The sequence below is a fragment of the Panthera uncia genome, chromosome E1, assembly GCF_023721935.1.
Source record: "Panthera uncia isolate 11264 chromosome E1, Puncia_PCG_1.0, whole genome shotgun sequence".
Classification (NCBI taxonomy): Eukaryota; Metazoa; Chordata; class Mammalia; order Carnivora; family Felidae; genus Panthera; species Panthera uncia.
The window spans coordinates 58055862-58109256 of NC_064814.1; the positions used below are offsets into that span (position 1 = coordinate 58055862).

Genomic DNA, 53395 nt, shown 5'->3' on the forward strand with positions numbered 1-53395 from the left:
GCTATTCGTACAGTGTGGGTTTTTCTGGGATGTTAACTCAAAGCCACTCTCTAGAGCAAGTCTCTGGGTAGCTATGGGGCACCGAGTGCAGGGCGACAGGAAGGACTATAGCGCTTTCTGGCTGTGTAGCCCTGGCAAGTCACAGTGGTGCCGAGAGCCTCTGGCAGGACCACGAGACCGTCGGCCACAAGACTCACAGGGCCCTTATCTCCATCTTGCCAATGAAGAAACCGAGGCTCAGGGAAGAGAAGTAATGTGCTCAAGGTCGCACACCTGGTGGACACTGGGCCTTGCACTGAAGCCAGGTGCACCTGCCTCTGACGCAGCGTGCCCGCTGCTGCCCCACAGTGCTGCTCTTGGTTCCTCCAGGACTCGGTTCCTCGGCAGCACGTGGTGCCAGGCCGAACTCCTCCGTTCCTTTGTGAGGCCTAGACCACAAAACAGTGGGCAGCAACCCAAAGGCAAGTGTATTTGGTTTCCTGACTGAGGGACTGGACTTTTCAGAGCCTTTAACCTCAGAGTGTACGCTGTGGGGCTCCCAGGCAGAAGTAGAGGCTGCGGCGTCCCCGTGTGTACTTGTCAGGTGTCCAGAGCTTTGCAGAGCTCAGTCAGACACAGCGGCTTCCCCAAGGCTGATACCCGGGAGCTCAGCCCCTCTGCCCATCCCCCAGGACTCGGGCCTCAGTTTCTTCCCTTCTCACTGGGCGTACTCGCCCTTAGCAGGCTCTCGGCCACCATCCACACGCCCTTGGCACCCCAATCTCCATCTGTAGACGCGGCCTCATCTGCAAGCTCAAGGTCCGTATGCACACCCACCCGCCCCATATATCCTGCAGCTCCTTAAACCCAGCACAGTCAAAACTGAACTCATCGTTCCCTTAAGCCTGCTGCATTCTGATGTCATTTCTCTCTTGGCAAATAGCACCATCGTCCTCACTGTCACTGAGCAGGACAGCGGGGGCCATCTGGGACTCCTTCTTCTCCCTCAACTCCTACATCTAGGGCCTGTCCACTTTCTTTTCTTTAAAACCCACAGACTCAGCTCGAACCTCTCCTGCCTCACCTTTTTAAAACTCGCCACACCTGCTCCAACATCCCCCTCCAGGCTTTTCTCCGTATTTCTTGCCAATGACTTTCTAAATCACCCATATGACCCCATCCGTACCTTGCACACAACCTTTCCATGGCTCCCCACTGCCCACAGGATAAAAATATCCAGGTTCCAAGACCCATCATGACCCTTCATGACCCATGCCAATCTCCAGCCTCAGATCCTACTGCCCGGCTCTCAAAATCGGAGTCCACCACACGGAAAACAGAGCTCCCTGAACTCATTCAGGGCTGTTGCACTTCCTGGAGCCCGGAGGGGTGACGGGGATGGGGGGAGCCTATCTATAGTCCCTGCTGTCCCCTCAACGCAATGCTGTTCAGGACCACGGAGAGCGTCACGTGGGAACCCCCCCCCCCCCCCCCCCTAGTCCGGCTCTGCCTCGGGTCTACCCAGCTCACCCTTTCGACTCGCCCTCAGAACCTCGGCACAGACCATGACTTCCTCCAGAAAGCCCTCCTCGACCCACCTGAAAACTGTCGTCTCCTCTGGGCTACCTGAGTAGCCTGTGTGTGCCTCCCTCTCACCAAAGCCGTTGTGCTCACTGTGTTTGTCCATGAGTCCACCCCCCACCCTGCCCCACAACCAACTGTGAGCCTCGGGGGCCCATACCCTGATTCATCTCCACAGCCCAGTGCAGAGGCGCTCAGAGAATGTTTGTTGATTGAATGAGTAAATGACATTTAGCAGGTGCTCAGGAAGTGTGTGTTGATTTGCATCATGTATCTGTTGCTCTGAGTGACTCAGAAACCAGCCGCGTTCCTCTCCTGGCTCCTCTGGAAAAGGCATTTTTCTCCCTGACCGACTCCACCCTCCCTTAGTTTCCATGTCCCATTTGCCTCCACCCTTTGATTACCTTTCCCACAAGTCGGCACCCACCGTGGGGGAGACGGTGCCCCCTCTCTGCTCCTGCCATTGCCAACAGCGGACTTGTCAGAGCCCCTCCACCCCCCAGCCTGGGCTTGCCTTGCCAGTTTTGCTCAGAATGCTCTGTCCCTGCCTCTCTCTCCTGCTCAGAACAGATGGCTCTGAGTCCCCACTAACACAGAAGTTCCTGTTCTGTCATTTGAACATTTTTAACGCTTTCTAAATTATAGAAGATTCAGTCTCCTTTGATCATGGACTCAGACTATCAGAAACAAAGAATCCCTTGAAGGATACGGCGCCCAGCTTCTTCCCGGTCCTGCCAAGACGCTGATCTGAGAGAGCGCCAGTGGCCCGCCCAAGGGCGTCAGGATGGACGCCATCGTTGTTTGGTTTTCCTTCCATTGCTGTTCAGAGCCCATCCCCCTTCCCAGCAACACCTGGTTTCCTGCTCTTAATGGAGCTAAAAAGCAAGGAATGACCGTGGGGTCCAACTGGACTCTCTCCCCCGGGGCTTTAAATCTCGAGTAGGGTGGCGAGAAAATAGGGAAAATTGTTTGGCGCTTTGGTGAAGGTCCCCAGTAAGACGGCCCAGGAGCCCTGGCTTCGGAATCTGCAACGTGCTCATCAATTCTGTGAGCCCCTGACGTGCTTCCAACAAATCCCTTTCTTGCCTAAGCCACTCAGTTTCTTCTGCACATCACCAGACAACCCTAACCGATATAGTCACACAGCTTCCTGTGTGCGGTAAAACTGGCACCAGTGGCCTCCTCCCGCCTGTCTCTAGAGGCCGCATTAAGCCAAAACCCTCACAGTCCGACTCAGACATGGCGGAAAGACAGACACTTTAGGGCATGAAACGGACAGAACGATGTCTGGCGATGCAGGGAGCAAGCCAGCGTCGGGGTGATCATCCCAAAGCCCGTGCCCGACCTTCTGAGCCTGAGGTCAGGGTGGAAGAAGAAGCTCACCCCCGCCCACGCTCTCGAGTGCCCCACGCGGACCAGCGCACCTGTGTGCCAGGATCACACCGGGAGCTGGAAGGCAGCGGCTTGCTCGGGGGAGCGGTCGGCGGGCTGAGTGGGCGGCTCGGGCTTGAGGGCCTCGTCCTGCTGACCAGAAGCACATCCTCACCCGCATTCCCAACACCAAGACTCTCGGGAGTATCAGGGCCTGGGATTGCTCAGAAGTGACCTTTAGGCCAGACAGGTGTGATGGATTGACGTCTCCGGCCCCAGCGGCTGGGCTCTCGAGGACCCACACCTGTGACCCCGGGGCAGCGAGGCCTGAGCAGACGCCCGGGCGGGCTCTCACTCCTGGCTCCCGCCAGCCCAGGCCCCGCCCCGCCCACCCCACCCCCCCACCCTTCGGATGATAACACCCTGCAAACTCCGGGCTGGGCATTCTGTCCTGAGTCCTAGTGAGCACCACCCTGCCCAGCCCAGCAACCCAAACACCAGAATGCACTGAGTCAGAAGGAACTACTCTGGATTCAGGGTTCGAGCCCCAGCGCCTCCTGGTCCCCCCAGTTTCTCCGGCCTCCCCCGTTCCCCCAAAGCACACACACACACACACACACGCGCGCGCGCGCGCCTCCAAGACGTATCAGATACATTTATCCCGCTCTCTCCAGGGGAATTCTCCTGCTTTGCTCCTCCGGCCCCTCCCCGCACCTCCGCAGGGTCTCCTGGGGGACTTAACGCTTCCTCTGCCCACAGGTGGCCTCACTCGGCCTGGTGCTTCTCTGTCATGGGCTGTGAGGTCCAAGGGTGGGTTTGGAGTCAGAGTTACTGCCCACAATCAAGATGGGCACCAATGATACCAACACCTGTTTCTGGAACTTGCAGGGACGAGGTCTCTGACCTCTGACCTTTCCCCCCAGCCGCTGGACTCTGGGCTGGTGGCTGTTCTGACTCATAGGAAGCCCTTGTCCGTGTTATGGGAATGGAGCCTCACAGGGGGCCTTCTCAGGGCTGCAGGGAGGAAGGTTCAGACCCGAGAGCAGGGCATCTGTGGGCCCAGACCCAGCCAGTGAGAATCATACAAGTGTGGGCTGGAGAAGCCACATTCGACGCCCCTCTTAAACACAGCAGGGCCCCAAGCGGGGCCATGGCATCCTGGCTCCCACACAGACCAGGAGCCTCCTTCTCAGGAGAAAACAAGGGGATCCTGTGACCTACAACAGGAAATACATGTTTGGTCTTCATCCTGTTTCCCGCTCAGAGCTCCTAAAACCTCTGGAATTTCCTAAATGCCAGAGAGCCCTCAAGATGCCTTTTGTTTGTTAATGAGGTGGCATCTGGACCCCACCCAAGGGGGGGCCGTGGTCAGGAGCAGGCCGCACGTGACCAGAGGCTGGCACCTCAAGTCCCACCCCCTGACCTCTGGGGACCCACGAGGGGCGGGAGGTCCGGTCGGTCGCCGGTGGCCAATGACTCGATGAGCCGTGCGGTTCGGCGAAGCCTCCGGGAAAACCCCAGAGGACGGGGCTCAGAGAACTTTTACAAGAAGCTGGTGAGGCAGGGAGTGCGGCGTTTCCCCGGGTTCTGGAGGCCGCCCCAGCGGACGGCAGGACCCGAGGAGGGGGCCGAGGGGACCTCTGACCCATAGCCGGTCAGTCAGAAGTACAGCCGACAGCCCGGCCTTGCACTTGGCCCCTCCGGTGGGGCGGGGTGGGGGGGTGGGCAGTCTTGTAGGACCGAACCCTTAGCCCGTGGACTCTGACACTCTTTCCGGGTACATGGGGTCAGAAAGGAGTGGAGGGGCAGGAGAACGGCTGGTGTCTGGAATGGCTCGGGGTGTGGGAAGCCCGGCATTTGCTGTGATGGGGTACAGGTCCCTTGCCAAGTAGGCTTTTTAAAAATAATTTCAGGGACAGCCTGTTTTATGAGCTTCAGGTGTCAGATGGTGGGTGGAGGGGCTGGCCAGCTTGGTGGTGGGCACTCCTGACGAAGGGCTGAAGAGGGGGACAGGTGTGGCTAAGCTGGAGAGCCCAGCTCCTGGGGCTTGTCCATCCAACAGGAGGACAGGGAGGACAGCACAGGAACGCAGGGAGGGAGGGAGGTGAGTGTGAGTCTGATGGGAGGCGGGCCCGGCAGGACCAGGGGAGGGGGAGAGGAGCTCGTGCTGGTGGGGCAGAGAGAACATGTCCCCCCCACTGCTGCCCACCTGGAAGCTGGCGGCCTCCCGCAGGGCCCCCCGCGCCCAGCTGCTCTGAACCCAGGGTGAGTGCAAGTCCTACAGAGCCAGCCTTCCCTGCGGGCTGTGCTGGGGTCAGAGCATGAGCCGTGGGGGTGGGGGGCCAGGGTGCAGACACCCCCACTGTGGCTGCAGGGCAGCGGAGTCTGTGAGCGACCCCAGCCCTCCTCCTCGGGGAGGCTTGAAGCCACATCGGCACCAGAGTGCAAAGCCCGGCCTTTTGTTCAGAGGGTGACTCAGGCCAAGGGGGTCTTGTGCCCTCCTGACCTGCAGAGTGGGGGGGCCTGGGTCAGAGTGAGACGTCCCGGGTGGGGATGCCTAGGGACCCTTGCCCTGCAGCCCTGCACCCCCGGCCAGGGCTTCCTCTCCACCCCCTCCCAGCAGAGACACCTTGAGGCTGTAAAAAACACGCTCGTAAAAGGCCTGAAATCCACTTTTACTCGGGGCCCACAGGCAGCCAACCGGGCTGAGGACCCGGGGCTGGGCGGGCGCAGGCCCAGGCCTCCCGCCGAAGGCGCTGACAGCTCAATTCCCGCCACAGGCCCTGCCAGCTCTCTGGCTGGGAGGGAAGAAATGACAGGTGCAGCTCGGCTGGGGGCCCTGAGCCACAGCCAGAGGGGGACAGGGCCCTGATGCTGCGGCGGCCAGCGGGAGGGGTGCAGGGAGGCGGGCAGGAGGGCGGGGGCCTCAGGGGTCCTCTGTGGCAGCGCCCGCGCCAGAAAGCAGGGCTCGCCTCTCCGTGTCCTCGCCGTCCAGGGTCCCTGCGGGAGGAAGGACGCTCAGCCAGCCCTCACGGAGGCCCAGGCCCAGCTTCCGCTGGCAAAATGAACTCCAGATGCAACCCTTCCCCCAAACTTCAGTGCCACCACCAGGGTCCTGGCCCCACTGCTTCCCCCGGTGATGGCAGGGCCTCCCGTGACCTCTCTGCCGACCCTCCAGTCTGTTCTCTTCTGCACGGTAAGTAAGACACCTCGGGGTCCATCTGTGGCAACCACACAGTGGCTCTGTCTCAGAGCTAAGGCCACGGGCCCTACAAGGCCCTCAATTGCCGGCTCTGGCCTCCTTTCTGCCACCTTTGTCCCCACCCCTGTCCCCTGCGTTCCTGCCCCAGCCACACTGGCCTCCTTGCCAGGCCTCAAGCACATCAGCTACATTCCCACCTCGGGACCTTTGCACTGGCCGATCCATCCTCCAGATAGCTGCAGGGCTCGCTGCCCCACCCCCAACCCTTTGCTTCAGTGTCAGTGTCACCTGTGCAGTGGGGACCCCGACGACAAGTTTCAACTTGCCCCCACGTGTCTCTCTCTCTCCCCCACTCGCCTACTTGGAGCTTCCCTGTGGCACTGGCCACCCCGAACAGTCTCTCTCTTGCGCTTCCTGTCTGGCTGCACCTTCTAGAGCCTCAGCTGCACGAGGGCTTGGACTCCGTGTTTCCCCCCTACGTCTGGCACATAGCAGGGGCGTAATGAATGAATGAGCAAATTAAAAAACAAACAAATCAGCCGGCTCAGGGGGCGGCCAGTGCGGCTTGCCCCCGGGAGCCCAGCCCCGCTCCTGGCGTAGGTGATAGGTGTGCAGGACAGGGTACCTGTGCCAGGCGCCCGGGCCCGGGCCTGGTCCCACTCCAGGCGCAGCGCCGTCAGCAGGAAGCAGCCCCCGCCCAGGGCAATGACAAATGCACAGCACAGGAAACTCTGCTGGAGGCTGAGGAAGGCCTGCAGGTAGGAGTCTGGGCGCCCGGCCCTCAGGGTGCTGGACACCTGCAGAGAGAGGCTGGCCTGCAGGTAGGAGTCTGGGCGCCCGGCCCTCGGGGTGCTGGACACCCGCAGAGAGACGCCGGCCTGCCGGCCTTGGTGGTCCCCCCCCCCACGCCCACCGAGGAGCCACCCCTCCCCTCCACCACACCCACCGAGAAGCCACTCCTCACCAGTCCAGTAAGGTAAGGGCTGCTGGCGTCCCCCAGGATGTGGCCCACTGTGATCTGCAAAGCCTCTGCTGTCCCCCGGCACCTGGGCACCACCACGGACTGCAAAACACAGGACACCGGGGCAGCCCCCAAGCAAGGGCAGAGTGTGGGTGCCTCTGGTCCCCACCTGCCAAGGACCTGCCTGGAGGGCAGCTGGGCTGGCCGAGCGAGTGGGAAGGAAGGGGGTGAGCAAAGCCCCAGCACTAGGACGTCAGGCCCCTCCGAGGGATGGGGGCGCCGAAGCCCCTGATGAGGCCTGCTCTCGAGGGTTTGCTCTTGGACGGGGCAGGGACCAGGCCTGGCTCTGACTCGTGGTGACGGGGCCGGGGCGTCCCAGCTCAGGGCCCAGGAGGCGGGCCGGCCTGGCCGGGAGAGGACGCACGGCCGGGTGTCTGTGTGTGTGGGTGCTGGGCTCAGTGGCACCGAGGGCTCAGCCCCTCTCTTGGGAAGTTCGAGCCCCACTGGGTGGACACACAGTGGCAGACAGCGTGGCTGGAGAGACCCCCGCGACCCCATGGAGGGAGGTGGGGGATTAAGAGCATGAATTCCGAAGTCAGGAATGTCTGGGTTCCAATCCCACTCGCTGGCTGTGTGCCTTCAGGCAAGTCACTGTGCCTTTCTGTGCCTCAGTCTCCCCATCGCCACACGGGGATGATAACTAGCTGCTGGAGGGATGTGCTCGTGGCCATTCTTCCTCTGGTACCTGGAGGCTTCGTGGGGACGTCAGACCGAAATAGTGCCCTTTGGCCCCAGGAGGCAGAGGGTTTCCAGACACTTGAAGGTGGTGTGGCCTCTGCCTGCCAGGCCCTCCCCGCTCAGGTCCAGCTGGAGCATCTCCACCGGTCCCTCGGGACTGAGCTCCCAGAGGTCAGAGGCCTGCCCTGAGCTCCCACAGCCCCCGAGCGCGCCCCTAACTGAACACACAGCCCCCACGCTGGAAGGTTCCCCCTTCATCCCCCCCAACACACACCCCTCCGTCGTCTGGACGGCAAAGCCCCTGTCGGAGTTCTCTGGAGGTTCCTGGATTACAGCAGGATGCCAGGCCCAGAGCAGACTACGAAAGTCTGCCAAGCAAACGAGTCCAGTAGAACCATCTGGAAGACCAGTCCCAGGACAAACCCAGCCAGAAGCCAGGGTTGCAGCAGGGGAGGGGAGGGGAGGAGCAGGAGGAGGGGTCTAAGCAGAGGCCAGGCGGTCACACAGTCCTAAAGGGGAGCTCCCCACCCCAGAGCCCCATCCCCAGCACCTAGCGGAGGATAACAATTAGCATTTATTGAGTGCCTCGTGCATGCATTTTATGCACCTCATGTATACATTTTACAGATCCACTCAACCACCCCACGAGCGAGGTATGATCGTCATCCACGGGTCCCAGATGAGGAAATTCTCCGCAGGAAGGGAAGTAACCTGTCCGCGGTCACCCAGCCAGGAAACAGCAGGACAGGCATTTGAGCCTCCGGAATCTGACCTTTGACCACTTGGCTGTTAGGAGCAGGGAGGAGCCTGTCCAGCAGTGTCTGCTATGAGACACTTGGAAACGCGGAAGGACGAGGAGGGCAAGCTCACGCAGCCCCGCACGTGGGCAACTGGCAGAGAGAGCAGGGAAGGGCGTCCCAGGCAGGGAACAGAGTGAGCAGAGGTGTGAGGCAGGGGCCCAGCGCCTGGAGCCCCAGGACGGGCAGGCAGGGCCAGGCAGCAGGAGTGGGTGACAACTGGCTGCCCCCGGTCACTGACAGACACTCTGTCCAGGTGGCGAGAGAGGCTGAACCTCTAACCCTGACTGGGACCTGCCGACGGGACAGAGCAGGAGCTGACCATGGCTTTGCACCTTCAGGGAGTGCTTCCCCCTTGCCTGTAATTATGGGATTACCCACGGGTGGTCTGGGGGGACAAGCAGGTGACTCCTAGAGGGTGGGCCCCGCATGTCTGGAAAAGTCCTTGCCGGCTGCTTGGACCCTCAGAGTAAGGTCCAGACAGCTGGTCCTTCCCACACCCCCCAGGAGCTGCTGGGCCCAGACCAAGACAGGTCGGTCCCCTGCCCGTTCTGGGTCCTGCTGCCTCCAAGGGGGGTGGGGGGCAAAGCTGGCCCTGCCCACAGCGGGAGAGCCCAGCAGGTAATTTTAGACGTTACAGGCTTTGGCTTCCTAAAACAGCTCCCTCTATTCTGAGACAAAGCGCCTCTGTTTCTGGCTTTCCCTTCTCAGAAGAGCTGTTCCCTTTCCAGCCTGGGACATAACCAGCATCGGCCGAGGGCCCACAGAAAGTCCGAGCGGCAACCATCAGGTGCAAACTCCCTGGCAGCCTGCCTCCTGCATCCCCCCTCAGCCCTCACCCCAGACTCGCTGGGGAGGGTGAGACAGACGGGTGGGCAGAGCAGGGAAGCATTGAGACAAGGGCCCAGAAGAACAGGAGGGAGATAACCCTCGAGGGGGTGGGAGAAATCTGCTGAGGAGGTGGGGGGTGCGCCTGGCGGCTGGATTCCAGGACCGCGGAGGAAGAGGCAGTGAGTTCCACTTCTGCTCAACTCCCTGCTGCCAGGGGCAGGTACCCCTGTGGGGCCCACACGGACAGGAGGCTGGGGAGGGAGCCGGAGGTGCCATCAGCAGGGGGAGCTCAGCCTGGGGACGGGGGCGGACACAGGCTGGGCAGACCAGATCCAGGGGAGCAGGACCCTCCGGGCAGGGCGGGGGTGCTGGAGGCGTGCCTGGGGCCAGGGGGTGAGCTTCTTGTCCAGGGGCTTGGGGTCAAGGGACCGACTGTGCCAGTCAGAGTCCCGCAGGGGTTCACAGCCTGGGGAGCCGGGCGCGTTAGACCAGTGTTCTCCCAGGGCGCTCTGAGGAGCCTATGGGCACCACGGGGGACGTCCGTTAGAAAGGCACAGCCTGGACCCCAGCATGGACCCACTGAACCAGACTCTGAGGACAAAATGTCCCCCACACCTGGTTCTCACGCTCACTGAGGTCTGAGAGCCCCTGGACCACACAGCTGCTGAGGTGTCTTCCCTGGCCTCTGGGTTGTCATGTAGGTAAGAGGGTCAGAGAGAGCACCGTCCCTCAGCGGGACTGACGTGGGGCCGGGGAGCCCACACTGACCCCCAGGAACAGGCAGGTGCGGGATGCCAGCAGGGATACGGGCCTCCTCGGTCCCGGTCTCTCCTTGGGCCTCAGGAGCCAGCACCTGCCAGCAGATGGGACCTCCGTGCTCTCCCTGCCCAGAGCTCACCCCGCTGGGCCTGGACCCGTCTCCACCACCCTGCCCTGCCTGCCCCTGGGGGTGCTCCTGTCTCACCTCTGGAAAAGCATCACCAGCTTCCAGCTACCTTCCAGCTCCCTCCCTCCCTCCCTTCCTTCCTGCCTCCCTCCCTGCCTTCTCCCCTGCCGTTCCCCCTGCCTCCATCCCTCCCTCCCCTCCTCCCTGCCCTCCAGCCCCTGTCACCACCCATGCTCACGCCTTACAACACGCACCTTGTCACTCACAGCCTGCTCCCCACCTGCATGTGGCCCAAGACCACTCCCTCCCGGAGCCCCTACTTTCCCTGTCGGGGACTGAGCTCCAAAGTCTGCAAAGTTGGCCCAGCTTTGGCCACTGACTGTCTGACGTCAATCCTTCACTAAGGGTTTCAGGAAGGTGGGAAGCAGGGAAGGGGACCAGGAAAGTCTCCTGGGGTGCAGAGACTTGCTACGCTTTGGGGCCTTGGGGCCGGAGGTCTCCAAGCCAGGGGAGGAACAGAGGGAGCCCCAGGTCACACCTAGCACAGCCCCCAGGGCAGCCCCAGCCTGCTCCCAGCAGAGCCCCAGCTGGGTCAAACCACGGCTGGCTGGCCCTGTCGCCCCTCCCCTGCCCCCAACACACACACACACACACACACACACACACACACACAGTGCCACAAAGAGCCTGGCTCGGCCAGGTTAATCATTCCTGCAAACACAGACACTGGGGTGCCCCGGGCACGGCCCTCACACATCTGCGGCTGCCATGTGGAAAGGGACAGTGCCCTGGGGGGCGGGTTTCAGCTCCACCTGAATGCCCAGATGTCAGGGTGGGGGTAGTCAGGCTCCCGGTGCCTGAAAGTGGGCCACCCCCCGAAGAAGACATTTACGAAGGCTTGGCTGCCGCTGCCCCGCTCTGCCTGCCAGGCCGGACAAGGAGACTGAGGCCCAGGGCCGTTCATCCTCTCTGTGGCCGAGTCTGGGCTGGAGAGAAGGGCAGAAACGACCACCAGCCCTGCAGCTGATCCGCCCCGGGAGTCAAAGGGCAGCGTGGGCTACACCTGCCGAGCCTGGGCCATGGTGGGGGTGCAGACCATCTAGGCCGTGTGTGAGCAGGCCTCGTGGGCTCGTTAAATGATCGTGCCTCCCCACAGCCCCCTCGAAGTCGCATGGAGGGCACAGGACTCGAGAAGGTGGAGAGGGCTCTGTGGAGCCCCGGCCAGCATCCTGCCAGAGCTTCCCTCGGTCGCCTCGTTCGCCCTCACAGTAACCACGAGTATTTCAGAGTTTTTCACCCCACTGTGCACACGGGGAAACTGAGGCTCGGAGACACGGAATGACTTGCCCATGACACACACAGCTAGTAAGCGGCAGGAGTGGGGCTGAAAGCTAGGCGTCTCCTCCGTCCAGGACCAGGCCCGGCAGCTGGTCACCACAGGACAGCTGTCAGCCTGTCGCCAGGCTCCTGGGCTCCCCTGTGCACGGTGTTGGACTATGCCAGGACTTCAGGGGGCAGGAGGGCTCGTAGGGGTCCCCAGGTCTGGGTCCCACAAGGGCACAGCTCACCAGTGTTCCAAGTGCTCTCCTGATGGCTCCCGGAGGGAGGCAGGGAGGCTGGGCAGAGAGCGTGAGGCTCAGGGACGGCCACGCTGGACTCTGGACATAGTGGAGTCACGTGGTCGGGCCTCACTTTAGCCTGAGCCGGCCCCTGGCCTCGCAGACCGTGACATGGGAGCCGAGGCAGCCTGGACCCACCTGGCTTGTGGCTGTAACCCTGAAGTCCCACATCCCCGTCCACACACCCAGAGCTTGTGGACAAGTACAGTCAAGAAAGAGGGAGGGGAGGCATCAAAAAAGCCTAGGCCCCTGTCCTGGCTCGGTGCCTCTGCATGCTGGGCGACTTTGGCCCGGGTACCTGCCTTCTCTGAGCCTCCGTTGGCTCATCTGCAAAATGCAGCCAATGGTCAAAGGATATGTTTGAGAGTGTCAGGAAGGCCCCGTCCAAGGAAACTGTCCAATGACTTCAGTCCCCCGCCCCATGGTCTCTGAAGCCCCTCCCAGCTTCCAGGCCAGCGGACAGCAGAGACCCAGCCCCACACCTACCAGCAGGATGTCGGCAACCACCGCCCAGTTGCAGGACAGAAGCAGCTCCCCGAGGGCCAGGAGCACCTGTGGACAAGGGCCCTGGTCACCGACCCTCCCTGCCGGGTCTCTTCCCACCTGCAGAGAGAGACCGAGGCCGCACAGAGAAGGGCGCCATCAGATCTGCTGGGGGAGGCGAGGCCTGAGCTGCGTCTTTGGTTCCAGCAGCCTCCAGGGTGGGCAGACATTCCCGTCTGGGCGGGCTGGCGGCCATGACCCAGAGGAGAGCGCCAGGCCCCGGGCCTGGGAACAGCCTGCTCCCTGATGGACGGCCCCCAGGCCCAGCTGCTGAGGTCCCCCGCGGGGCCCCAGGAAGAGGCAGCCAGGACTTCTGGGCCACTTGAAAGCTGGGAAAACAGACTGGAGAGGAGAGAGGCCCAGGGACTGAATAGTTTGCTCACCCCTCCTGTGTTCCCCTAAGGCCTGCATACGCTGAAAAGGTACACACAGTGGGCCAGCCCACCTGCCTGGCCCGGGCACTCCATCTACAGTCCCTCCCAGGCTACCTCCTTCCCAGGCCCCTTGAGCAGCACAGGGGAGGCCAGCAAGGCCGAGCCAGGGGCAGGGCCAAGGTTTCCCAGGGGTCACCGGCTGGCCCAGGGCAAAGCCGGCCTGGAGCGTGACTCCTGGGCCCTGGCCAGCGGCCCACCCCCTTCCCCGATACCTGTGGGGCTGGTTTAACTCTGTGTGCCCCCCTCCCTGCCCCACTGTCTGCCGGGGACCAGGGGCCACTGTGGGCCTGCCCCACCCAGCAACCTGAGTCCCTGCCTCTGCAGAGGATTGGGACAATCCTCATACCCCTCGCTCAGGAAGAGTTTAATGAAGCGGCAAGAAGGGGAAAAAAGGCATTTCTCAGCGCTTCCAGGAGCTTATGCTGGAGTGGAATTAGTCATTCCTGGAGTCACGGGGCTGTGCTGGGGCGGCCCAGGCTCTGGTCCCCAAAGGCCCGTGACACTCAGGGCAGAGGAAGTGAAGGAGCCCGGTCACCTGCCACGTACCGGGCGCGTCCGCTCTCGCGACATCCACCCACGCCCTCAGCCATTTCGTGTGGCCCGTCCCCAGGCCCGCCTCACACATCAAGCTCAGGTGAACCCCTCACCCCTGCGCTGGCCCTTTGCAGGTCGAGGCTGGAAGAGGAAGTCGGAGGAAAGGCCAGGATGGGGAGGGCCTGGGGGGAGGTGGCGCTGAGAGCAGGGGGGAGGCAGGATCTGCGGAGGAGCCCCCCAGGGAGGCAAGAAGCTGGGCTGCACCCACCGCCTGGCCTGGCCTCCACCCCGGCCTGGGGAGCTGTGCCAGCAGATCAACCCCCCCTCCCCCCCCCACCCCCCGGCCTGGGGCTGGGCCTGGTGGGAATCAGGAAGTCCCCGGGGGCAGGTCCGGGCTGCAGACCCACATTCCAGCCTGACAGTCTTGCCAACCCAGGCCTGTGAGGCCACATGAAAGCCCAGGGCGCTCTCACGCCCTCCCCTCTGCTTCTCGGTCTGGGCCTCCACCTGGGCGGCGGCGGTGCCCTCCTCACATCCTGCACCACAGCCGGCCGTGTCTCTCCCCCGCTCCCCCACAGCCACATGACACACGGAAATACATTCTCCTTCCTCCGGCTGCGGCAGGGTGGATCCCGACCCCAAAATAGAGCCCGCAGAGGGAGGCTGCAGCCACAGGCCGCCCGGGGATGCCAGGTTTCCTGAAACACACCTGGAAATCCTCGAGGGGCGAAGGCCGGGCCGGGAGAGGCTGGCTTCTTCCTCACCCTGTAATTACCGGCCTCCCCACGCTCCAGGAGGGCCGGCCCGCCCTGCCCCGCCCTGTCCTGCCCGGCCACCCCGGAGGTCACCGCCCTCTGGGCCTGGGTCTCCCCGGTACCGCGTGGTGAGGACCCAGGTGCCTCCGGCACCCCCGGCCTGTGCTTCTGTGTCCCCAGCAGGCTGAGTGCAAACTCAGAGCTCAGAGGCTCCCGTGACTACATCAGACCCCGGCTCCACAGGTCAACAACCAGCCCGAAAGGGCCCCGGTTTGAGGCCAAGCCAGCAGGAGGAGGCGCCGGCCATTCAGAGCCCTGCTCCGTGGGCGCCCCAGCCCTGAAGCCCCAGGCACCACCCAGACACCCTCCTGTGCCTCTCAGCGGGTCGAGTCCCCCAGCTCGAGCTGGTTCTCTCCTCCGGCCCCTGTCACCCAGCGTGGCCGAGCCGGCAGGACAGGCCCCAGCACAGACCGGCCGCCAGCAGCTCCCTCTCCTCTGGGAAAGCCTGCTGTACCCTGTCACTCGAGCAGGACACGGGGCCGTGGGGCTCCTGCATCCTCGACGCCCCTCAGCCCTGCTCAGTCCTCCCGTCCTCTCCTCCTCAGCAGTTTCCCAGGCCCCACCATCCCTCCCAACGCCAGCCCTGGAGGGGACTTCCAAAAGGGAAATCGGACCCTGCCCTCGTCCCCTTTGCGCCTGTGCTGGCTTCCCTGCACGCTGACTTAGTTCCCCGGGCGAGAGGGCCTGGGAACGCTGCCCGGAGCCTGAGAAACCAGGAGCCCCTCGGCCTCTGGCCGCTTCCATTTCAGACTCAGGAGGATTTCCCCCTCGAGCTGGGGCAGCGGTGGTGAATATCCCCAGCCTTAGTCACCCCCGGTCAGAGATGCAAGGCGCACGCTGTGACACGTGCACACGCACTCACATACACAGACCCACACACGTGCACGCTTACATAGACGTTCGTAACCTGGGACGCACACACACTCACCACAAGTACACGCATGTGCGGCGAGCAGGGATGACTCTGGAGGCGACACCACGTGCGGTAAAAGCACCCGCCAAACAGTGGCAAACGCGCTGGGACAGGTGTGCCGGGGTGAACGAGCACGCACACCTGTGTCCTTGCGGCCTCCCAACACGGACAGCAAGTTGTGCACACACACGTGCACGTGCACACACAGGTGGGCTTGGGGAAGGAGACGGTGAGCAGCCCCGTGGCAGTGCCCGTGGCAGGGAGGGCCGGTTACTGGGCTCTGACACGCAAAGACTGGATTCTGGGCCTCGCCAGAAAGGGAAGGGAGGAACCCCCGCGGGCTCAGAGGACCGGGGCAGGGCCCAGACGCCATGCTGCCCTTTCTCGGATCAACTCCGTCCGTGCCCAGTGAGCCTGAGCCAGTCGGGACGGGCCCCGGGCACAGACGGGCCTCCAGCAAGCTGCCACGCCGCTGGCACACGTCGGCCCTGGGCCTGCCAACCGGTAATTGCAGGGACTGGCTTCGGGCACGAGGGCACCACTCAGCTCCCCAGGGCTCGCGGCAGCCCAGCGGGCAGGCGAGGCCTCGGAGCTCCGACATCCTCCGGGACGATTCGGCAGACTGTGGCCTCCCCGGGTGGGTGCTGCTTCCCACCCAGCAGGGGACGCCTGCTGGGTCCAGGGACGCGTGGCCCTAAGGGGAAGGGCAGGTGGGCCTCCCCCGGCGGCGCTGGTTACTCCAGCAAAAGGTGCGGGGGGAAAAGGGGAGAGCCCCCAGAACCGGGGTGTCTGCCCAGCACATCTGGCCCCCGCAGGGGCCCGAGAGCAGGTGGCATGGCCACCCCAGAATCCTTAGCTGCCCCTGACCACAGCTATGGTGGGCACACGTCCTTGTGGGCCCCCGCCATGGGCGGTGGTGGGGCAGACACGTCTAACCCTGGTCCTTGCTCAGGAATCTTCAAGGCTGAGGAGGGTGGCGTCCACTCCCGGATGTGAAGGCCTTGGTGACAGGAAAGCTGGCTCTCATGGGGCCAGATGATCTAGTTTGGGCTGCAAGGGGCCTTAAACATCATCTGGGGCAACTTCTGTGTAAAGACAGAGAGGGTCAGACTGTGTCACAGACTTTCCTTCCTCCCAAAAGTAAAAAGTAATAATTCAGAAAAAAGTTGTTCTTCCTCAAAGAAAAGAACAAAACCTAAGGAGATCGATGTTCCATACCAACAGCCAAGGGAAGATACACTCTGGAGTAGAGTATAGAACTTCTCACCTCACCCCCCCCCCACAAGCCCCCGTAGCTAGAGGGAAGTCAGCTGAGTAGGGGTCCCTTGTTCCCGCTCCTGAGAACCGAGGGGAAGATGCTGGGAGAATCGGGGGAAAGTGGAGAAAAGCAAACAATGACCCAGTTCTGATTCCGCTCGAGGCCAATAAGTAGAAGGAGGGCCACGCACATGAGGGAGACTTTCCGCACGCCCAGAGGACAGCCAGCCCAGGGGGGCTCACAAAGTCTCCTCGCCGCCTGACAGAGCCCTGCAAGCCTCTCAGGTGACAGAACACCCAAAGCACAGACTTCAGACTGTAGCCCCTTTGAGGGGAGAATGTCCCCAGGGAAGGCTGGAGAGAGAGGGCAGAGCCACCACGCGGGGTCAGGGCAAGTTCAGCATCGGCGCAGAGCCGCCCAGGCCCGGCACAGAAGGAACGAGAGGGAACGAGACGGATCATCGACAGACCGGCTAGCGCCTTCCCAGCCCACACGCTTGAAGGCATGAGCTGCTGGATGAAAGGGGCCCACGCAGCAAGCAACAGCGGCGAAGGGCTGAGGTCCTCAGCCCGCGATGCCCCCGCGTCCGAGTGCAGCCAACAAGCACTCGGTGAGCTGGGGGTGGCTCCCTGCCCAGTCGGGCCTTCAGATGAAACCACAGACCCGGCCAACACCCTCCGCGGCCTGTGGAGGACCCAGCTGGGCCAGACCGGACACGTGCGTTGTCTTGAACTGCTACGTTTGGGGATGATTTGCTTCACGACACAGGATGACTAATACGCTGGTTGGGCCGTGAATTTCAAGAATAAATAATGAAATCTCCAGGCATCCAGGTGGAAACAGTGAGTCGGCATTCAGGGCTTTTTTGAACGTGAGGCAAACTTTATTCTCCACGGCAATACTTGTGGCCAAAAGACAACAGAGCAAACGCCAAGCTACAGGGAAGTAACACGTGACCCGAGAGTCTTAGACCCAGTTAGATGATGTTCAGGTGAACAATCAAAGGGAAGATGGCCCCACAGATGGGTGGACGGAAGACACACAGTCTCTCTAGGCACAAATTACTTGACCCCAGAAACCACCCAGGTAGGGGCTGAACCCGAACAAAGACTGGGAACGGAGGGTCCCCGTGAACAGACGGTTGGTGGGTGCTGAGCCCATCCCATCTGGGACCCCTCCCAGATGACAGTGAGGGGCACGCTTGGACAGCAGGCTGTGGGGGGTGTAACTCCAGCAAAAGTGAAAAGTCACACACGCCAGGAGCCTGGGGAGAGAAGAAGGGGGCGTACGAGAAGGTAGGGGCTCCCTTCCACGGTCGGATTCACCAGTAAGTCCAAAATCTTAAAATCGATGTGAACTTAAAAATCACTTCAAGTTGTTCAGGTAAATTCATATAAACATATTAGACATATTGTAGGATTCCATTTATAGGAACTACCCAGAATGAACAAATCTATAAAGACAGGAAGTGGATTAGTGGTTATCCACGGCTGGCCTGGGGGCAGGTTGGGGGCAAATGGGAGAGACTGATGAACAGATATAAAAATTCTTTTTGGGGTGATGAAAATGTTCCAAAGTTGATAGCGATGATTGTGCAGTTCTGAATATACAAAAGGCCAATGAAGTGTACATTTTGAAGGGGCGACTGGCACATCTCAATCCACCTGGTTTTAAAATTATATGACTATGGGGCACCTGGGTGGTCAGTAGGTTAAGCGTCCAACTTCGACTCAGGTCATGATCTCGCGGGTTCGTGAGTTCCGGCCCCGCGTCGGGCTCCGTGCTGACAGCTCAGAGCCCGGAACAAGCTTCGGATTCTGGGTCTCCCTCTCTCTCTCTGCCCCTCCCCCACTCATGCTCTGTCTCTCCCTCAAAAATAAATAAACATTAAAAAAATTTTTTTAAATAAATAAATAAAAGTAAAACAAAATAAAATTACATAACTATATGGCCTCAGTTTAATAAGAATATTTCTAGAAACATAAATGGGTGTACATATATAGAGAGATACACATGGAATGATCGTCACCTGATTAGATAACAAAAGCAGCAGGAAGTACTTAGAGTCCAGCCGTGGTCCCCCCCACCTCCGTCCACGCGCACCCCTGGCCCACCCCTCTCTGCCTCACGGCTCTGCCCGACCGCCAACACTTCTCTCCTGAGCTTCAGACTCAAATCGCAACATCTCCAGCTGATGTCCTAGGAGGCATCTTGAGTTTAACATGTCTAAAATCAAATTCCTAACCCACCCGTCCGAAACAAGGCCGCACCTCCCTCAGTCTCCCGGGTCAGTGAATGGCAGCTCGGCCTCTGGTGGCAGGCAGAAACCCCGGGTCGTTCCGGCTCCTCCCGCCCCTGCCCTGATACCGACCCACCAGGAAATCCTGTTGGTTCCACTTCCAAAACATACCAAGAATCTGACCACTTCTCCACTCGCCCCGCCCCACCCTGGTCCCAGCCAAACCAGCCCGTGCCCTTCTTAGGAAGCCTCCTAACCGGTTTCCCTGTTTCTGTGTCCTTTCTTATCCTTTCACAACACGACAACCAGAGAGACCCCGTTCAACCACGAGGAAGATGGTGGCAAAGTGGCCCCCGCATCCTCATGCATCTTGGAACCCACACCCCGCACGGCCACGGCGAACCCGGTTGGCCCGTACCTCGCTCTGGCGGGCAAGATAGGGCAGCGGGGCCTCTCCTGACCTGGGCCTCGGGACACTTGGCCGCCTCCCCCTTGTGCCTTCCTGGAGGCTGCCGTGAGGGAAGGCAGTCTACTTGGAGGAGGACCCAGCAATAGACGTATGTGAGGAGGTCAGTGTGGACACCCCGTCTGCCGGGTGCAGGCTGCCACGTGAGTGGGCACAGGCAGGACCCGCCAACCCGCTGAATCGTAAGAAACAATAAATCATCGTTATTTGGGATGATTTGTTACACAGCAGCAGGTAACTGATACAAAGCCACAAGTCGGATCATTTCACACCTGGCCAGAGGGCCTGAGGGATTTCCCACTTGGCTCAGGCTGGAAGCCAAGGTCTCACGCGGATAGGGCTCTACGCAGCCTGTACCCACGGGGGTCGCCTCTGATCTCGCGTCCCGTGCTCCTCCCCGGCTGGCCTGGCTCCACCACGTTTGCCCAAACACACCAGCCATGCCTCCCGCTGGGCGTTTGCACTGGCTGCTCCCCCTGCATCAGGCTTCCCCTCACTGCACCTCATGTCCACCCGGCTCCTTCCCTCACCACATCTCAGCAAGGCCTCGCTGACCACCTGGCCCTGCCCCGGCCCCTCCTCATGTCGCTTTCCCTGCTCTGTTATTCTCCCCACCTAACGTATCATTTATTTTGCAGGGTTCATATATCACACACATATCCTGCCTGATCTGTTCAACGGTGGATCCTCAGAGTCTGAAACGGTGCCGGCACACAGGAGGAGCTCGGGTGACAGGAGGAGTCACCGTGAGGTGACTGAAGGTCTCTGCCCGTTCTGGCTGGGACCCGCTTCCCAGCAGCCTTGCCCCTCGGAGCCCAGCAGGGCTTTAACGGTGAAACCCCCACCCCAGGGTTTCTCGCCTGAGCGGCCAGAAGAACAGGGCAGACCAGGGGATCCCGGGTGGCCCACACCTGCGGGGCTTCGTGGCTGCGTGCCCGGACCCCTCCCCCATGGCTGGTGGTCAACGGGACCCAGAGCACAGTGGGGGAGGAGCCCAAAACAGCCGCTGTGGTATCCCCACATGCTTTCTCAAAAGCCCCATAAAGGACCGAATCCCCACTCAATTCTGAGCAAGCAGTTGTGACTGGAGCAAAGAACCCAAAGCAGGAAAGATGATGCTGTGTAACTTTCGAGGGTAAGTCACACACAGCAATACGGCGTCACCTGGCTCTCTCTGGACGCTAGTCCTCGGGGGCCGGCCACCACGTTGCGAGGAAGCCCCGGCCACGTGGAGAGGTCACGGGCAGCCGGTCCAGCCACCAGCTCCAGCCGAGGCCCGGCCAATGGCTGGCATCCACCACCCCATCCTGACCAATTACCCTCAAGCAGAAGAGACAAGTTATCCCCAGTCCCAACCTGCCCAAACTGCAAATTCATGAGCAAAATGAGTATTTTTGTTGCTCGAAACCGCTGAGTGTCATCACATTCCCATAGTAACTAGAACAGGCACAGAAGAAGGCTCCTCGGTGAAACCAAGAGGCCAGCACTAGGCCCCCGCGTTACAGAGAATCGGGGCTCGGCCAGGCCAGGGTCTCACCCCGGCTCACACAGCAAGCAAGTGCAGAAGCAGAAACAACACGAGATCTCCCTGATGCCTCGAGGCTCGATGCCTGCCCACTCCCCTCCCCTGACCCAGCCCCTCCATCGGGACCACAAAGCCCCCCGCCCCCTCCCCCCGGGGATGTCCTCCGGCCACGGGGGCCGGCAGTGCTGGAGCCCCCGCCTTGGGCTCGGTCCGGTCCTTCGGCCGGGTACCAGACCTTCTCCTCTGAAGGGCAGTGACTCTGGGAAGGAGGCCAAGGAAGGGGGTGTGTGCCAAGCCCTGCTGTGCGTGTCTGGATCCTAATTAACAGCTGAGAAGCCCACTTCCCCTGCCAAGGACCCGGAAGGAGGGAGGGATGGAACCCTCGGTGCCTGCAGGTGGGTGTCCAGCGCAGGGCTCCCCAGGGAAGGCCCCGGACCAGACGCCATAAGGTCAGGAAACCTCACCGCCATGAAACACACGGCACAGGCTGGTCCCAGCCTCAGGCGATGCGGGGTGGCACAAAGTGCCGCCCAGATCCCTCTTCGCTGAGCTACCCTCAGCGCGTGTGCAGACACGCGTGTGCACACACGTGCGCCCGGTCATCCGCTGCCCTGAGACACGTGGATGTGCACACTCACGCACAGACCCGTACGCGAAACGGCACACGCAGACACGTCCCCACACATCGTGCGCGTCCAGGGCAGACACACATCCGGGCTCGTACAGAATGAACACGCGTCCGTGCACGTCCAGGCCGAACACACGTACGCGCAAACAATGCACAGACCGATCGTGAAGGTGCCCGGAGATGCACACGCGGAAGCACGTGTGTCCACACCCGTATTCACAGACCCGCATACATCCACCCTGAAAAGCACACTCACATGGGCACACACGCCCGCATTTCCACGTGCCCTTCCCAGGAAGTCGGATCGGTCTCCCGGGATGGCAGAGGTGGTGCGGGAAGAACCAATGTGGTTTCTGGGATCTGAGAAAGTGAAGGGACACACGGCCAGTTGGACAGAGCAGACACAGGGACTCCGGATTTTGAACAGAAGTCAATTCCTCAGTCGCCTTTGGACATCGTTTCATTGCTGTTGTTTTAATGTTTACTCATTTTTGAGAGAGAGAGAGAGAGAGAGAGAGAGAGCACAAGCAGGGGGAGCAGAGACAGAAGGAGACACAGAACCCAAGCAGGCTCCAGGCTCCGAGCTGTCGGCACAGAGCCCGACGCGGGGCTCAAACTCACAGACCATGAGATCGTGACCTGAGCCGAAGTCGGATGCTTAAACCACTGAGCCCCCAGGCGTCCCTTGGACATCGTTTCAGACGCTGACCCTGTAATGTCCCCCAAACCTGATGACGCTCCTGCATGGTGAGCCGCAGCCATTTCCCACCCATTAAGGTTTTAGGGGTGACGTCGTGTCCCGCGGCCCCAGACTCCACGTCTAACTCCCCACAGCCCCCTCCCCCAGGATGCCGGCCTGCCGTCACTGCACCCTCCCCAAATCCACAGCTCCTGGCCAGGGTCCTCTCCCTGGTGGTGGCCACACAGGCTAGTGTCTCAGAGGCCTCCGCACCCCCTCCTTCTCTCACACCCCGCGTGGACTCATCGGGAAATTCCTCCGAGATGTATCTGGGATCCACCCGCTTCTTCCGCCTCCACGGCAGCGGCTCGAGCCCACACCCCGCGTCACCTGGATGGGGGCAGGGGTCTAGCCCCACCCACGCCTATGACCACAGAAGCTGGACTGATTCCACTGAACATGGGCCGATAACAGAAGAACAATAGAGAAAATCAATACAACAAAGCTGGCAGCAAAATGGATGAGGCTTTCGCGACACCGACCAGGAGGAAAGCACGGAACACTCGGGTCCCCAAAACCAGCAACGGAAAAGGCACGTCCCGCCAACCTCAGGGAGCCGAGAGGGGAAAAGGGAATATACCAGGCACAACTATACCCCAACAAACCAGACACCTAGACAAAGGCACAGATTCTCGGAAAGCCGCCAACTATCAAAAATGACATAAAAGGAAATCAAAAGCCTTAACTGATCTATAACAAGTAAATATTGAGTCAGTGATCAGAAAACTTCCCACAACAAAAAGCCCAGAACCATATGGCTTCACTGGTGAATTCTAAAAATGTCTAAAGATGAACGAACGCAAGTCCTTCCCAAACTCTTCCAGAAAATCAAAGAGGAAGAAGCATGTGTCAACACGTTCCTCGGGGCCGTTATCCTGATGCCAAAACCGCAAAGACCACATTCCTCGTGAACACGCGGCAGTCGGTACGCTGAAGCAGATTTGATGAAGGACAAACCACACGGTCGTCTCCACAGACGCAGAAAACAGGAGCCAGATGCCCCCTCCTCAGTGCAAACCCCCCCACCCTCCGCAAAAGCTGGACCCGCTCTCTGCCCCTCCCCCACTCGTTCTCACTCTCTCAGGAATAAATAAACATTTGGGGCGCCCGGGGGGCTCAGTCGGTTGAGCGTCCGACTTCGGCTCAGGTCACGATCTCACGGTTCGTGGGTTCGAGCCCCGCATCGGGCTCCGTGCTGACAGCTCAGAGCCTGGAGCCTGTTTCAGATTCTGTGTCTCCCTCTCTCTCTGCCCCTCCCCTGCTTGCACTCTGTCTCTCTCTTTCTGTCAAAATAATAAATAAACATTAAAAAAAATTTAATAGAAAAACAAATGAATGTTTCGGGTGGCTGGTGATGTAGCCATCCACTCAGCAAGCGGTGACCCCCCCCCCCAAGTACCTGGCGCTGTGTTTCAGGCCGAGAGCTGAGGAAGGTGGGACCCCCCGGGCCCCTGGGCTGGGACAGGGGTCAGAGCATAAGTAACTGTGGCCTAAAGAAGACCTCACAGAGAGCAGGAGGGTGGGAGTGGGGGGCAGGTGGAGCCCAGCAATTCCGGAGGGCTCCACGGAGGAGGGGTGCGGAGGGAGCCAAGGGAGGGTCGGCCGGACAGACGTGGGGACCAGGAGGGGCCCTGGCGTCAGCACTGCAGGGGACATGGCTGGTCAAGGGAGTCATGAGGGGCTTCGAGCCCCCCGAGAGGAGCTAGGCTCAGTTCCAGAGGCGCCAGGGGCCCCGGAAGGTCCGCGGTGTCTCTGGCAGTGGGCAGGTGAACAGACCAGGAAGGGGCTCCTGGCACCAGTCCCACAGACAGACGGCAGGAGCCGTGCCAGGCAGAGGGCCCGAATCTCAAGCCGGAACGTCAGTTAGAGGCACAGACGGAGCCATGGAAGGGCTTCTGCTCAGGAGGCCCGGAAGGTTCCACGCTGCTCCTGGAAGGCGGGAGCCTGGCTGCTGGCTTGGTGCCGCTGGGTCCCACGCCAGGCCCACACACGAGTCACGGAGGGAGCAGCCTCCCAGCATCGGAGGGACGCGCCCCCGGCCTGCCCACCATCCGGCCCGCAGCCCCTCACCCCTGCGGCAGGCCCAGAGAAGAGTTTCTTCCACTCTGTCAGCCGGGACGCAATGTCACTTCTAGACGAGCCATCCAGCCCTGGAGATACGCCAGGCTGCAGAGGGGGAGACAGCTGTGTCCCCTAAACACAGCCAAGGAGCCGCCTCCCAGAGCCAAACAGGACGGTGGCAGAAGCAGAACTGGCAGGGGACTGGGCCCCAGCCGATGCAGGGACGGCCTTTGACAGACCTCCATCTGCCTGCAAGGTCAGGCCGGCTGAGCCCCAGCAGCCAAGACTCTGGCCCCACTCAGGGAGCTGCTCCCTCGGCCCGGATGCCAGTAAGCATCTAGGCACTTATTAGCACCTACTGTATGCCGGGCTCCGTTCCTCCCCCACGGGAGCGACAAGAGTCAGCAGGGCATGAAGGACACAGACTATGGGCTGGCTCTCAGCTCTGTCTGTCTCACTATCTGTGTTCTGTCTCCGGGCCTCAGTCTCCCAATCTGTAAGTGGGGGTGAGAAAGCCCTTCCCCCACTGTTAGCAGTGCTAACAGGACCTGTCTGTCCCCCGAGAATTTCGGCAGAAGCCCACCCAGACCTTCAGAGACACGCCATCCCCTCCCTCAGGACCTGGGGAGAGAAACGACGGCCCCGTATGGCCCCCTCCCCCTGGCTTCTAGAGGGAAGGCTGCAGGCGTGGGCTGGGGAGGGTTAACCTGAAGAGTAGGAGAGCTGGCGAGGGGCTCCGAGCGACCCAGCCACAGACAGAGGACACGAGCCAGCAGAGTGCTGGGGCCGCCTGAGTGGAGCTCACACAGGGCACCGTGGGGGCACCCGTTCGTGTCACCCAGGGGCACGAGGATGCAGGCCCCGAGCCCCTCCCCAGGGCATCCAGGGTCCGACAGATGCCAGGCAGAGGAGGCAGGCCTGAGGGTCACGAGAGGGGAGCCCCGGTGGTGGGTCCAGCAGGACCAGCTGAGCCGGGAGGAGGGACGCCTTGGAAGACGACCTGCAGCAGTAATTGGATGTTGCAAATGCCGGGGCTCCAAAAAGTGCCCCCGAGAGAGCGACCCGTGCTGGTCAGCCAGCATCTGGAATCTGGCACCAGGAGGACACGGACACTCGGGGAAAACCCACTCTGGGCACGGTAACACGTGTCCCATTTCAGGCCGTCCTTCCCGCCTGCCCAGCCCGGAGCGGGGCCAGGGACCAGGGCAGAGGTGGACCGAGAAGAAGCAAACGGACCGCAGCTCCCTCTCGCCCCAGTGCAATATCTGGGCCTGGACAGACACTGTTTGGAAGCAGGACCAACGTGTTGACTTTCCAGTTCGCGGGTGTGACAGTGGGCTCTGGGCGTGGGTAGTTCTGGTCTCAGTGTGCTCAGTGAAGCCCACGGGCGTGTGCAGGGGCACCTGTGTCCACGGTGGGGTCCCCAGGGCCTTGGGACGGGAGAGGAGGGGAGGGGAGCCCATCTGGCTGGGGCTAGGCTGGCACCAGCTTCCCAGAATCACTGGCCCTTTCCCACTGGTGAGACCATCAGGGCTGGGGCTTTGGGGAGCAGGGGGTGTGCATACAGCCCCACCCATACACCACGGTGCCCGAGGGACCCAAACGTGCATGGAACCCAAGCGGGAACAGTGAATTCTGACGGGAGCACGGTACGGTCTGGAAAGGCTTCTGGAGGCGCAGCGTTTGAGCTGGGCCTTGCAGAAGGAGCTCAAGGGGGAACCGTGCCCCTGCAGAGGGACGGGCACAGCAAAGGCCGGCAGGTGTGAGCTCATCACTGGCACGGCCACAGGGTGGGGCACACGGAGGGGTATGACGGAATAGAGCCCGGAAGACGAGAGAGCATCCGATTGCTGCCTTTACAGCGGCGTCGGCACGGGCCATGGCCAATCTGGGCTTCACTCCCCTCACCTGTCACCCCATCTCTCCTGGCTCTCACAGCACATCCGAGGAACAAATGCGTCCCACCGTCTCCCATCAAAGCCTTCACCAGCAGCTCAGAGCCAGAAAGGCTCAGGCTCAAACCCCAGTTCTGTTCCTCCCTAGCGGTGCCACTCTGGGTAAGCCTCAGTTTACGCATCTGTAAAATGGGGGTAGCAGGCTGTCCCTGGACGGAGTGATAAACATAATGTACGTAAAACCTGGCCCGGCGTTGGCCCACGCGAACAAGCAGCACCCACCCACACCACCAGCGGGCACTCACTTACATAGGAGGCCAGGAACGTGGTCGGGGCCAGGATGAGAGCCAGGTAGAGGCAGGGGGCTGCGACCAGAAGGCTGCCGGCGCAGAGGAGGGGCTCGGCCCGAGGGTTGACTTTCTTGTACCTCCTGGAAGCCTCTGCTCCCAGGACAACTCCAATGATGCCAGTCACGACAGTCAGCGCCCCAAAAATCAGGCTGATGGGAAAGAGCAGAGCAGGGTTACTCGGCCAGGTGGGGGTAGCCCTGTCCTGGGGTTCAGCCCCTGCCCCGAGTGCGTGATCGGGTACCGACAGGGAGTGTGGCTGTGGGCTCCCTCCCCTCCCTCCTAACCAATGCTCCTGGGTCCTCAGGGCCCCTCCCTCCATTTTCCTTCCTGCCTCGTCCTGGGGAGGTCACTGGCCACCAGGGTGGCTGCCCCAGCAGGCCTCACTGCTCAAACAGCCCCTCCTAACTGCACTCCCTGTCCCTACTCCCGGACCCGCTTCCCCTACACCTGACCCCCTCCTGCACCTGCTGCCTGGGGAAGGGTTCCTCAGACCGAATTCCAAGCAGGTCCCCAGAGGGTGCTTTCTAAAATACAGGTTTGAAAAAATAATAATACAGAGTGCCCACCCCCTGCCTAAAACTCCCCACCAGCTCTCAGACACCACTGGATTTGGTGCCAACTCATCGCGGCCCGTGTGGCCCTCCGTGGTCTGACCCTGGCTGACCTCAACCCCATCCCCCAGCTCCAACCTCTGCCCCCAGATGGGCTCTTGTCCCCACCTCATACTTTTATTCCTACATCCGGACACTCCTCACTAGTTTTCCCACCTACTGAACTCCTACTCATCCGTCAAGACCCATCACAAGATCCCCTCTTTGGAGATGCCTTCCTCTGTCCCCTTGCTGATTCCTTCACTCCCTTCACTTCCCAGATCCGCTTCTGTGTTTCTACCCTCAAGGTCATTCACTAGCCTGCTGATTCCTGGAGGACACAAACCAGGTGTGCCTTAATCTCCCGACTACGCTAGCAACACAGAACCTGGAGTACAAGAGACAGTCCCAGAACTTCTGGGCAGACAGCTGCAGGGGGCAAGGTGGAGGAAGGATAAGGCAAGGTCACTCAGCTAATGCAGCAGCAGAGCCAGGATCTCAATGCCCACCTGCCCCCCCCCCGCCCAGCCTCCTTTTAAAGGGGTTCAAGGGACGCCAACCTAGACGAACCATGGATGTAGTCGGGGCCTCTCCAGCGCTCAGTGGCCTCCCGTTGTCCTCGGGCCAGCTCTGCAGACCGGCCCCTGCTGCCCGTGTGGCATCTCGCCCTTCTCTCTCCACCCCCACCTCTGCACAAATGACTGTGGGTTCTCCGGACTCACCCATCTTCCGGCACCCCTGGCCTGGAGCACCACTGCCCCACCCACCCCCTCCCACCGCCAGCACCCCCTCCTGGCCCAAGCATTTCCAGAAGTGCGCAGATAGCCTCCGGTATGGCGGGGTGATGACCATTCACCAAGATGCAACACGACAGGTGCGAGACTGTGCTTACTGACAGACCGAGTCTCCCCAAAACCGCCTTTCCTCTAAACAGCTTCTGTGAAATATCCATCCCACAGGCTGAGGACGGTGGGCTAATCCCCCTGCCCCACCCCCTTGGTGTACAGGAGGGAGTGTAGGGCCCAGAGAGGGCAGGGACCTGCCCCAGGTCACACAGCCCCTCACTGGCACAGCCAGGACCTCCTGACGAAGCACGTGTTGGCCTTAGGCAGCTTAAAGGTGCCCAGCGACCCTTCCCAGGCTACAAGCTGCACAAGGTTCTGGCTCAGGCCAGTCGAGTGACCCCGAATCCTGGAAGAATGCTGTCTACCTTGGAGTCCGGGTCTGAGCTGGCCCTGGAAGATTCTGGAGACCTTCCTGAGACTTAGGATTGATTATTCAGACAGGGCCCTCCACTGGTCCCCACACAGGAGGTGTGGCCAGAGGACAGGCCCAGCCGCCAAGCTACCCCCAACCCACAAGACCTTCCCAGAATCGGACTCTCAGAGCCAAGAGGGTCCTTAACGTCCTGCAAGTTCCACACTGACCCTCTGTACAATAGCCGTGGCAAGCAGCTGTCCAACTCCCACTTACATGCCCTGAGGGGCGGGAAGCTCACTACCACCATACAGCCCCTTCCACAGGGGCCAGCCCTGAGTGTTGGAAGTTCTCCCAGGGGCTAAGCCAGCATCCTTGTCCTGAAGCTTCCCTCCCTCGACGCACCCTCACCGTGGGGCCTACCCTAACCACAGAGGGTGTGTTAATAGCTGAGGTCCATGCAGAACCCCAACACCAGGACCTTCTACCTACCCTGTGGCAGGCTGAGTAATGCCCCCCAAGATGTCTATGCCCTAATCTCTGGAACCTTTACAAAGGTGATTGCATTAAGGGTCTTGAGAAGGGGACATTAGCACCCATTAACCGAGGCCCTCCATTTAATCGCCAGCATCTCTAGAAGAGGGAAGCGGAGGGAGATGTGAGACACAACAGGAGAAGGCAACGTGACCACAGCTGTGGAGACTGTGGACGCGGCCACAAGCCAAGGGACACCAGCAGCCCCCGGAGGTGACGAGGCAGGAAGGACCATCCCCTGGAGCCTGGGAGGGCACGTGGCCCAGTGCGACCATCTGGACGCGAGGCCTCAGGCTCTCTGACAAAGGGACTCGCTTGCCCAGGGACACACAGCCACTGAACGCTAGACACACAAGTGAGTCCCGTGTCCCATGTTTTCAAGCTGCTGCGGGACTTTTAGGGCCCAGTCTTTGTCTCCAGGGAGGTGACAGTCTGGCTGTAGCTGCAAGGCCAGCATCACAATCCGTGTGGTCCATGCATTCACTCATCACTGCTGCCTCCTCCCGGCCCCCGCGGTGCTCCAGGAAGCGCCCCCAGCGAGGTGCGCAGATGTTCAAGTCCAGCAGGAACCGGCGTCTCCAGAGGCGACAGGACGTGGCGCTAAGACCACCAGCTCTGGAGTCCGCGGGGCTTGAACCTGCCTCCGCCACGTGCTGCTGGGACAAGTCACTTAATTTTCTGAACTTCTGTCTCCTCATTTGCAACAGGACTAATCGGGTTTGTTATTACAACACCTCTGAGGATTCTTCACGTAAAATGCTCAGCTAACGTTAAAGGTTAAGAAGTAACGATGGGAAGACAGAAGGGGACCTACGGGCAGAGGGCCCAGCTCGGGCATGGGGCATTCCGGAAATCACACGGAGCTCTCTCTGTGTCCCCAGAGAGGAGGCCAAGGAGACCGAGACGGAAGCATCGCCCCACAGGCCCTGCAGAAGCCTCACCCGCCTGCCAAGTGCCTCCCGGACCCCCACAGTGGCTCAAGAGCAGGGAGACTGGGGCCCAGAGGGGACGAGGCTGCCACCTACGGCCGCCCGGAGGTACAGGAGCTCAGCCAGAGTGGGAACCTGGCCTGCAGTCTGCCAGCAAGGCCCCAAGTCCCGGGGCACGTGCCCGCCCAGGGCTCCCAGCACCCCCTCACCTGTCCTGGCTGTTGCACGGCTCCTGGAGGCAAGGGCGCTGCAGTCCATGCACCACACGGGCCTCGAACAGAAATTTGGGGGCCCAGAAGCCCAGAGCTCCAGTCACAAAGGCGATGGCAGTCACCCCAAGGGTGGACCACACAAAGCTCCAGCTGCAAGAGAAAGCGCCCTGGCTGACACCCCCAGAAAGGGCTGTGGCCGCAGGGCCCCTCTGCTCCTGTCACTGCCCTCTCAGGTCACCCAGGCTCCGGACCCTCCCCGCCACAGCCCCCGCCACACCCCCATTCTCGCTGGGCCTTCCCCCCTCCTCTCTGCAGGACCAGCTCTCCCCGTCCAGGAAGGCCCAAACCCAACAGCACGTTCTCCAGGAAGCCGCCCCCTGCCCCCACCTTCCTCCCAGCGTGCCCCCCCCCCCAGTCGCATGGCTCTGTATCAAAGAGAGCGAGAGCCGGGGCCTGTCCGCACCCCACATTCCAGTAAGTCATGAGGCCGGGAGTGCAGTTGACTGGGGCCGCCTCCCCGCCCATGCCTGGAACAGAAAGAGGATGGACGCACTCCCACGAGGTTTGCAGAGGTGAGTGATTAACTCCCAGCATCCTCCCGGCAACCCGGGGAGAATTATGTCCGCTGAATAAATGAGGGGAGTGAGGTTCCAAGTCTCAGGTCACTCGGGGATAAGGCCCTGGCAGAGCTCACTCTGCCTCCCTCCCTCCCTTCCGGTCCCCATTCTGTCACAGGCAGGCAGGCAGGCGCAGGGGGCCTCCAACTGAGGGAGGGGCACCTAAGTTGGTGAGTGGGAGCTCAGAGGAGGAAGAAGGCTGTGAACATCGGGACAGTCACGGAGGGCTCCCTGGAGGCGGAGAGAGGCAGGTCAGCAATGCTAGGGCAGACAGGATTTTTGGTGATGTGCAGGGAGGAGCAGGGACACTCACTTTCTCCCCAGGTATCTGACGTCCTCCCACCAGCTGCTCCTCGGGCCCCCCATGGCCACCTCCTCCTGCTTCTCAGCAGCTCCCCGGGGAGGGTCTGGAACCAGCACGATAAGCAGGACCAAGGCTACAGCTTCCAGGCAGGGCATGACCTGGGCACGGAGGACCCAGGATCTCAGGGCCACACATACACCCCTGCGACCCAGGAGATCCTGCACGTGGCTGAACCATGTGGCCCAGGCTCCGGGAGCCTCTGTGCCCTGGGAGGGGTGGGGCAGGGGGCTCGTTTCCTGACTGCCCCTCACCCCTCACCCCTGGGAATGCAGCCTCTCTGGGGAGTAGGGTCCCCCTGGGACTTCCCTCCATACGGTCTGTTCAGTGATTGCTCTCTTGGGGTCCGTGGGCCCACGTGGCTGAGGACTGGCACCGACTGGGGTTCTCGCTGCCTCCACCTGCCAGGCCACTTCTGCCCTGGGATGTCCCCACCCTTGTCTGTCCACCTCTGAGGTTCCAGGAGGCAGCACGTACTGCCCCCGCTCTGCAAGCCACTTGCTTGAGCTCGCGGCCTGAGCAGACCCAGCAGCCAGCATCTGAATCCAAGGCCGTGACCTCCACAGTTCACGTTCTGTCAAACGTCCGAAGCTGCCAACGTCTGACCACCCCCCACGGCGCCAGCTACCGTGCCAAGTGGCGAAGGCCACTGGAGGCTGGAAAGTCCCTGCCTGCCCAGGGGGATCAGAGGAAGAACAGGAGGCTGGACTCACTCGGAGGGCCCAGCGCCAGTTCCCGGTCAGCTGCAACACGGCCGAGCCCAGCATGTAGCCCAGACCACTGCGACAGAGGATGGACAAGGGGGTGGGCAGTGAGGGGGGGGGGGGGGGGGGGGGGGGGGGGGGGGGTGGGGAGTGGGGGGGGGGGGCAAGGGGATGGGCAGTGGTGGGGAGGGGAACGGGAGTGAGGGGGGAAGGGCAAGGGGATGGGCAGTGGGGGAGGCCCAGCCTGAGCCCAAGGCTGCAAGGCCAGCCTGAGCTGGGGCGCCCCACCCCAAGGGGCTGGCTCTCTGCTGCTCACAGCCCTGTCACAGGAAAAGTGAGCCACATGAGGCCCAGATGTCCACTGCCCTTGGTCAAGTCACCGGTGACCTCTGGCTTCAGGCCCGTCTCCAGCACCACTGCCCCTGCCTCCCTATCCAAGGACCCAAGGCTCAGCCCTGCCTGAGTCAGGCAATGCCAGGAAACCTGGCTCAGAGCTCTTGGGCCCGACTGCAAATCCACTCTGACCTCCCCCACCCAGGGGAGCCCGCCCCGGCCCCACACGCTTCCCCAAGCAGGCCTTCCCAAGCGTCCTACGGGGTAGGAGGCATCTTGATTCCCTCGAACCCTCAACACAGCCCATCAGCCAGTGTTCTTGCCCCCCCTTTACAGATGAAGAAACCGAGGCCCAGAGTGGTAAAGGGACAAAGCGAGGAAGGAGCCCTCCTGGTCTGATGCCCTCCTACCCCAGCCCAGACTATTCTGGCTCCTTTGGGCCTCAGTTTACCGCCTGGGGAAGCGGGTCCTGGGTGGCACCAACCTTCCGACAGGGATAAAGATGTAGAAGATGGCCAGCACCCGGGTCCGCTGGTCCCTCACAAAGAGGTCGCCCAGAATGGTGGGTGCGATGGTGGAGTAGCTGGCTGAGCCGGTGCCCACGACTCCCCGGGACAGGAAGAACAGCCAGGAATACTGGGCAGGCAGGCGCAAGACCCCAGTGAGCCCCAGGATCACCCTCGGGGTGAGGGACCTGAGCGAGTGTCAGAGGCCCCAGGTCCTGGTGACAGGAGCCCCCACCCCCACCCCCCCCCCCCCCCCCCGGGGTGGAGGAGGGGATCTGGGCTCAAAGACGCCTGGCTACCCGCCCAGCCCAGGTCTCCACATCACACGGGTGCCCCCTGCTGGCGCCTGCAACCGCGGCCTCCCCACCCACTCTCCCACCGCCCAGGGGAGCCCTTTTTCTGGGCCCCCAGACAGTGGCTGTCACCTCCACCCGCCCCCCACAGGCAGCAGCGGGAGGCGCAGGGGAGGAAGTCTCCCGCTGAGAGAGTCTAAGGGGGTCCTCTCTCGGCCCTGGATGGCGCCCCTGCAGCCAGCCTGGAGCCCACCCATGTTTTAACGGGAAGGAGCAGGTGGTGGGAGCGGGGGGGCAGGTCCAGGGCGCCTTGCAGGGATGAGGGCACCCACCTGGGGGGAAATGAAGGAGCTGGAGAGGCCCGCCCCTGACCAGAGCAGGATCCCAATGCTCAGCGTAGCTTTGCGGCTGTGTCGGTCGCCCAGGTAGCCAAACACAGGTGCAGACAGCAGCAGGCAACCTATGAAGACTGGAGGGGACAGGCCGGGGCCCCATGCATTCCCCCGTGGTGGTGGGCGCGCAGACGGGCCTGCGGGCCCGCAGAAGGGGCCTGGCTCAGGTGCCGCAAAGCTGGCACCCTGGCAGTGGGTGGAGGCCACAGGACCCACGGCCCCGAGTCAGGGGAACTGGGAAGGGGGTGGAGGGAGCTGGGCCGGCTCAAATCCCGGCTCTGCTGCAGGCTCGCTGTGCAGCCTGGGGTTACTAACGCCACCCCTCTGAGCGTCCCCCGAGCCGCCAGCGCTCGGTGCACGCCAGGAGCCGCCAGCGCTCGGTGCACGCCAGGCCCCGCGTCTCTGCGGAGCTGTCCGTCCCCTTGCCTGGCTGGGCCAGGTCCGATTTTGCCGTCACACCCCTGCTGGGGGCGGGAGGCAAGGGAGGCCTGCCCCGGCCTGCGGTGCAGACCTGCAGGGTTAAGAATGAGTGCAGTCGTTCCCGGAGGCTGGAAAAGGGCCTGGTTTTCCTAAGCAGGCAGAACATTCCCCTGACACCGTCAGTTGTATTTGTTCCATTTTTTTAAAGTAAACCCTTCTGAATTGGGAGACTGGGTTAACGAACGCATTTGCTACTCTGCGAAGACAAAGAAACTGCCGCGTTTTCGCACGACTCTGCACCCTCGCCGCTCGCGTCCCTCACCTGAAACCGTCTCCACCCTCCGAGGGGGGGGGCGTGTCCGCGGCCGCAGGTGAGCGCGGCGTCCGGACCCGCCTCCGCCCGAGGCCCCGCCCCATGCCTGGGTCCGCATTCGCTGAGCGCTCGTGATCGACATTGCCTGAGCCTAGTGAGCGTCCAGACTCGTCCCAGCCCCTCCCACTCCGCCCCACCCGCTCTGGTATTGGGTGGAGCCGTGCGCGGTTGCAGAAATTAGGCCAGTTTTGACCTACAAAAAATGAGGCAATTTAAAATGGTTCGACCTAATACTCCACAGAGAATGGTCTTTGGTGCCAGGGACATTTAGAATTTTAATAGCTACCTCCAAAATAGGCCTCCAAAAAGGCTGTATCCGTTTACACTCGTGCAGAAGCGCGTATCTCAGCTCCCTTGATATGATCAGTCACTTTGTTCCTCTTAATGGTTGAGGCACAGACGGTGTCTCGCTGATGTTTTAATCTGCATTGTCCTTACGTCAGTTCCTGTGCTCACACCTTCTGCCCATTTCTCTCTTGGGCCCTTGTGGGAATTGCAAACAATTTCTCCCAGGCCTTTACGTTTAAGGATTTAAAATGCAAATTCTGGGCTCACATCCTGACCCAATGACTGCTTAGCTGTGTGACCTTGGGCAAATTCCTTAACTCTTCTGTGCCCCTCGAATCAACTATATAATGAGATAGCATTGTGCTTCCTGTAGAAGGTTCAATGAAGTTAAGCATATAAAAAAAGGCAGTGACTAGCTTTATGTTAATGCCTAATAAATGTCATCCATTGTTGTTACTAACTGCATTTATAGTTTCAATCATGTCGAGTTTACCTTCTTTACCTTGGTGTCCTCAAATGTGTCAATACTCCCGGTGTGGTGTTTCTTGTCTCCTTAACGCATCTCTTCTCTACTCAAAGGTTATAAAAATACTTCCCCAAAAGTTCTAATACTTTTATGAGATTTGGGGCAGGGATCCTTTATAAGATCTAAACACCTTAAACCCACAGATGCCCTGAAATGGAGAACCTTGCCCCCAAAGGAAGGCGCTCTCTCTCTCTCTCTCTCTCTCTCTCTCTCACACACACACACACACACACACACACACACTCCTTTGCTCCTATAGCATCAAATGACTTCTGTGACAAATGGGAGCGATGAAAGAGTAGCGGGTTAAGAGAAGGACTCCACAGGAAGCTGCCTGGATTTGATCCCAGCTGTGTGACCTTCAGCAAGCCCCATAGCCTCTCTGTGCCTCAGGTTCGGCATGCATAAAATGGGCATAATAACAATGCCTGCCTCATGGGTTTGTTGTAAAGATTAAATGAGTTAATATCACAAAACACTTGAGATAGTGTCAGGCACATGGTAAAGGCCACATCATTAAATATTATTAATCAACGAATTAACTACAACAGCCAGTCTGTCCCTTTGGAAGGGGAGGGGGTCTGACCACTGCTAACCCCCACCCTCTGCCCCACTCTTACAGCTCAGCCACGGCTGAGTCAGGGGCTCCCTCCCTTCTGCAGACACAGGGTGGGTCTCCGGCCATTTCACGACAACCCAGAAAAAGGCGAAGACTCACCCGAGGTCCCCGGAGACAGCCTGGTCATCTGGTCATCAACCCCACTGCCTTCTCCACATACCCTTTGGGCTGCTTCTGCAGAGTTGAGCCTCCCTTCACACACCCCCAGGCACCCCCCCAGGCACACGCACATCCTCTCTACCCACTCACACACGTACACACACGTACTTTCTCTCTCTCTCTCTCTCTCTCTCTCTCTCTGCCCCTCTCCCTCACCTGCACAAACTCCTTCCATGCATCTCATTTATCAGCGCTTTGTAGTAATAATCCTGTTCACCAGGGAGAGGACCAGGGGGGCAAATACCGACTCACCTCCCATTATCTGTTTAACCTAGAAGTTGCTGGTATTGAGCTGAGATGGTGTCGCTTTGGCTACAGAAATGACTGGAGACCAGCACCAGCCTCAGCCCTGAGACAAGAGCAGTCAGAACGGACCTGGGACGTACACGGTGGCCTGCTAACTCTTTTCCTCCGGTGCCTTTTAAAGACGTTTGTAGAACTACGTACCCCTTCATGCGTTTTCAGCCAACATTTACAACGTTCTCATCCTAAGTTTAAATAATTGCTAAGGATGTGATTTCCATCGTTATTGTACTTTTTTACACGATATTTTCACCTAAACCCTTGGGGCCACAGAGGCGTTCATTGCATTCGTGGGACATGTCTGCCATCTACGGACATCGCTTTAATGAGCAAACCAGTCTTTATTCGCCGAATCGATCCAACAAATCAGGATGATCGCCTGTGAGAAAGACACTAAATATTTCAAAGATATCTGAAATAAATGTGTTGACACCCATCCCTGAGACAACATCTTGCTTCTGAATTCTAAATTAGAGATAAATAGTAGACTGTCACGCCAGCAGGAAGACAGACAAGGCTTGGCACTTGGCCACGGGTCTGTGGCCTGGAGGAAACACCCCCACTGGGTTCGTACTGACACCGTCTCTGCTATGTTCCCACAGCCTCGCACGGGAGCCCAGCGTCTGTGAAGGGTCCCGTCTGCATGGCACCCTGGAGGCTTCCACACCCCAGGGCTGGGCGTAGAAGAAACACAGAATAGGGAAGAGGGACATTTTCCTGCTTGGAGGGGTGAGGTGGGAAAGAGGAACCAGGAGCTTTCTCTCAGGCAGGTCCATTTTAGGAAAGAAACACAGGCTTGAGGGTCTGTAAGTGGATTCTCTCCCAACTCTGCCCGTGTAGCCCCTGAAAAGTTTTTGTGTATCCCCAGGGGTCCCACTTGTCGCAAGACTGTTGGGGGAAGGAGGGGCCACAGAGAGGGGCACGCGGGTGCTGGTTACATGCTGGGTGTGTGCACACGTGCGTATCCGGTGTCGTGACAGTGAGTGTGCCCATGGGGACACGTGTGTGTCACTGTGGATGGAAGGTGTGTCTGGTCCCCACCCCTGGACTGTTGGCCCCGTGGGCCCAAACCCCATCTGAACACATGTGGGAAGTACGTCTGTCAGTCTGTCTGAGTTCCGGGGGCCAGATTCTTCAGGCCCACAGGGGAAAGCACGTGTCGGGATTTCTCAACCCCAGCCTGTCTCTGGCCCCAGCCGGGCTACATAGGCACAAGAGAGCACGCCACAGTCATGATCTGAAGCTCAGGGGCCTCCTCCAGCCGTCCTCCCCGCTCCTGCAGTGCCTCCGCTCAAACCCGAAGGCTCCGCTCAGGCACCGGGCCTACCTCCTCCCTTCTCCTACCCACACTGCCCTCGCGCCCAGCACCACCCTTCCTCAGCGTCCCCTCCTTTGTGCCGGGGGGACTCAGCGGGGCTCAGCCTGGCCCCCATTTCCCAGCAGCTGGAACTAGGCCCCTCCCCAGCATGAGCCCAGGGCCCCAGCACCACCAGGGACTCACCCCTTACCTGTCTGAAGCAAACCAGCACAGCTATCACTGATCTGAAAAAACTTCTGTACGTCCAGCAGCACGCCTGTGGACAGACGGACAGCGCTCAGGAAATGGGGAGTGGCCCGCGGGGCTTCTAAGGGCAGCTGCCCCTGCGTCTGGGACAGGGCCCCAGCGGGCCAGCACAGGGGGTGACTCGGGGCCCACGGTTCTCTTCCTCTCTGTCCCACACGCACGTACAACCACACAGATAGGGGAGCACGTCCACACCCCCGGGAGCACATATCGCAGAGGCCCAAGTGTGTGTACGCATTTGGACACGAATGCACGCGCACACTGACACGTGCACAGAGAGGTACCCACGTGTCCCACACACGTGTGCCAACATGCCATCATCATCAGAGTGACGGGAGGCTCCCCGCGGCTGCACAGCTGCTCGCTCAGACTACCGGTGGGTATTTTTGTTTCTGTTTTGTTTCCTTTTAATTTGTAGAGAGAAAAAGAGCGCGCAAGCAGGGGAGAGGGGCAGAGGGAGAGAGAATCGAGGGCAGGCTCCAGGCTCAGCGCAGAGCCAGACGCGGGGTTCGATCCCACGACCCTGGGGTCACCACCTGAGCTGGGAATCAAGAGTCAGACGCTCAGGCGACTGAGCCGCCCGGACCCCCTTAGACCACGGTGTTAACGGAAGTCCCTGGGACTGCAAGGCCGCAGCCCTGCTCGGGTACGCGCACCCATGCGTGAGCATAGGCGTGCAGAGACACGTGTGCACACGCGTGTTCTTCCAGACGCATGAGCAGACAGTCACGACAGTGCATGTGAGCGCTTCAGAGACAGGCCCCACTCAGGTCCGACCTCGGCCCGCCTCCCTGAGGGTGGCAGGCCCTCCAGGGTCTTCCTAGGCCAAGGCCGGTGCCATGGGCACTCGGCTCAACCCAGAGGCAGGAGACGGCCCGACACCAGGCTCCGATCCCCGAAAGCACAACTTCAGGAAGAGGTCGTCCAAGCGGAGGCGCCTGGTCGTCCGAGCTGTGAGGCCCTGGCCAAGTCCTTAGAAAGAAAAGCAATCGTCGGTCTCGTTGGATTATGAGGCGGCCGAGGCCCAGGCCCCTGAGCGGGGCCCCGCGCTTGTTCGCCTGAGCGGCGGGGACTGTCACTGTCCCCCCGACACGGATGAGGCGCCCTCCCACCAAGTGCTGCCTGCAGAAGCGGTGGGGAGGAAAGCCCCACACCCACACGGCTGAGGCCCGTCAGCAGGTAAAGAAAGACCAAAGAACCAGACAAGAGAAGAGATTTTTGTAAAGACATCTGCTTTGGCCCCAGATGCACAGCGTCTGGGCATGCCACTCTGTATGTGTTTCCTTCCTTTTAATATCTTTTTTTTTTTTAAGTTTATTTACTGGTATTTTTTGAGCGAGAGAGCGTGCCAGCTGGGGACAGTCAGAGAGAAAGGGAGAGAGAGGATCCCAAGCGGGCTCCGGGCTGCCAGCGTAGAGCCCGACCCGGGGCTCGAACTCATGAACTGTGAGATCATGACCTGAGCCCAAACAAGAGTCTGACGTTCAACTGACTGAGCCACCCAAGCGGCCCCTCTTTTTCCCCCTTCTTAGTATTTTTAATTACGTGAATAAGACGTATTCGTTGGAGAGAAAAACACTAATAACTCGATAACTACACGAAAATTCTGTAGGATCACACTGGTCTCCATCTTCCAGAGTGAGGACTGGGCCCTAGTTTGGGCTCCTCCCAGCCTGCTTTTCACCTTTAGGCCGTCTTCCCCCAGGGCATCTGGCTGCCTTGAAAACCTCCTACCCCCAGCAGCCCCGGGCACCTCTCCGCATGGTTTCACTTCTCCAGGCCTCCTCCGTCCGGTCCCTGAGGCCAGAGGAAGTGCCCACTAGGAAAGGGCTCCCCAGCCTGCAGGCCTGCAGGACTCCACACCGGTGACTGACCCGCCCCCAGGCCCTGCACCCCTGCCCGGCCTCGGGCCCTCCACTCAAACCCTCAGCCCCCTTAGCCCCGGACTGGCCCCCTGTCTTGTTTGCACCAATCTGAGCATCTGAGCATAGTCCCCGCCTCCGCACCCGACCCAAAAAATCATCCTTGGCTCCCCATTGCCTCAGCAGAAAGCCCCAGCTCCCAGCCTGGCAACCAAGGAGCCGTGATCTGGCAACAAGACTCTTTTAGAACAGTTCCCCACGCTCCCCTCGTCAGCTCTGACCACACCACACACTTCGGCCCCGTGGGCCTTGGCCCACGCTGACTCTTCACCCAATGCCCTCCCCCCACCTGCCGGCTCCCTGTCTTGCCGATTTGCTCTTCCTTCAAGACCCAATCCGAGTGCCCCCTCCTCTGGGTCCCGCCGGAGCCCTCAGTCACCGTTCTGGGGCCACCCCGCTGACGTCCCTCCTGCCCAGTCCTGTGCTGCTGTGTCCTGTGATCCTCCGAGCTCCGCCCCCTGAGCCCCCCAGGCCGGCCTGTGAGTCCCTCTGCCTTGCAGGAGTCCCGGTGACGAGCTCCCCGCCTCTGCCCCTCAAGGTGGCCATTCTGGAGCTCAGGAACCACCAGGCCGACCCCTCCCCCGGGTCTCCAAGCCCTTAGTTAATGTTCCTTCAGTCAGTCTTGAATGAGCCCTTGATGCAGAGAGAAAAGGTTAAATCTCGAAGAATGAAGGAATGAATGAGTCGGTGAATGTGCCAGTAACAGGCAGAACAGGGTAGCCCCGGGGCCTCCAAGAAGGAAGTAAGAAAGTGCAAGGTTTGCACACAGCCCGCTGGCCCAGAAATGCCCGGCTATTCTGGGCCAGGCTGCCGGCCTGCCGTCCACACCCTCACGGGGCACCCCCAGAGCCTCCGGGCCTTTGCCCTGCTGCCCTCACCCACCACACCTGTGTGCATACACCCCGTTTGGGGCTGAATTGGGAACTCGATGCCTCCCTCCCCGGTTCGGGCCTGGCTGAACCCCTCCAGGGGTGAGAGCGGCTGGGACGTCTCCACGAGAAGACAGTTTGCTGGACGGTGGGTGCCGTGCGTCCACAGCGCCAGCAGGTGGCCGGGAGCCGTGAGTGACAGCAGGTGCAGCCCGGGACGCCCTCCCCCCCTCACCTGGGATGATGAACCAGTGCATGTAGTTCAGGAGGTTGACATAGCACAGCACCGCGGCGGCCGCGTGAGCTCTCCAGAGGGGCAGGCTCCAGGGGGCGGATGTGGTCCGAGGGGGGCACTGTCCCAAGCCCGAGGCCCCGGGGAGACCGCCTGGCCCCGGGGACGGCCCCTGAGGCCCCTCCGGCCCGGGCTCCCCGCACTCCGCGGACATGCCCCCAGCCTCACCCGCCTGTAGCTCCTGTCCCGGGACGAAGGCGCATCAGCTCTGCACCGACTCACTTCCTGTGGTTTCCCAGCGTCCTGACCTCAGAACAGCAGCCCCAACTGCACAGGTTCCTCCTGAGCCCACTGCGGCCTCGCCGGCGAGGTTTCACCACCCCAGACTCTGAGGCCCGCGAGGGACCCACCCTGGGGGACGGGACGTTATGGTCCCTTGACCCGGCCTGCAGCTTCAGTGGCCGCAGTGAGGAAGCGAGATGGGACAGGAAGTGAGAGGGCTCTCCAAAAGAGGGTCTGGCTGCCCAGACAAGACACGGGCTGCGAGTGCGGGAGGTGAACGGGGTCACATCAGGAAGGCTGGGTACCGGCCAGGCGAGAAGCCCCAGCAGGACTGTGCACGAGGCCACCACCCGCTCCGGGCTGGTGCCCCACCTGGAGAAACGAAGGTGGCGGAGGGGCGCGTACAGGAGGGCAGCCTGTATCTGTCGTAGATACAAAACCCAGGGGGACGTTGTGATGAGGGGCGAGATATCAGCAGGGTCTCAAAGTGTCTCTTTACAGTTTATGAGTAGCGGGGTGCAGAGGGAGTAACCACACCGCACGGGAATCAGGCGACATCTCAACCAAGGGTCGAGTTAACACCACCAACCAGGTCAGGGGTGTCGTGCTCCTCCACGTGAGGCCCCGAGCAGGCCAACGTCACCTAAGGGTGACCACATCTAATGAGGAAACGTCACACCCGAATTGAGGCACGCTATGTTTTTAATACACTGTGTTTTAGGAAAGTTTTAGCAAAATCGAGCAGAAGGTTCAGAGGTTTCCTGTATACCCAGCCCCCACACATGCAGAGGGGGACGTCGGTCAGAACTGATGAACCCACGGTGACACCATCATGCAAAGTCCACCCCTTACGTTAGGGTTCACTCGATGTCGTACATCCTGGAGTTCAGACAAATGTATGATGTGCACCCACTCTCATAGTATCACACAGAGAAGTTACATTGCCCTAAAAATCCTCTGTGCTCTGCCTCCCGCCCTGCCCACCGCTGACAACCACTACTGTGTTTACTGTCCCCATAGTTGTGCCTCTTCCAGAAAGCTGTAGAGTCGGAATCACACAGCATGGAGGCTCTTCAGACGGGCTTCTCCACGTAGCAAAATGCATTTAAGGTGCTTTTATGTCTTTTTAGGGCTTGAGACTCATCCTTTTCTGTGCTGAATAATATTCCACTGTCTGGATGGGCCAGGGTTCATTTATCCGTTCGTCTACTGAAGGACATCTTGGTTGATCGCAAGGTTTGGCAATTTAAATAAAGCTGCCCAAATCATCTGTGTGCGAGTTTTTGCGGGCACTGAAGTTTCGACTCCTTTGGGTAAGGCTGGTGATTGCTGGATTGTATGCTAACTGTACAGAACACTTTGTTTTGTTTTGTTTTTAAGGAACTGCAGTATTCAAAAGTGTCAAAGTCATAAAAGACTTAGGAAGGCGGAGGGATTGTTTCAGAAAAGGAGATGAAGATCAGCGAATACACGAGACTGTGTCCTGCCCTGGAGAGAAGGGCACGTTCTTGGATACACTGTCTCCTCTCCTGGAGAGAAGGGAACTTCTTGGATACACTGTGTCCTCTCCTGGAGAGAAGGGAACTTCTTGGATACACTGTGTCCTCTCCTGGAGAGAAGGGAACTTCTTGGATACACTGTGTCCTCTCCTGGAGAGAAGGGCACGTTCTTGGATACACTGTGTCCTCTCCTGGAGAGAAGGGCACGTTCTTGGATACACTGTGTCCTCTCCCGGAGAGAAGGGCACTTTCTTGGATCAGCTGATGAGATTGGAACTCAGAAGGCAGACCAGGAAGAAATACGCCAGCATCCAATGAACTGAAGTTGATAACTGTGCTGTGGTTACGTCCATGAAGCCCTTCTACTGAAGTGTTTACGGGTAACGGGCCACCGTGTAGGCACCTTACTATCAAGTTGTTCAGGAAAAAATTAAGAGACGGTAAGAAAGCAAACGGGACAAAATGGGTAACGACTTTGTGGGTTTTGGGGCGCCTGGGTGGCTCGGTCGGTTGAGCGTCCAACTTTGGCTCGGGTGATGATCTCGCAGTTTGTGAGTTCGAGCCCCACGTCGGGCTCTGCGCTGACAGCTCGGAGTCTGGAGCCTGCTTCCGATTCTGTGTCTCCCTCTCTCTCTGCTCCTCCCCTGCTCGCACTGTCTCTCTGTCTCTCAAAAATAAACATTAAAAAAAATTAAAAACTTAAAAAAAAATAAGCGGCCGACTTGAACAGGTATCTCCGAAGAAGTCGTACAAATGGCCAACGTGCACATGAAAAGATGCTCGCTTTCACCAGTCATTAAGGAAATGCCGATCAAAACCACAATGAGGGGCACCTCGGGGGCTCAGTCGGTTAGGGTGTCCAACTCTTGATTTCGGCTCCGGCCATGATCTCACAGTTCATGAGATCAAGCCCCATGTCGGACTCTGCACTGAGAGCTCAGAGCCTGCTTGGGATTCTCTCTCTCTGTCTGTCTGCCCCTCTGTCTCTCTGCCTCTCTCTCTCTCTCTCTCCAAATAAATAAGTAAACTTACAAAAAACCAGAATGAGAAACCAGTTCATATCCACTGAGATGACCAGAATTTAAAAAAAAAAAAAAATCTAATTAAAAAAAAAAAAGAAAGAACAGAACAAGTTTGGTGAGGATGTGGGGGAAACAAGACCCTCATACGTTGCTGGTGGGAAGGGGAAATGGCTCAGCCTCTGTGGAAAACAGTATTCCAAAGGTCAAACTTAGAATTACCCTACGACCAGCAGTCCTCTTTGTAGGTATAAACTCGGCAGGATCGAAAACAGGGACTCAAGCGAACGAATGTCCGTAGAAACGCTATTCCTTATTTGCAACATGCGGAAACAACCCCAACGCCCATCAGCTTACAAACGGGCGAACCGAATTCGGTGTGTGCGCGCAACAAAGCAAAGGGTTGAGGTCCTGATCTCAGCTACCGTGCCCACCCGAGAAAACACCGTGCTAAGGGAAAGAAGCCAGACGCAGGAGGTCACACGCTGTAGGATTCCATTTACACGAAATATCCTGAGTAGTTAAGTCCCCAGAAGCAGAAAGCAGACCAGTCCTTGCCAGCGGCCGGGAGGGACAGGAAATGCTTCGTGGGTTCGAAGTCTCCTCTGGGGGGTGAAACGTTTTGGAGCCAGACAGAGGTGACACCGAAAGCACCAAGTGCCACTGAAGTGTGTGCCTCGAAATGCTTAAGACGTTATGTGAATTTCGCTTCAACTTTTTAAGAGAAGTCCAAGCAGGGGCGCCTGGGTGTCTCAGGCAGTTGAGCATCCAGCTCTTGATTTCAGCTCAGCTCGTGATCCCAGGGCCGTGGGCTCAAGCCCTGATCCAGGGTCTGTGCTGAGGGTGTGGTGTGGAGCCTGCTTGGAATTCTGTCTCTCTCTGTGACCCTCTCCCCCACTCATGCACTCTCTCTCTCTCTCTCAAAAATAAAATTAAAAATAAAAATAAATAAAAAATTAAAGCAAACCAAGAAAGAGCCAGTCTGGAGACATGACGAGAATGTGAGCTTTGCATCCTGAGAGGCCAGGGTTCAAATTCCAGTTTCGCTTCTTCCGAGCCTTGTGTCTAAGGCAAATCCTCGGCCTCTCTGGGCGCTGTGTGTCTAAGGCAAGTCCTCGACCTGTCTGGGTGCTGTGTGTCTAAGGCAAGTCCTCGATCTCTCTGGGCGCTGTGTGTCTAAGGCAAGTCCTCCACCTCTCTGGGTGCTGTGTGTCTAAGGCAAGTCCTCGACTTCTCTGGGCGACAGAAGGTCAATTGAGCCCAACAACCGAGACAAGTGCAGCCTTCCCCTCGGGGCCAGGGAGGGGAGGCTGGCCTCTATTATTGCTGTCAGGGTGAGGCTCACCCTCCCGCCCCAGGGGGTGGTCCTGGGGAAACAAGGAGGGCTGGGAAGCAGGTGCTCCAGCAAGAGCTCCCACAGCCCCACGGCTAAGGGCCTGTCTGAGCCCCGGCCATCTGTTCTTAGGCCTGACTCAGGTCTCTGTGCCTCAGTTTCCTTACCTGTAAAATGGGGTAATAACAGAACACAGCTCCTAACCTGCTATGATTGCCGTGCTGTAAACAAGGTGACGTGTGAAAAATGCCCAGAACTTTGCTTATTGAGGAAGCGCTGTGGGGTTTCCCTGGCACACGTACGGGGGACTTTGGTCCCGGCCCCGCCCTCAGAGACCAGTGGCATCCTCGGGTATGAGTGTGAGAGTACAAACGGAGGTGCACACACTCGTGCAAGGCACACAAGACCTTTGCCCCTTGTGAGCGCGAGACGGGGCTGCTCACGGTCGCCCCGCTCCAGAGTCCAGCCCTCACTAGGCAAGGCCGGGAGGCCACCCCTCCAAGGACACGGGATTTGTCCCCGGGGGGTTCTGTGCCCGGAGGCCAGCAGGGCGACACAGTCACAGATGTTCGGGTAAGGCCCGGGTTCCTGCACCGTGAGGTACCACCGGGACGCGGCCCAGCCACAGTCGTAGAGACACAGAAGGGACACTAGGCGGGGGCCCGTGCTTCACGGGGACAGCGCTTCCGTTTGGGAAGGTGGAGAAGTCCTGGGGACGGGTGGCCGTGGTGGTTTCGCTGGTGAATGAGCCCCATGCCCCTGAGCCGAACACCTAAAAGTGGTTCAGGTGGGAGCACCTGCGTGGCATCCGACTTCGGCTCAGGTCAGGATCTCATGGCTCATGGGTTCGAGCCCCACGTGGGGCTCTGTGCTGACAGCTCGGAGCCTGCTTGGGATTCTCTCTGTCTCTCTCTCTCTGACCCTCCCCCACTTGAGCTCTCTCCATCTCCCTCTTTCTGTGTCTCAAAAACAAATAAACTTTAACGTTTATTTATTTTTGAGACAGAGAGAGACAGAGCATGAACGGGGGAGGGTCAGAGAGAGAGGGAGACACAGAATCCGAAACAGGCTCCAGGCTCTGAGCTGTCAGCACAGAGCCCGACACGGGGCTCGAACTCACAGACCGTGAGATCATGACCTGAGCCAAGGTTGGACGCTCAACCAACTGAGCCATCCAGGCACCCCAAAACAAATAAACTTTAAAAATGATTAAAATGGTAAGTTTTATTTTGTGTATGTTTCGCCGCAATTAAAAAGAGTAAATGCGGTATCACACTATCTGAAAAAGCGGTGACATTCTAGACTCCAGGTTTCAGGGGACTGGTCAGATAAGTGATGGAGCCCCCGACAGTGCTTCCCGTCCTGTTGGTCTGCGTTGATCTGAAGTGTGTCCGGGATATGGCAGTGACGTGTCCATCAGAGAGTACAAAAAGTATGTGCAGTATGACCCCACTGGGGTAAAAATTATAAAAGTGAATACAAAAAAGCCTTAGGAGTTGGCCGGTCACAATCCCCTCGGCTGTTTGTCCCCATAAACTCTGACGAATGCAGTTTATTTGGGATTATCTTCAGCACAGGCCTTCCAGAGGGGTTCCCGTTGGAGTGTGAATTTACTGGCTGTCCCAGCTCAGAGTCTCTCCTGTGCCCAGTGAGGCGTCGGCCATCGGGACCGTAGTCATCTGCAGGCTCGACCGGGGCCGGAGGGATCACTTCCAAGGGGGCTCGCTCACAGGGCTGGCAGGCTGGATCTGGTGCTTGGCTGCTCTCCCGGCAGCGTCTGAGCGTCCTCGGGCTGTGGTTTGTGTCCTCGAGTGTCACAGCGTAGTGGCCAGTGTCCTCCAGTGCCTCGCAAGACCTCTCCTCTGGGCCACCCGGGCCAGCCCGGCTCGCTGTGGGAGGGGACCGCAGAGGGCATGCATGACCACAGGAGGGACGCTCCCCGGAGACCGGCTTGCAGGCTGGTGAGCACGCCTTCGCCTGGAGGCTGTCATCCGACTGGTAAGAAGGTTCACGCGTGTCTTTCCCCCAGGACCCACCGGCCAGGGGAACCCACGTGCCCCAGCCCCAGCTGCCAGAGACGCCCAGGGCGGGCAGGGTGGGGGACTGTGAGTGAGGAAGACGGGCAAGGGAAGCGGCCTGCGCGTGAGCAAGCCCCTGCCACAGCCGGCCAACCGGCGCAGTGCCGCCTGAGAGGGTGGCACTCTCCCCCCGGGGAAAAGGGGTGTCACTGGACCCTTCATGATCGGAGGGCTTGACAAGTGCCTGGTGTGGATTCCCCTCTGGGCCTAGCAGGTGGCAGATGCCAGCAGCTGTCCTGAGCCGAAGCCACCAGCTGGCAGGAGGCGTGGGGACAGAGAGCCGCTGAGCACGGGAGCCCAAGCCCAGGGGAGCCTTGCTGAGCTCCACGCGGTTCAAAAAGCCCCAGGAGCGTGCGCCGCCCGCGGACCCGGTTTCCATAGCGACACCCTGTGGCCGCACGAGGTAACTGCGGGCACGAACGGCGCCTGCCGCGCTGGGCCCTCTAAACTCCGGGTCGCTAGGTCACTCGGGGGGGGGGGGGGGGGGGGGGGGGGGCTCTTGCTCATGGGGCAGTAGCGAGCAGGGCCTGATGGGAAACCCCGCGTCATGACCGTGTGGACGCGGAACCGACCACCTGCACGGCGCGTGCACACGGGGACCACCATGGAAGGGCGCACCCCAAGGGGTTCATGGCACTCGTCCCAGCTCACAGAATTACAGATGATTTTTTCCCCTTCTCCTTTCCTTTTCTTTTCTTTTCTTTTTTTTCTTTTTTTTTTTTTTTACTTTCTTTCCTTACAGCCGATAATGACATTTGCAAATACTAACATAGCACCTACCATGCGCTGGGCGCTGCAACCCCCATGGATTGGGTGTGACGATTATGCGGACTTTTCAGGTGAGGACACGGGCACGAAGACTGAGTGAGGGCCCCGTCTGGCTCTAAATGTGCTCCTATCCCTGGAAATCTACCTTCTTGTCTTCTATGTACCAATCTTTCTGTAATAGCATTTAAAAAAGGACAAGTAGAGGCATGCAGAGTTTTTAGAATCACACACAAAATAATGCAATGGGTATACGTTAACTAACTTGGATTGAAATTTAAAAGTAAACTAAAAAACATAATGTGGGGCGCCTGGGTGGCTCAGTCGGTTGAGCGTCTGACTTCAGCACATTTATGATCTCGCGGTTTGTGGGTTCGTGGGTTCGTGGTTTCGAGCCCCGTGTCGGGCCCTGTGCTCACAGCCGGGAGCCCGGAGCCCGCTTCGGATTCTGTGTCTCCCTCTCTCTCTGCCCCTCCCCCGCTCAACTCTCTCTCTCTCAAAAATAAACATTAATTTTTTTTAAAAAAAACAAAACAATGCAATGGAACAAAACAAAGCATGCTTGACTATGTGCTGCACCTGCCTATGGGTCACCTATGGGACACCTCCTATGGGTCACCTCTTCCAGGAAGCCTGCGGGCTTGGTTCAGTGCTTATTTTTTGTCATACCTACGGCTCATTTTGGGGATTTTCTGTCTCCCCCACAGGTCAGCAAACCCTTCAAGGGAGAGGCGATGTGTGAGCCCTTTCCGCCTCCCCCGGGGTCTGGCCCGGGAGACTTGACCAGAGCAGGAAGGCAGACGGACGTTCTGAATGAGTGAATGAACCTTGCTTCTCAGGCTGGCAGCCGCACAACCTGGGAGTAATGGTAGGTCTCCACTTCCACAAAGGTGTTTTTGTCGCTCTAGCCTTGACCAGAAAAATAGCTAGAACTCTGTCGCTTTTTGGTTTTTTTGTTTTGTTTTGTTTTGTTTTTTAATTTTTTTTTAACATTTATTATTTTTGAGACAGAGAGAGACAGAGCATGAACGGGGGAGGGTCAGAGAGAGAGGGGGACACAGAATCTGAAACAGGCTCCAGGCTCTGAGCTGTCAGCACAGAGCCCGACGCGGGGCTCGAACCCACGGACCGTGAGATCATGACCTGAGCCGAAGTCGGACGCTTAACCGACCGAGCCACCCAGGCGCCCCACTCTGTCGCTTTTTGAAAGCAGGACCCCACACACTTTCTCGGGGACCGTGCAGAGGGAGTCTTGTTTGTGCAAGGATGTCTCCCCACTATACTGCGCTCAGGCTCTCTCTGCACACAGGGGCGTCTCTCTGTGGGTGGGGGAGGGGGGAGGGGGCGACAGCTAAAGGTCATAGGGCATGTTCTAAAGTTGACCGTGGTGATGGCTGCACATCTCTGAATAGACCAGAAAGAAAACCACCTGAACTGTACATTTTGTATATTTATTTTTGAATTCTGCATTTTATTTACTTTTTATTTTTTTTAACATTTATTCATTTTTGAGAGACAGAGAGAGAGAGAGGGAGCATGAATGGGGGAGGGACAGAGAGAGAGGGAGACACAGAATCGGAAGCGGGCTCCAGGCTCCGAGCTGTACCTCCACGCTGTGCCACAGAGCGTGGCACTCGGGCCGAGCTCAGTCACGTTCCGATAGGGAGAGGGAGGCATTGCTGTGTGGTTTCAGGCGGGTCAGTGCTGTTCTCTGAACCCTCTCCGTGGAATAAAGCCATGTGCCTGGGGGTGCCTGGGTGGCTCGGTCAGTTAAGCCTCCGACATCAGCTCAGGTCATGATCTCCCAGTCTGTGAGTTCGAGCCCCGCGTCGGGCTCTGGGCTGACAGCTCGGAGCTTGGAGCCTGCTTCCGACTCTGTGTCTCCTTCTCTCTCTGCCCCTTCCCTGCTCATGCTCTGTCTCTCTCTCAAAAATAAAAGTAAACATAAAAAAAATTAAAAAAAAAAAAAAAGCCTTGTGCCCGGCTAAGCTCTTTGCTTCTGAAGATGAGTCAGCCTTCAAGGGGCGCCGGAGGTGGGGTGAACAGAGACCACCAGGTGTCGCCAGACACCAAGACGAGCCCCTCCTTCGCCCACAGCAGTTCCCCGGGAGTCTGGACATCAACTCGCCACTGAGACAGGCTCCGGGAACACCGGAGTCAGCGCGTGCCTCCCGGGGTCGACCCCGAAGTGGGGGGTCTCCACGGCTCCAGGGACTCCGCCAGCCAGGCAAGGACCAAAGGACTGGACCCCAGGTTATCTCTGGGCCTCAGTCTTCCCATCTGCCCGTTGGGCATAGACTTGCCATCCAGGTTCTTCTGGTTCAGACCCCTTCTCCGTGGCGGCACTGGGGCGGGATGAAGGAGCACTGGAAAGGAGAAGGGGGTCCGCCTTTGTTCCCTCTGTCTCATGGGGCAGGGACGTGTCTTTCCCAGGGGGGCGTTCCTGGTGCGCTCACATTCAAAGAGAAGTCGTCTCTGACAGGGCACAGCTTTGTCATTATGCCCGTGGTGGAAGCCATCACAGCCCGAGGAATCCCTCTCGGGGGAGCCAGGGAGGTCCTGGGGGAGGGGAAATGTGTTCTTCTAAAGAAGCGAATGTCAAAACCATTCTGAGCTCGGAGTTCAACCAAAACAGTCCATCGGCCAGAGCTGCCAACAGGCCAGAGTCTGCAGACCGACCCCTGGTTGAGAGGAAACCCCACGACGGGCCCCTCGGGGTCCCTGGCATCTGTTCGCAGAAGAGCCTCAGAGACAGTCAGCCACCTGCCCGAGGCCTTCACTGTCTCCATTCAGATAAAACACACACACGTATGTCAGCAACTGGGGTGCGCGAGGTCAGGGGAGATCGGTTCGGGCTCTGGGAGACGGGGCCAGGGGCGAAACGCCAGGGGCTGCAGGGCGACACATCCCAAGAGCCCGAACCTTCGGTGAGAATGAACTCCACTGCACGTGAGGATCCATCATGCCTCTTGCGAGGACCCCCACCCTCGTCCTGATCCCTCCCAGCCCCAGGAGAGAAGGGGGCCCCCTTCCAGTGGCACATTCGGACCCCGGGCCAAGGAAAGACGTGGGAACACAGCCCCCGGTCCTTGTCAAACACGGAGGGCAAGCGGGCGCCCGGGCAGGATGAGACAGGTGAGTTAGCAGGCATTCGCATACACCTCAGCTTTGTGGAAATGGAACCCACGTGCCGCACGATTTCACCCGCTGGAGTTTTCTCATCGGTGCTTTTGAGTACATTCAGTTCTGCAGCTCACCACAATGAACTGCGAAACACAGTATCGCTGCGGGGCCCCGGGGTGGCTCGGTGGGTCGAGTGGCTGACTCTTGTGTTTGGCTCAGGTCATGATCTCACAGTTTGCGGGTTCAAGCCCCGCGTCCGGCTGCTCGCTGAGAGCGGAGTCCGCTTGGGATTCTCTCTCTCTGCCCCTCCCCTGCTCCTGCTGTCTTTCTCTAAACTAAAATAATATATATATTTAAAAAATTTTTTTAATTTTTTTTAATGTTTATTATTTTTGAGAGAGAGAGAGACACGGACAGAGCGCAAGTGGGAAGGGGCATAGAAAGAGGGAGACACAGAATCCAAAGCAGACTCCAGGCTCTGAGCTGTCAGCACAGAGCCCGATGTGGGGCTTGAACCCACAAACTGTGAGATCATGACCTGAGCTGAAGTCAGACGCTCAACCAACTGAGCCACTCAGGCGCCCCTATTTAAAAATTTTTAATTAAGAATATGTCATCACTGCAAAAGCAAAAATAAACGCCCCCCCCCCCCGCCGCCCCCCCCCCCCTCCCCCCCCCCCCCCCACCCCACCCCCGGCAGCCACCCCGTCTGCTTCCCACCTCTACAGAGTCGCCCGTTCTGGACGATTCATATAGACGGAGTCAGACAGGAAGTGGCCCCTGGTGCCTGGCTTCTCCCGCCAAGCACGGTGTTTCCGAGGCTCGTGCGTGCCGATGCGTGGACCGGGACCTCGTTCTTCTGACGGCGGGACCGTCCGGATGGTGCACTGTCCGGACGGAACCACAATTTGTGTATCTGCCCACCTGTTGACGGACCTTTGGGTTGTTTCCTGCTTTGGTCCATTACGAGTGATGCTGTTATGAACACTTATGCCCAAGTCGCTGGGTGAACCTATGTTTTCAGTGACTTTGGCCTGTGCCGGGACGTAGACCTCCATGCTCAGCGGCTGGGGACCCCCCCCCCCGGTGTCTTCCAGCGCGTCTGTGCCCTCTGTGTCCCTTGTCTCCCGTCTTTGGGGTTCCAGCCGTCCCGGTGGGTGGGAAGTGGGACCTCAGCGTGGATGTATGCGCTTCCCTGACGGCTCATGATGCTGAACATCTTTTCAAGCAGTTGTGCCTTCCTCAGAGAAACGTCTGTTCAAATCCTCACCCATTTTAAAATGGGGTTGCCTTTTTACTGTTACGTCCGACAAGTCCTTTGTACATTCTGGACAGAAATCCCTTCTCAGGCGCATGACTTGCAAACGTCTTCTCCCGTGGCCAGATCCTTCCACTTTCTGGGTGTCTGCTTTATGTTTTAAGGATCCAGGATCAGGTAATACAACTTGAAAACCATTTCCGCTTACTAGATCGTTCCTGTAACCATGATGTGGACCCTCTTGTTTTCCCTCACAAATATTTTCTCTGTTAAATAATATTTTGTTTGTTATTTATTTTTTTTAATGTTTATGTTGCAGGGGCGGGGAGGAGGGGAGAGAAAGAAAGAGCACGAACAGGGGAGGGGCAGAGAGAGGGAGAGTCCCAAGCAGGCTCCGTGATGTCAGCACAGAGCCTGATGCAGGGTCAGTCCCACGAACCGTGAGATCATGACCTGAGCCGAAGTTGGACGCTTAACCAACCGAGCCACCCAGGTACCCCTTTTGTTTGATATTTATGGAGATACACTGGCTTTCTTTTGGTTAGTGTTTTCTGTTTACTTTCAACCTTTTATATCCTTGTTTTAGGGCTTTCTTTCTCTTTCTTTCTTTCTTTCTTTCTTTCTTTCTTTCTTTCTTTCTAGAGAGCCAGCAAGAGCAGGGGGAGGGGCAGAAGGAGAGGGTTCCAAGCAGGTTCCATGCCCAGTGTAGAGCCCAACACGGGGCTCAAAGCCACAGCCCGGGAATCATGACCTGAGCAGAAATCAAGAGTTGGACGCGTAACTGGACTGAGCCACCAGGCGCCCCTGAATCTGAACTCTTTTTAAACCCAGTCTGACAGCTGATGTGGCCCAGTTGGTGGCCTCACAATGACGGTGACTCAGGCTAATCAGCGGTGCCCACACTCCGCCAGGAGCTGGCCAGGGGGAGGGAAAAGAAACTGCTGTTTATCCGAGTGTGTCCCACAGGTGGCCTTGCTCAAGGCTCACACTGTGTCTCCTGTTTCACGGAGAGAGATCAGGGCTCTGCCCAGCAAAGTCACTCAAAGTCACCCAGCTAGTAGGTGGCAGAGTCGGGGCTGTCCCTGGGCTCCAGACCCCGTCCCCACCATCTGCAGGGGCAGCCGGAGCCCTCCCAGAGTGGGCAGAAATCCAGCTGTCCCAGAGTGACAGAGAAGGAAACAGGTTTCCAGGCAAAGGGAACAGTCACAACCTGATGCCAAGGTGCATCAAGGTCAAAGGGTGGGGTCCCTTCCCACGTAACCGAGCCACCCACAGGTGTGGAAAAACCTGTGCCCACCCGACCCCCCCCCCCCCCCCCGCATTTCTCCTGCCCATGACATGCACGGTAGGGTCAGGCTGAGAGCCTCCAGAGAAATCTGGGAAACAAGATGATTCGTTCCTGTCCCACTGATGTGCAGGGGGGAGGTTTAGCAGCCACTCAGTGGGAAGGGGGTCCTGGAGCTTTTGCCAATCACGTGCTATGAGTACTCCCACCATGCCAAACTATCAACGTCACTAAGCACACACACTGGGAAGATGCACAAACAATCCACTCTCACAAGCCGGGGACAGCCAACTCCGGCCCACCACCCTGCTTCCCTGCCGGAGAAGTCTGCCAAAGGGGGGGGTGGGGAACGCTGCTGGAGGCTGTGCCCTCCCATGGGGCAGAGATAGTTCATGCCGCCCTTCCTCCCCCCCCCCCCCCCCCCCCCCCCCCCCCCCCCCCCCCC

General features: G+C 59.3%; 2 protein-coding genes across 2 annotated transcripts in view; one reads left to right on the forward strand and one right to left on the reverse strand.

Moving 5' to 3' along the window:
- LOC125926185 (myosin-4-like) overlaps nt 1–432 on the forward strand; it is an 18902-nt gene extending 18470 nt beyond the window's left edge. The window contains 1 exon segment of the mRNA XM_049635378.1: nt 349–432. Coding sequence (XP_049491335.1) covers nt 349–432 — 84 coding nt within the window.
- A 5132-nt stretch (nt 433–5564) lies between these two features.
- Nucleotides 5565–40776, reverse strand: SPNS3 (SPNS lysolipid transporter 3, sphingosine-1-phosphate (putative)). Its single transcript, XM_049637214.1, has 12 exons — nt 40312–40776; nt 37230–37295; nt 32974–33110; nt 32327–32478; nt 31519–31585; nt 30758–30906; nt 29825–29977; nt 26325–26514; nt 12452–12517; nt 7098–7196; nt 6759–6930; nt 5565–5931 (listed from the first exon to the last, which is right to left on the reverse strand). The coding sequence occupies exons 1-12, from the start codon at nt 40520–40522 to the stop codon at nt 5858–5860; spliced, it is 1536 nt and encodes a 511-aa protein (XP_049493171.1). The 5' UTR covers nt 40523–40776; the 3' UTR covers nt 5565–5857.
- Nucleotides 40777–53395: the final 12619 nt, after the last annotated feature.

Bases quoted from the DNA above. Each gene is read 5' to 3' on its own strand.
- SPNS3 (XM_049637214.1), bottom strand. From the start codon at position 40,522: ATGTCCGCGGAGTGCGGGGAGCCCGGGCCGGAGGGGCCTCAGGGGCCG. The intron at 26,515-29,824 runs GTGAGGGGGTGC...CTTTCCCATCAG, and splicing joins CCGTGCAACAGCCAGGACAG to CCTGATTTTTGGGGCGCTGA. The intron at 6,931-7,097 runs GTGAGGAGTGGC...CTCTCTCTGCAG, and splicing joins GCCCTTACCTTACTGGACTG to GTGTCCAGCACCCTGAGGGC.